The sequence below is a fragment of the Nicotiana tabacum genome, chromosome 14 (assembly GCF_000715075.1).
Source record: "Nicotiana tabacum cultivar K326 chromosome 14, ASM71507v2, whole genome shotgun sequence".
Lineage (NCBI taxonomy): Eukaryota > Viridiplantae > Streptophyta > Magnoliopsida > Solanales > Solanaceae > Nicotiana > Nicotiana tabacum.
Window position 1 is genome coordinate 32,931,713 of NC_134093.1, and position 72,089 is coordinate 33,003,801.

The 72,089-nt window shown below is 39.1% G+C and overlaps 2 protein-coding genes and 1 non-coding gene across 3 annotated transcripts; 1 reads left to right on the top strand and 2 right to left on the bottom strand.

Annotated features, from left to right (window-relative positions):
- Positions 1-14,616: 14,616 nt before the first annotated feature.
- LOC142169228 (U6 spliceosomal RNA) lies at positions 14,617-14,721 on the bottom strand. Its single transcript, XR_012698940.1, has one exon. It is a non-coding gene; the product is annotated as a U6 spliceosomal RNA (small nuclear RNA).
- Positions 14,722-15,760: 1,039 nt separating this feature from the next.
- On the top strand, positions 15,761-16,995 carry LOC107761276 (ethylene-responsive transcription factor ERF086-like). The gene has a single exon (XM_016579487.2). The coding sequence runs from the start codon at positions 15,894-15,896 to the stop codon at positions 16,944-16,946; it is 1,053 nt and encodes a 350-aa protein (XP_016434973.1). The 5' UTR covers positions 15,761-15,893; the 3' UTR covers positions 16,947-16,995.
- Positions 16,996-18,853: 1,858 nt separating this feature from the next.
- Positions 18,854-26,234, bottom strand: LOC107761274 (zinc finger CCCH domain-containing protein 32-like). The gene is made up of 7 exons (XM_016579483.2): positions 25,681-26,234; positions 25,457-25,602; positions 24,972-25,037; positions 22,672-22,791; positions 22,181-22,513; positions 21,770-22,087; positions 18,854-19,919 (listed from the first exon to the last, which is right to left on the bottom strand). Exons 1-7 carry the CDS (start codon positions 25,775-25,777, stop codon positions 19,515-19,517), a joined length of 1,485 nt encoding a protein of 494 aa, XP_016434969.1. The 5' UTR covers positions 25,778-26,234; the 3' UTR covers positions 18,854-19,514.
- Between the last annotated feature and the right edge of the window lie 45,855 nt (positions 26,235-72,089).

Here is a 72,089-nt window from a genome sequence, read left to right on the forward strand (position 1 = left end):
TCTGCGACATAACCTCCGCTTCTGCGGAATCAGCTGAGGACTCGACCCTCGCACCTGTGGACAACATATCCTCTTCTGCGACATCGCAAGTGCGAGCCACCATCCGCACCTGCGAAATACCTCGCTCCTACGCTCTATCACCTTGTACTTGCGCATCCGCATATGCGCCCAAATCTTCGCTTCTGCGGTCTTCCTCACCCAGCACTATTTCCGCTCCTGCGACCCCTTCGTCTCTTTTGTGACCATCGCACCTGCGCAAACCAGCCGCAGGTGCGGTCACACCAGAATCATCAATAGCAACATGAAGTAAAATGATCTGAACCTCGTCCAAAACTCATCCGAGCCACTCGGGACCTTGTCCGAATATACCAACAAGTCCAATAACATAACACGGACCTACTCGAGGCCTCAAATCATGCATAACAATATCAACACGACGAATCGCTCCTCAAATCAAAATCTATGAACTTTGAACTTTCAAATTCAATAACTCGTGCCGAAACATAGCAAATCAATCCGGAATGACTTCAAATTTTGCGCACAAGTCCCAAATAACATATCGAAGCTATTCCAATTCCCGGAATAACAATCCAAATCCGATATTGAAAAGTCCACTCCCGGTCAAACTTTCCAAAATTTTAACTTTCGCCATTTCGAGCCGAATTCAACCACGAACGTCCAAATCACAATCCGGACGCGCTCCTAAGTCCAAAATAACCCAACAGAGCTAATAGAACCATCAAAATTTCAATCCGAGGTCAAATGTTAAAAGTCAAACTTGGTTAACTCTTTCAAATTTAAAGCTCCCTAGTTGAGAATTATTCTTCCAAATCAGTCCCGAATAACCTGAAAATCAAAACTGACGATTTATACTAGTCAAAATACATCATACGGAGCTAGTCACGCCCGTAAACTACCGAGCAAAGTATAAATTCTCAATACGATCGGTCGGGTCGTTACACTATCACTTCTTAGCATTTTGATCTTTTTGTATAGTTGTGTTTCAACTTCATTTTTTGTATTGCTTGAGTCCCTCAATTGCTTCATATTTAATATTAAGTAAGTAAACATAGCAATATCTAGTAGTGTCATTAATAAAAGTTATGAAATACTTTTTTCCACCGCGAGATGATATTGACTGCTTGTCCCAAATATCTGTGTGAATTAAGTCTAAAAGATTTGAATTCCTTTCAACTGACTTATAAGGATATTTAACATACTTAGATTCCACACATATTTGATATTTCAAATTATTGCATTCAAATTTCGGCAATACTTCCAAGTTAACCATTTTTCGTATAGTTTTGAAGTTAGCGTGACCTAAATGTGCATGCCATAAATTATTTGACTCAAGTAAGTAAGAAGAAGCTTGAACTTTATTGATATCAATACATACACATCATTATTACTTATTACAACTTTTTCAGAAACAAACATACACTTAAATCCATTCTTGATAAGAAGTCCAGCAGAGACCAAATTCTTGCGAATTTCAGGAACATGGAGAACATTGTTTAGAGTCACAACTTTGCATGAAGTCATATTCAAAGATATCTTCCCAACTCCTTTAATTTTTTTGTTGCGAGGTTTCCCATAGAGATAGTCTCGTCAGGCCCTGTGGGAACATAAGAGGAAAATAACTCTTTGTTAGCACAGACATGGCGAGTGGATCCAAAATCAATCCACTAGTCTTTGGGATTTCCTACCAAGATGCATTCAGATAGCATGGTGCATAAGTCCTCCATTTTGTTATTCTTTTCTACCATGTTTTCTTGACTCTTTTTCTTGTCCTTCTTCATTGCACGGCAGTCCACAACCTTATGTCCAACCTTTTCGCAGTTGTGGCAATTACCTTTGAACTTCTTCTTGCTTGGGTAATTCTTTGGTCAAGACGACTTCTTTCTCTTTTTGTTGCTTGTAGACGCCTTCTCAACAATATTTGCTCCCATTATTGTTAAGTTTCCACGGGACTTCTTTTTAGTAGCCTTTTTGTCCTCTTCAATCCTTAGACAAAGAATAAGGTCTTCAAGCGTCATCTCCTTGCGCTTATGTGTCAAGTAATTTTTAAAATCCTTCCACAGCGGAGGCGGATTTTCAATGAATGTCGCAACTTGAAACGCTTCATTTATGACCATACCTTCAATCATAAATTTATAATTAGTAAAATAATTAATATCTTGAAAAAAGTAATGACTCAGTTTATACCTTCAGTAAGGAGGTCATGAACAATAACTTACAGTTCTAGGACTTGCGTTATGACAGATTTGCCGTCAACCATTTTGAAGTCCAGAAATTTGGCGGCCACAAACTTCTTAAGTCCAGCATCTTTAGTCTTGTACTTTTTTCAATATAATTACATAACTCTATTGATGTTTTCATAACACTATAAACATTATACAAGCCATCTTCCAAGCAACTTAAAATATAGTTTTTGCGTAAGATGTTAGAATGCTTCCATGCCTCCGTGACCAAAAATCGCTCATTTTTGGGAGTTTCTTCTCCCAAGACTGGAATGTCCTCGCTGATAAAGCGCTGCAAACTGAGTGTGGTCAAGTAGAAGAATATTTTCTGCTGCCAGCGCTTCAAGTCCACGCCGAAAAACTTTTTGAATTTTTCTGCCTGTGTAGGCGTTGTGTGACTTGAAGACACAGTAGCCATTGCAGTAGCAGTAGTCCCAACAGAATCATTCTGTTATTTCGTACTTGTTGTCATTTTTCTGTAAAAGAAATTAACACAATCAGAATTAGTAAGTTGGTGAAGTTTTTATATCTTCAAACCGAATACAAAAAATCGAATGGAAAATCACAAGGATTTTAATCGCGAATTGAGTAAAAAATCAGATGAACACGGAATATAAATAAATTCCTTAAGCTTGTTACTAAACATGTGATCGAAAATAATTTTTGCAAAAATAAAACAAAACAAAAGCAGAAACAAAATATAAATAGAATAAATAAAAGTTCTGAGCCCAACAGAAAACTATGTTTCTTTAAGGAATTTAATCCCCTCACTATTGCCCAAGGTTATTGGATTAATCCCTCCTAGAATAGAACGAGACAAATATTCTGTAATACCGGCAATGGAAATTACAGAATTTCGTCAAACTCAATAAACGGTAGTAAACCACACTTATGCTTACGTTTTGTGTCACGACCCAATTTCCTATAGGCCGCGTCCAACATTGCAGCTGGGCAAGCCAACAGTGAACTAAATTTTTTGAAATAGTTGATTTTTAATTATTACATAAATAAGTGGTGAGAAAATTAAATAAAATAGGACGTAACAAATTGTAAGATCATGTATAGTAAAATAAATACTCAAAAATCATTAAGTGTCTACTAGCGAAATTTCAAGACCTGGTGTCACAAGTTATGAGCTACTAGTAGAATACACAAAATACTAAACTAATGTCTGAAGTAAAGTGGACAGAAAGTAAATACAAAAGAAAGACTTCAGGTGCTGCAGAACGGGCTCGGAAGGCAGCTCACCGCTAAGTATCAATGTATCAGTTGTGCGCGCTAGGATGATGTCCAGATGTACCCGCCTCAGATCCTTCACGGTTAGTGCAGAAGTGTAGCGTGAGTACATAAACAACATGTACATAGTAAGTATCTAGTCTAACCTCGAAGGAGTAGTGACGAGGGGTCGACTTCGACACTTAATATGGGCTAACAATAAATATTAAAATTCTAAAAAATAAATATTTCTTTCACTAATACTAAATCTTACGTCAATTTCCATTATTTAATAATTGTAACCCCTCAAGCCAATAAAATCATATCAAGAAGATTAGGCTCCAAGTATTATTACGCACGATTTATGTTGAGGTCGTACGGCCCGATCCAAGAGATCCAAAAATATAATATGTGCACTGCCGAGGGTCGAACGACATGAACCATAGATGCATCTATTAACCTGCCGAGGCGAACGACCCGCTCCCATGAGAGTAGAGAAAATTTACCTCGCTAGCGGAAATACTAGCGACACGAGTGAATAGATTTCTCAAAGTTATTATAAAATTCTTCCATTCTTCCCCATACATAAGAAATTTAAACGGGAGACTTTAAATCTTAAAAATAAATCCTTAATCTCAGCTCTAGTTAAGACAATTAATATGTATGACCAACATAATAAAGCAAACAAAGTATGGTGTAAGCCTAATGCTACCCGGACGCCACATAGAATATAGCTACGCACGGACTCTCGTCACCTAGTGTGTACGTAGCTCCCCATACATATAATTCACAAAAAAAATACACCTAAGGGAATGAGTTCCGTCTTACAAGGATAGACAAGAGACTTACCTCGTTCCCAAGCCCACTTCCGATCCTCAAATTCGTTCTAAAGCCTCAACTTGGTGCCAAATGACTCGAAACTAGTCAAAGGTTATATAAATAAATCAATATATGTTTCAAAGTTCATAATTTAACTATTAGAGTAATTACCTAACCCAAATTGGAAGATTCTTAAAATTCACCTCCGGGCCCACGTGCCCGAATTCCGAAAATTTTCAAAGAAAATTATTAACCATAACCTCACGAACTCAAATATTTAATTTTCACTCAATCACATAACCATTTTCGTAGGTAAATCTTATTTTTATTAAAACCCTAGGTTCTTCACATTTTCTACAAGTTTCACAATCTTTCCATGTTAAATCTAACTAAAACCCGTATAATTAATTCAAAAATGGATGGGAGTTACTTACCTTAGGATATTGGTGAAAATTCCCCTCCAATAAGCTCTCAAATTTCTCCGAGACTAAATGAAAAAGTGAGGAAAAAGGCCTAAGTCCCACAATAAAAGACCTCACCGCCTCCAGCGATTCCGCTTCTGCGAACAGAGGTCTGCTTCTGCGAAAGATACCAAGCCCCGCACTGGGCACACCTGCGGTGTGGAACCGCACCTGCGAGCCCACTTCTGCGGCTCGTCCATCGCACCTGCGACCTCGCCCACGCTGGGCCGCCTTCGCACATGTGATCCCCCACGCCGCAGAAGCAAGTCTGCTTCTGCGGGAGAATCTCCGCTACTGCGAGCCATGTGACATACCTGCGGGCCCGCTCCTGTGGCATTCTCACCGCAGGTGCGAACACACCAGATGCCAGGCACCAGCAACCCTTCCCAAACAGGAAACCAAACTCCGTCGACCCTTCCGAACCCAGTACAGGGGCCCCGAGGCCCCGATCGAACATACTAACAAGTTCGAAATCATAAAATAGACTCGCTCGCACCCTCAGAACGCGGAAAAGAACATTAAAACTAAGAATCGCAACCCAAAACCAATAGAATCAACTTATGAACTTTAAGTTCATCCAACTTACTCTGAACGCGCCGATTCATACTTAAACTATTCGGAATGACTCCAAGCTTTACGTGCAAGTCTTAAATCACCATATGGAACTATTCCCAAGATTTGAATCCCAATTGGACCACGATAAATACCAAATCGTACTTCAAACCAAATTTTAAAAACTTTAAAACTTCAATATGCCAACTTCCAATATTAAGCGCCGAAACGCTCCTGGGTCATCCAAAACCCGATCCGAACATACTCCCAAGTCCAAAATCATTATACGAACCTATTGGAACAGTCAAATCTTGATTCCGTGGTCATTTGCTCAAGAGATTGATTCAAGTCAGACTTAGCCCCTTTTTTTGCCAACCTTAAGGAACCAAGTGTTTCGATTTCAACCCGAATCCTTCCATATCGCGAACTAACCATTCCCGCAAGTCATGAAATAGTAAAAGCACATACGAGGAGTCTTATTTAGGTGAACGGGGATCTAGAAAGCGAACCGACTGGTCGGGTCGTTACATTCTCCACCTCTTAAACAAACGTTCGTCCTCGAACGGGTCTAGAATCATACCTGGAGTGCTGAATAAGTGTGGATATCTGCTCCGTATGTACTTCTCGACCTCCCAAATCGCCTCCTCGACTGGTTGGCCCCTCCACTGAACTTTTATTGCAGAAATCTTCTTGAACCTCAACTGGCGAACTTGCCTGTCAACAATGGTAACTGGCTCCTCCTCGTAACCCAGGCTCTCATATAACTGAACCGTGCTAAAATCTAACACATGCTACCTGTTGGCATGATATCTCCGGAGCATAAACACGTGAAAAACCAAATGAACTCCCGATAGACTGGGAGGCAAGGCAAGCTCATAAGCCACCTCCCCAACTCGTCTCAACACCTCAAATGGACTTATAAACCTTGGGCTCAACTTGCCTTTCTTCTCGAACCTCATGATTTCTTTCATCGATGAGGATTTCAAAAGAACCTTCTCTCCCACCATAAATGATAAATCACGCGCCTTCTGATCCACATAACTCTTCTATCTGGACTATGCTGTGCGAAGTCGCTCCTGAATTAACTTTACCCTTTTCAAGGCGTCCTTTACCAAATCAGTGCCATATAACTTAGCCTCACCGGGCTCAAACCATCCGATGGGCGAACGACATCGCCAACTTCACCACGTATTGTTGCCTGAGCTCATCTTTGGTTTCAAAGATCCCGTACACCTGATTTACCACCAGCTGGGAGTCACATTTGACTTCTATGACCTCAGAATCTAGTCCCCGGGTCAATTCGAGTCCTACAATCAAAGCTTCATACTCTGCTTCGTTGTTAGTTAAATGGTTCGTTCTTATGGCCTTCCTTAGGGTTTCTCCTGAAGGCGTGGTTAATATTATGCCAAGCCTGGATCCCTTTACGTTAGAAGCTCCATCCGTAAATAAGGTCCAAACTCCCGATGTCGATTCTGACACCATTACTGCTTCTTTGGTTGCTAAAGGCAACAATTCTGGACTGAAATCGGCCACAAAGTCGGCCAAAACTTGTGACTTAATCGTGGTCCTAGGTTTATACTCTATGTCAAATTCACTCATTTTGACGGCCCATTTGGCCAATCTACCCGAGAGTTCGGGTTTGTGAAGAATATTTTGCAAGGGAAAGGTGGTCACCACAACTATCGGGTGACATTGGAAGTAAGGCCTCAACTTTCGAGCGGCGACTACGAGAGCTAAGGCCAGCTTCTCCAAATGCGGGTAGAGAGTTTCTCCTCCCGTTAAAATTTTACTAACGTAATAAATGGGAGATTACGTACCTTCATCCTCACAGACTAAAATAATGCTTACCGCTACCTCCGAGACTGCTAGGTAGATTAACAGTGTTTCACCTTCCTTCGATTTGATAGTAACATAGGGCTTGATAAGTACCTTTTCAAATCTCTCAAAGCCTGCTGGCATTCCGGGGTCCGTTGAAGTTGTTTTTCATTTTGAGCAGAGCGAAGAAGGCATTTCTCTGATGACCAGGAAATGAACTCGCTCAAAGCGGCCAATCTCCCTTTGAGCCTTTGAACTTCTTTCACGATTAATAGCTGGTATTTGATGTCTTTGATGGCTTTGATATTATCTAGGTTTACCTCAATATCCTTTTGTGATACCAGAAATCATAGGAACTTACCGGAGCTGACCCCGAACGTGTACTTCTCGGGGTTAAGCTTCATGTTATACTTCCTTAGGATGCTAAAAGTTTCTTGCAAATGCTTAAGGTGATCACCTGCATTCAAAGACTTAACAAGCATATTGTCAATATAAACTTCCATGGTTTTTCCTATCTGTTTTTCTAACATCTTGTTTACGAACCGTTGATAAGTGGCTCCGGCGTTCTTTAGCCCGAAGGGCATCACATTATAGAAATATGTGCCGAAATTAGTTATGAATGAAGTTTTTTTCTGATCCTCTGGGTTCATTTTAATTTGGTTGTACCCAGAATAAGCATAGAGGAAACTCATTACCTCATGTCCGGCCGTCGCATCAAGCATATGATCGATGTTTGGCAGTGGGAACGAGTTTTTTGGGCACGCCTTATTTAAGTCCTTATGATCTATGAACATGCAAAATTTAGTGTTCTTCTTAGGTACTACTACTACTACGTTAGCTAGCCAGTATGGATACTTTACCTCTCGGATCGAACCGAAATCAAGTAGGCGAGTTACCTCATCTTTGACGAATTGATTTCTGGCCTCCGTAATAGGGCATTTCTTTTATATTACCAGAGGGATGCTAGGATCCAAGCTTAACTTGTATACGGCCTCTTCCGCCAGGATACCTGTCATATCCGCATGCGACCATGCAAAACAATCGGCATTATACTTAAGAAATTCAATAAATCCATACCTGAGATAGGGGTGCAGTCCTATCCCCAAGTGGAATTTCCTCTCCAAGAACTTTTCAAATAATGCAACTTGTTCGAGCTCTTACGTTGTTTACTTCATTGCATCCGTCTCTTCTGGTACTTGGAAATATCTTGGCACCTAATAAGATTCTGATGCCTCTTCCCACTGGTTGACTTTGCTTGACTCGGGAGCAAGCACCAGTTCCTGTAATTGCTATGCCGCATGCTCCTTCCCTTTACTACTGGAGATTGAAATTGCATTCATTTCCCTTGTCTTCAGTTGGTCGTCTTTTATATGTTTGATCCCTTCGGGAGTTGGGAATTTCAGCAATTGATGATATGTTGATAGTACGACCCTCATCTCGTGCAACCACTGTCTTCCTAGAATAATGTTATAACCCATATCACCGTCCACAACCTCGAAAAAGTTTGTCTTCATCACCCCTTCGGCATTTGTGGGCAGCAAGATCTCTCCTCGGGTCGTTACGCTTGCGAGATTGAATCCGGCGAGGAGTTTTGTGGCCGAAATGATGCTTCCAATAAGTTTGGCTTGCTCCAATACCCTCCATTGTATGATATTGTCCGAACTTCGTGGATCTACCAGAACACATTTGATTCTAAAATCTAATACATTTAGAGAAATTACCAATGTGTCATTGCGCGGTAGCAACAGTCCGTATGCGTCCTCCTCTGTGAAAGTGATGTCGTTTTTAGCGACTTCCCGGAGTCTCTTGCTGTGGGTTACTGATACCATCATCTTTTTTACTACCGATAAGGTAACCCCGTTAATCTCGTTCCCCCTAAAAATCATGTTGATCGTCTAGCGCGGGGGGTCTTCTCCTGTTTTTGAGGGCTCTGTGTTATCACGGTTGCGACCGTAATTGTTCTTGGCCCGGTCACTTAAGAATTCCCTGATATGACCATTTTCCAGTAACACCGCTACCTCTTCACGTAGATATCGGCAGTCCCCAGTCCGATGGCCATTCGTCCCGTGGTATTCGAACCACAAATTTGGGTCCCTCTCGCTTGGATCAGAACTCATCGGCTTCAGGAACCGTGCTTCTTTAATGTTTCTCATAGCGATACCAACTCTACTACATTGACGTTTCTTTGTCCTGCAATGATCTGATAGCTTGGGATAGGAAGGATCCCGAGAACCTGATGTTTCTTTGTCCTGCAATGATCTGTTGCTCCGGCCGCGATCATTTCTTCTAACGGTAACGAACCTTTTCGTAGACTGGAAATCTCTGTCGCGTCCTTTAGCCCGTTCGTAGGGCAAAAACCGACCCCTCGAAGACCATCTATCTGTGTCGAAATCGTCTTTTGATTTTTCTTTATTCTTCTTCCGACCTTTAGCCGACGCTGGGAAGCCAATGTGATCATCTTCAATCCTTATCTTGGACTCGTACCGGTTGTGAACATCCGCCCAAGTTGTTGCTTGGAACTCAAGCAAGCTTTCCTTCAATTTTCGGGAAGCATCAGAACTTCTCGGATTCAAACCCTTGGTGAATACTTCAGCCGCCCATTCATCCGCAACAGCCGGGAGAAACATTCTTTCCTTTTGAAACCGGGTGACGAATTCCCGCAGCAACTTGGACTCTCCTTGTGCAATCCTGAATATGTCTACCTTCTGGACCTGCAACTTTCTGGCCCCGACATGAGCCTTAATAAAAGAGTCTGCAAGCATCTCAAAAGAATCTATAGAATGCTCGGGTAACAACAAATACCGCGTCAATGCTCCCCTCGTGAGAGTCTCTCCGAAGTTTTTCAACAAAACAGATTCGATCTCATGGGAGCTAAATTATTCCCCTTAACCGCCATTGTATATGTGACAATATGCTCCTGAGGGTCCGAAGTCCCATCATATTTTGGCACGTCGGGCATTTTAAACCGCTTTGGGATCAATTATGGTACCGCGCTTGATTTGTATGGCTAATGAGTGTACTTCTTCGAGTTCGGCCCCTTTAGCACTGGTGGTGCGTCCGGAATTTGGTCCATGCGGGCGTTCACTTTCCTCATAAACCGTAAGAGTTCGCTTTTGAAGGGATCACTCTCGTTGTTGTGACCGGCCCATCGAAGCCGACCTCGTCCCTCGGGGTGTTGTTGTCAACTCTTTGCGTTGTTTGATTTGAGGGAGCACCGGGAGGAACTGGACCTCGTCCATTCGCGTTATTAGAAGCACCCGGCAACGCATGCTTTAGTTCTGTCATAACCTTATCCTGCCGTATGAGGTGGCCTAGAATCATGCCTCTCTTTAATGTCAATTATGAGGGCCATTGAAGAATGTGTAATGATGAGCATGAATGACAAGTTCTTTGTAACGGGCAGTGTATTAAATATTGTAGAATATTTTTTATTAAATAATAACGGATGGAAGGCATTTATTGTATTTTTATGAGCATCATTATTTCCGATAACAGATAAAACATTTGTCTTCGGTCTTAGCTATCATCTATCTTTGATTTCTCGTGTCATTCTCTTATGCAATTACTTAACATAATATATTTTACCATATACAACTGGTTTTATGAGAACATTTAAAATTTAATATACACATATAAAAAATAGTAATGCATAATTTTTCGACAAAGAATATTTTATGGATCATCCTTTGATACATGTATTTCCACCCGTTACTGATTCAATTAATTAAAATTTGCAATGCTAGATATATCCATTAAAAAGGGTAAAGTACTTCCTATAAAAAGATTTTCTCTGATTGTACCATTTAAGTTGTATATAATACTCATAATTGGAGCCATGTTCATGTAAAGCTCTCAATGGACAGGAAGGGTTGGTCAAAGAAACCAAAAATCGTCATTCTTACAATAAGAGTCTCGTCAAAGTCCAAGGTCTCATGTTCTCAAGTCCTTGGCTTAGAATGTCATAATCTTTATCCCTAAATTCCGGATGACCCTAATTTTATTTATTTTATTATATATATTGCTAGACAAAAAGTGTGTCCATTTTTTGAAGAATGTGCAAAATTCTAATCTGACTCTCTCTACCCATGTAAGTTTCCCTTGTCAGTATAGAAGCTTGAATTAAAATTTAAATGGGAGGCCCCCACTTCACCTCCTTATTATTTTCCCTTTAATATCATTTTTTTTTAATCAAAAAATAAAGAAGAAAAAATCGAAGACACAAGCCCCTCAATTTAAGAAATTCCAGCTTATGACTGTTCTATTAACTTATTTATTAAGTAATTAAATCCCCCAAGTGGTTCACATCTTTTCATATGACACTTGACCAACTGTTCATCCTTTACAAATGCTAAACATAAATTCATTGCTCTTTCAAAACATCTAAATCCTCCATAAACAAGAGCTTAATTCCATTATAATAAAAAATATTCTATCAAGAGTAGAAGGGTAAAGAATATGGTGTTTCAATAAGCATGAGTTATTTTGTGATGCTAAAATTAGTGCGATTTCAATTTAGAGTAAAGTAAGTTAGCAATGCATGTAACCATACACCTACTCTTCGCACTTTGAACTTTATATATGTATAATAAATATTCACCTATTGCTATAAAATAATTAATTGATATACAATAGTTTTCTATTTTCATCGATTTAAAACCTTGAAATCCACATTTAAATTTCTCAATAATCACAATTTCCTTGTTTCTAGTGTTCTAATGTGGGATTCATGAAGAGAATCAAGGGAATCTATCATATGTGACATGAATTAACTTAAGGGGGAAAAGAAACATTTAGTGGATGAGTCAAGGGTCATAGATTTTGTCCATGTCATACAAGAAAGATGACAGATGATTAGTATTTTAATCAAACCTCAATTATATAATGTCATTGTTTTTTTAATCATATCTCAATTCTCACATTTGTCCCACTCCTTTAACTTATAGTAGTTCAATAATTTTATGAAATAAAGCCACTATAGAGACCAGAAGGGTGGTGGCAAAGCATTATGGAGTTTAGAAATCATAATACTCTCTCCCTCTCATATTATCTCTCATACATTCTATAGCGTCTCAAATTATTTGTTATTTTAAAAATTTAGGACAAAATAAAATATATTTTTTCATTTTACCTTTAGTAATAATTACTAATTATTTTTGAAGATGGAGATAACACATAAATAAGATAAATATTCAATAAAGAAAGATTATATCTTACGACAAAGGTAAAATAATCTGATCTTTCTCCTAATTAATATTTCTTAAGAGGCGTGTAAAAGAGAAACACTGACTGATAATTTGAGACGGATGGGTTAACAAAAAGACATAAAAAGGGGTTGACCAAATTTTTTGATTTTATGACTATGATTAGGGGTTTTTCTATCTTTTTGTGTGGGGGTGTGGGTGGTTTATGTTGTTCCCAATGCCATTTAGGCATGTGAGTCAAGAAAAGTTAAAAGTGTCATGTTAGAACTGCTTAAGTAATGGACTAATAGTGATTAATGGCCCACTAATTATATTAATTTCTTTATGCTTACGGGGGAGTTTTGATACTTATTGCTTTCCATGTGTTTCAAACTCTTTTTCTTTGCACTTTTGACTATAGCCTTTTATAACTCACTTTCGGACAAGACAGAGATCCATAAATTGCTTAGAGAATTTTTCTCTTTTTGAACACACAAAAATTAATTTCATACTTTCCCCTCTTCATTTATTTGTTATTTTTTTATTGATTAGATTTTTCTCCTGCGATTCTTTGAAAAATCTCTAACTTAGCTTTGACCATGTTACTTTTTCGTCTTAATTGATCTTTACCACAAAGTCATAACGGAAAGAAAAAATGAAGTTGAACCCTGAAATAACATCTATACATATTTAACCAATTATAATATTTTATTACTTTATTTTTTGAGATTATCATATTAGACTTATTACGGAGAGTTCTCCGTTATTGGATGTGGTTGAGATAACAACTCAACAATTGAATACTGTTTATTAAATAGCCACTTATTGATCGATTCGTAATTGAAAGAAGAAGAAAAAGGCAAACTTAGAGGAAATTAAACTTGCCTACAAGATAAGTTATTGATTGTAGTTTCTGCACAAAAACTGACACTGTTTCTCTTCGTAAGTTGCATGTTAATGTCGGATAAAATGCAATTGCAGAAAACAATTCCTTTGATCATCGTTAATGTCACAATCATTGCCTAGAAATATAAACCCCGATAAAAAAAACCTCGAATAAAATAAGACAACTCTTTTATCTAAGCAAATACATCAGTAATTATTAGTTATATTATATTTATTTCGTTGCAGCAGGTTGAGGTTTTATAAGCAATTACTCTTCAAAAGGAAAGGATAAAAGAAATTATTTAACATTAGTATACTAATAATGTAAATATTCTGCTTACACTATCAAGCCATTTAGAAGGTAACCTCAAATAATACTATACTATCAATTATGAATTGTTGACCTAGAAAATAGGAGCACTATCATACTATTAAATTATATTGATATAACAACAATAACAACAACAAACTCGGGCCGTTTGGTCATACAATTTTTTACCTTTTTTCAACAAAAGAAATTCACTTTTATTCAAAATTGGTGTTTGGCCAAGAAATTTTTTATTTTACTTGAAGATAAATTTCGGAATTTTTCGAAATTTTAAAAAACTCCAAAAAATTATTTTTTAATTTTTTCACTTCAAATCACTCACAAAAATTCAAAAATAATCCAAAATTGTATTCTTGTTCAAACATAACTCTAATTTTCAAATATTATTTTTATTTGATTTTTTTTTTTCCAGAATTTTATAATTCTTATCTCCCAATGCCCACTCAGTGTAATCTCATATGTGAGATCTGGGGAAGATAGAGTGTACACAAACTTTATCCTACCTTATACGGATAAATGTTATTTACGATAGCTTAAGAAGGACAACTAAATGATATTGATAATGTAAACTAATTAAATTCAATTAAAAGAGGGAATTAATCCCTCTCAAGGTAATGATGGTTAACTTAGTGCGTGAAGTCTATAGAAATGACAAAATATAGGATAGAGCTTTGACTTGTGTGCGTTTTCTCGAAATCCTCTTTGCCTGTGTAACATGCATAGCATACTAATCTTTCTATTGTTGGTATCTTATATCTTATAATCTTAAATCATTTTTTGATTAATTAATCACTTTTGGATTGAAGTTACAATCTTTTAACTGCTCCTTTGAAAAAAAAAACATGAGAAGACAAGTGTGTGTAGAAGAATTGATTTTGATATTTTAATTTCTTGCATATAACGCGGATATACATGTGCTTTAGAGTATAATCCAAAGTGAATAAGTACAACAATATTTCCAAAATTCAAATGTTTTGAGACTATCTAGGACTGTGGACAAAATATTTTCGTACGCGTTTTTATCCCTTCTTTTGTTATTTTCTTTTTGAAGGTAAGAATGATTAACGATAATGGAATCTTTCACTTCTTAGATACACGATAATATAATTAAACCATTATATTAAAATTCAGGTCATTTCTTGATTTGTACAGGTCATTTTTATGCAGGAGTCATGCTAACTTTTTATATATTTTTCTAATTTTACCGAATATCTCCGAAGGGAGACAATTCACCATTATTTATTTATTTATCTTTGACAGGATAAAGAGACACTTAACATTCTTGTTTTTATTTTATATTTATTACTCTTGAGCGTGATGTATATGAACACGTATACATCTGTATTGTCAAATTTCATTGGGTTTTAGATTTTAATTTTTGAGCAGTAAAAGTTGTGTCACTTCATTCACTTTAAGCTCAGGAAATTATATAATTGGAAGAATTTGAATTAGAGGATCCAGAAACCCGTTTTACTACAGAAAATTAATTAAACAAGGTTTAGGTAGATATATTCGGATGAGGCAATTTTTTTATTTTTTTTATTAAAAAAAAAGTAAATTATATGCTAGTAATAGGTTCCAACATTCCTCCGTGGCTTCTATACACCTAAATTGAAGACTATACTTCAAATGTCACTTACCAAAGTAATTTAGTAATCGAGATATTGAAAGGATATTTGCACGAAAAGCTTTCAAAAAAATCCCTTTGTTTTCAGCTTTTTGTTATTCCCATTCATATATCAGAATAAAGACTTAAAGAAAATCATATATACATGAGTGTGGCAGGGTACAAGAATTTAAGTAATTTTGTTATACTAACACTAATTTTAATCTATGACCGCAACTTATACTATATATTATTTCTATCAGATTACCGGTCAATGCTTAAAATAAAAATTTACCTGTAATAACCTTATAGATGCATGCCGACTTAGCGCCTAAGTCATGGACTCATACGAACCAATAGCTTTAGTTCGAACTCTATATATATGTACAAAAAAACTCATTAAATATGCACAAATAATATATTTCGAGCTCTTTAAATCAAATGGGCGGCGATATAGTTTTGAACTCGAACCTTAAAGTTCAAATTTCGAATCAACCTTATATAAATAACCTAATTGTATAGAAATTAAACTCTCGGTACAAGGGGTTGATAAACTAAAAGTTACACAGTATATGTGATATTACAAGAAAGAAATCAAAAAGTTGTTAGAAAGGGAAAATCAACATTTTTAAAAAGTAAATTACGTGCACACTGTCCTTTTCCTTCTTTTCATGACCATTCCAAGACTCTTTAAAAAGAGCTAGCTCCTCCCATGGCTACCACACTATCCATTCAAACTTCCCCTTCTCTCATCAATTTCCCAAAATAAAAAGAAAAATCCTCATCATCAAAATGTCGTCTTCTTCCACTCCTTCATCAGAAAATATTAACCAATTACCATTTAGTATGTTTGAACCAATCCGTACACCAACAGGCTATTCTTGGTTACAACGTAACACGGCCATATGTCAGCCTAGCGAAAAGCGCGGCCGCCGTAAGCAAGCTGAGCCGGGGAGGTTCCTCGGCGTCAGACGGCGGCCGTGGGGTCGCTACGCGGCCGAAATCCGCGACCCCACAACCAAAGAAAGACACTGGCTTGGCACTTTTGATACTGCTCAAGAAGCTGCTCTTGCTTATGATAGAGCTGCACTTTCTATGAAAGGCACTCAAGCAAGAACCAACTTTATCTACACTTGTGATAATACTAATAGTTTCCCTTCTCTCATTTCACCTTTTGATAATGTCCAAAATTTCTTGCAACCAAATTCACACTTCAACTTCAAGAATGCCACTACTCAAAATAACAACAAGAATGTCATAACCACTACTACTTCTGATAATGAGACTAGTAATAATTCTCATGAGTCATATTCTTCATATGGTTCATCACCTAATGAAAACAACAGTTTCTTTTCAACTCCTAGTCATGAAAATTCAGGTTACTTAGATTGCATAGTTCCTGATAGCTGCTTGAAACCACCTTCTTCTTCTACTCCTCAGAGCAAAATGATCATAAAAAATTCCCAAGAAAATAGCAGTAACATTGATCATCATCAAAATTACATGACTACTTTTTCAGAAAACCCTTCAAATTTTTCATTCAATAGTGGTTTTTGGGATGGTGATGATCAAGAAAAGTACACGTCGTCATGGGAGAATTCTTGTGAGCTTTCAGCTATGATGATGAACAACAATATTATGAGCAGCAATACTGAAATTAATGGTAATAATATTAACGAAATGGTGGATGTGGGGAATTGCTATTATCCAAATATGGAGATTAATGCAGCTTTTGATCATGATAATATGATGGTGCAGCCTTCTGAAATTACTACTACTAGTACTACTACCTCTTCTATTTTTCAACCTTTTGGTGATGTTGAATTTGGATACTCTCTCTTTTGATATTTTCAGCTTAATTCTCTATAGTTATTATTGCTTGAAACAATGTAATACTACCATCTATGTACTTTTTTTGCCACCCTAATTAATTTCCCTTTGCCACCCTTATTAATTCGTCTCCTCCTTTTTGTTTCCTATTGCTACGCGTTTTTCAGTGTCTCCTCATAAGTATTAGGGTTTCTCAGTACAAGACGTAATAACAAGTCATATCTAAGTGTTACGTACATGGATTTTGTTTGGACATTCTTATATATGTGTGTGTTAGACTCTTACTCAATACATCTTTCAAGTTTTGAAAAGTGATTAAAAGCGCAGGAGATTATTTGAAGTCCAAAAACCATTTCGATAATGTGTAGCTTTTAACTTTGTAGCTTCAGAAACAAACATCATGTTCGTTAACAAGCTTGTTATTTTCACGATAATGATTACACTAGCTAAGCCGCTTCAAATAAATTTCATTCAAAATTTTTTACTAGAAGCATTATATTATATAAATGTAAATACTAAATCTATCATACCGACAGTGTATTAGGCCATACTGACTAATGAGTAAGTATTATTTAGCAAAAAGATTTGAGTTTTATATAGTGAAAGTGTAAAAATAAAATTTTCACTATCATCAATTTTAACTTGTGATAGCAAGTAAGTTACTATTTTTATCGGATTTTTAAAATATTTATCAAAAACTTTACCTATAATTACCTAACAAGTGAAGTGATTGTATATAAATTCTTAGCAAGATGACATCATCACGTAAGCCCTAGCCTTAGAAATGTTGAAGTTTCTCCACTTCATGCACTCTCCCTTTCGAAACATTAGGTCACCGTTAGGTCACTTCAGTAGTACTACTTGTCTAGGCAACAATGACTTTTTCAGCATAATAGGGAAAGCAAGAAAGGAAAATTTAGAGGAGAGTCGTTATGTGCTAATCCGAATATAGTCGGCTTCAACGCGGGTACCGAACACCCGGAGAAAACCAAAAAAAAAACATCTCCATTTCATATGGTTTCCTATGTTAGGTATCTATTTTTTTTTTTTTTAGGTGGTGGTTGATTCTTTTCTTCCCCAATAACGACAAGAACAATAACAAACAAACCCAATATAATCCCACAAGTGTAATCCAAAAAGGGTAATGTGTACACAGACTTTACCCCTACCTTTAAGAAAGCGCGGAGGTTGTTTCCGGTATACCTCGGCTCAGAAAAAATAAAGATTCTTATCTTCCCCAATATGTGATATTCCCACTGCCTAACTTTTAAATTAGCAAAAATATTGACTCAATATAACCCGTCTTCGCATACCTGAATATTGGGTGGTATAACTTTTAAGTATTTCGGGTAATAATTCCAGATTTTACCAAAATAAGACACTTGAATTGACCAAAAAAAAAAAAAAACAGACTACTAAAATAAGACACTTGAAGTGGTAAAAGAATCTCCTACGCATCAAATAGAAAAGAAATATGCTTTTAAATAGTTCCAGTACTTTCTTCCAAAGTAAACATGTTTAATTAGGAGCAACTCCAATTATGGATAAAGTACGAACATCACCCACCAAGCTATAAACTAATCTTCAACTATTGCACTTAGGGTAGAAAAAGACCTACAGCATTGTTTAGATCATAAACCAGAAGGTCATTAATGACCTTAGGTTGGAGAATTAGTAGATTTAGGAGAAAAGTTAAATATACAGATAAAATTTTGACCACTTGAGCCATGAGACATTTAACTCATTGTGATGAACAAGTGACTCATTTTGCTCCCTGCTTTAATTTTGTTCTAGAAATTGTAAGACAAGTAAAGAAGTTAATAATAGAAGATGAAAAGGGAAACCATAACCTATAACAGCAATAAAGATTCAGTGATGAGACTAAATGTGATAGGAAAAAGAAAGAAGAAAAAAAACAATTCTTAGTAAGTCAAAGTTGTCACATGGTACTTTACTGTATTTGCTGATAAATATTACCAATTCGAACAATTTCCCATATCACAACATAAGTATCGATCAAATCCCATAATGACAATGTTCCATTCTAACTGTTTCTTCACAAGAAAGCCCTAAACAAAGAGAGGAAAAAAGAAGACATTGGTATTAATTCCAAAGCCAAGTTTGGAGCTTGTCCCCTATTTTGAATAGGGCTAAAGAGGATAGGTGAAGACAGTCAAATTTGGGAAGGACAATGGTGTAGGAGGGATATTTTTGTTCCCTAAAAGACTACAACATAAATAGCCACAACAAGGTCCAAAAATGGGGCATAGTTGCAGATTCATCTAAAATGGAAAGTGGTTTCTGTTTCTTGTTATTCAGAAACTAGCTACAAGCCCCTAGTGAGGGTAGTTGGGACCTTTGAAGGATGGTCTTCGCTTATTCAAAATGAAAAAAAAAAAAGGTGGCCTTATAGTGATTTTATGAACAACAGATGGACAGAAGTAGTGTGTGTGCTAGATCTGAATTGAAAGAACCAAGATGACTAATAAGATGAGATCCTCCTAAAAGTGACTAGCACCAAAAATAGAATGCTCGGCATGATCGTTGAGCAACAGAAAAAATGTGATCACTCAATCTTTTCTCTCAACTTGATGTGCGAGCCTCACCTCCGTGGCCTGCGCTGCTGCTGCTGCTGCTGCCACTGGAAGGATTAGCACTCTGTACAGACTGCTGAACGCCGGAATGAGAAGCATGACCGCCCTTTGAAAACATTGAACCAACTGAACCACTTGAGGTGCTCATGGAAGATATTTGGGTAGAGAAAGCATCCCTGGCGGATCCAGAGACTAGTTCAGGCCGCAAGTCTGAGGATGAGGATGATGGAGCCAAAGTACCAATAGAAGATCGCACAGGGTAAGGAGCGACAGCCATATCAGTAAGAGAAGATGCTGATGGACTATAACTCATTCCCATTGGATGGTCAAACTTGCAAGAAGGCCCAAACTTGCAGACTCCATTTTGTGCATAGTGAGAGCAAATTGGCGCACCCTGAAACAGAACCATTGAGAGGAACAAAAAAAAAAATGAATATTCCAAATCACTGAAGCAGTGAATCACTCAAACTACAGAACTCACTTGTTTCAAACACTAACAAATTTCAGCAACGTGTTTAATAGGAGAGGTAAAGCAAAAGAAACTTTTGTTCCTAGCACGTTCAATTAGCAAAGAAACTCAATCAGAAAAATATGCCACTAGCACTTCACGGAAGGGACGACTAATAGCTGATGGCTTGTATATGAAGGCTGGGATACATCTCATTTCAAGAATACACCTATGTAAGAATCAATAGGATTGCTTCCCGCAACTAAAACCAGACTGCTATATCAGTGTATCATGTAGATCTAATGGATGCATAAAAAGCAAAGATATTATGAAGGAGTGGCATTATATTTTTTTGACTGATTGTTCCACAACCGAGTCCAAATCGGTACTCAAATTCCCAAAATACACTCTCTTAAAGTGTAATAAAAAAGCCCCAAATTTCACTTTGAAATTCCATGTTTTAGGTGTAGAAAGAATGGCATTATAAGATCACAAAATATGGGCTTTTTGTGATAATAAATAAATCTACGAAGGCCAGTTGGCGCACAATTTGAAACTCGGTGGATAATACGCCCTCCCCGCTACCTTCTCCACTTAAATACCAGGTTTTTGGTTTGCAACAGGGTTCAAACTCGTGATGTCCACTAATCCACACATCCTGCATTGCACCACTTACCACAAAATATGCCTTTTTTTTAACTCTTCAATAAGATGCACTATAGTTCAGCAATTCTTTTTGGGACAAGTTAAGAAAAGTTCCGCAATTCCAGGAAGAGTAGGCAAGGAAGTTATTTCACCATCTAGCAAGCACCAGGCGCAAAAGTGTAATCTTTTATACTACCTGTACCTCAACAATTTGAAAATTCACAATGTTTACTGAGCCCCTGAAACTGCATATGATGTTACCCATTTATATGCCCCAGTTGATATTTAGAGAATAGCAGAAAGATACCAAGGGGGAATTAGGGGTATTCGAAAATTTTCGGTTTGGTATTTGTGGTTTGTCCTACAAGAATAGGTCAACGAATCTGATATCCAAAATATATTTGTCCATCTGCGAACATTCTATCAAATTCTTTTGCGAGGTAGAGACGCAAGAATATTATAAGCACTTCTCTTGTTGCTTGAAAAGTAAATTCCTCATGTACCAAGGAAAAGAAAAGTAATCATTATATCAATGAGACAATACAACGTCTCTACCGGCCATCCTTGTTCATAGTGGTTGGGGAGTTTTCTCCAAACTACTAGGTCAAGGGTTCAAGGCTGGTAAACAGTATCCAAAAAAAAAAAGTCCAACGCCTCTTAATGTTGATACATATTTTCGGAATTAATCATGACAGCCATCTCTTTAGAAACAAAAAGCAATTCAAACATACTCAGAAAGTCAAATAGCTATTGCCAAAATTCTGTATTGTCCTACCAAAAAGCATCCCTGCCCACACTTAGAGCAATAATGTAAACACATACATGCAGATACCTCCTTGCGAAAATTGTCTGACACAATAATTCAAATAGCGGATCTTATTGATACTTTTCACTTCAAGGAATTGATCATCCCAATCAGTAAACTGCTTCAATCTAAATATCCTAGGCAATATAATGCCTTCTTTTCAATTTCATGCATTTATAGGAGTCTGTCTCTAAAATAGTACAGTAATGTAATTCCAGATTTGAGGGTTAGGGAAAGAAAGGTCAGATTTAACATGGAGAATGCTTTAGCAACAAAGTTTAGAAACATTGAAGTGCTGACCAATATGTAGAATTTCAATTTAAAATTTGCATGCAAAGATTCTCACCGGACGAAGAGGGAGGCCCATAGCACTGAGGATAAAACTTGTTTTAGGTCCACTCCACTCAGGCGGATGATGGTATCTACAAGAAGATCCATATTTACAGTCCCCATACTTCATGTAATATTGACATTCTGGTTGTCCGGGCCTTTCTGGAAATGCGTGCTCCTTCTGGCTGCTGCTTGAAGGACCGGAAGCAGAAGCAACAGATAAATATGGTCCCATGTAGGCAGGTGCTGAAGGAGATAGTTGAGAAAGCCCATAAATAGGGCCAGCAGCAGCAGGAGGCTGAGTACTTGGGGAGGGAGCTGGACTAGCAGGTGCCTGTAGCGCATAATTTAAACTCAGTAGAAAGTCAGTGCATCCAAAAAAATGGTATATATCAACAGCTGAAAGAAGCATCTATGGTGTACCTACCGGATAAGGAGTCCAACCTGGTAGAGGAACCATCCCTGGGGGAAGAAGCATAGAACCATAAGTCCCAGGGATATATGAACCAGGAAGTAGAGTAGGTCTTGCAACTGGCCAGTTGCCAGAAACTACCCCGTACTGTTGAGCTGATTGAACAGAAGGAGACTGCACCGTTGGATAAATGTGCGGTGCAGGAACAGCAGCTGGCACAGCCAGAGGTCCAGGTCCAGCTGGTGGTGCTGGCACTTGCGCTCCAGCAGGATGTGGATGATGAAATTTACAAGTGACGCCAAATTTACACTGCCCTGTTTTCACATAATACGAGCATTCCTTTTCACCCTGTGACAGGAACTTTATGAGCCAACTCAGAAGGATTCAACCATACTTAAAACTTTTCAAGCAGTAAGACAAAAGAGAAAGAAAAGAAAATAAAAGGACTGGAACCAAAAGAAAATAAGCTCAGATGAAGACTGATTGAAAATAAAAAGAAGGCAGACCGGACGCAGCGGGTATCCATAAATGTTAACTGTCACTGGTGCTGGAGATCCACCTCCCTGTCTTGGGTGATGGTATTTGCATGAAGCACCAAATTTACACATACCTGTCCTCATATAGTACTGCAAATCAGAATCAGAAACAACTAATTATTGCAGTGAAAAGTGCAGTTTTATATATCAACTTATCCAAAAAAGAAGTCGCCAGAAAAACAGGACAAGTTAACCAGTCACTTTTTGCTGAGCAACTGTTTTCATAGTTAACAATCAACAGGTATATCATATTTCTAAGCAATCATTTGACAGTGGCTGTCATTTGACCACATATTAAGCACTTCTTTCGATGATTTACTAAAAAGTAGGAAGATGAGCTCTCCTTTAACATGGGAGACACATCATATGAAGCTGAATCCACCAAATGCAGTCGACTACACAAAATGTGAAGAAAATAATTTGGTGCTCAATTCCAAAGCTATCTAATCAACAACAAATAGCAATCTTTTCTAAGATATAATTCATAAATTAGCAGATAAAATATGCAAAGGAGAACATCTTCAGCAACAAGCATGAACCAAAGTGGTAAAAATGATTAGTGCATAAAAGAGAAAACAAACTCATGATAGAACACACAAGAGATCCAAAGCGGACGAGAAACAAATGAGCTTTTTTAAAAACCAAATAACTGAAAGGCCAGAACTTCATACATTTTCTTTTGATAAGAAAAATAATTTTATTAATGCTGGGGAAATCCGCCTCTACAGGAAATATACCAAAAGTAGAGAAACCTACACCAAAATATGGTTCTACAAAAGTCACCCACTCATCTATACAAACAACCAGAACTTCATACATAATCAAGAGTTGTAATCAATAGGTAACACAAACAGAAAGTGTCCATGACATAGAATCAAGTACGGAGATTACCATATAAAAGTATCAAGCAAAAAGGATTTTCATGTCAAGGATAGAAAAGCCTCGCTCCTCAGACTAAACAAAGATATGAATCATATGGAGCTGGTATATAGTGGAAGAACATTTTCCAACAGAAGCATTATCGATACTCCAATGATGAGAAGACTAAACCCAGTTACTCAAACTAAATTTTCTGAACAGTCACTGAATTGAACATTGAATTCCAAAATGGAAAAAGAAATGAAAATCAAATCATGATTTACTAGCACAAATAAGCAATGCAGATTATTAAAAAAAAAAAAAAAAAAAAAAAGGCAGCCCGGTGCAGGAAGCAACCCGCGTTCACGCAGGGTCCGAAGAAGGGTCGCACCCCAAGTGATGTGATGTAGGCATCCTATCCTAACGCAAGTACCAGTGCCTGATTCTACAGCTCAAACCCGTAACCTAATGCAAGCAATGCAGAACGCAATCCCTAAAATTAAACCTTATAGCTTTATCAGAAGTTCTAAAAGAAAAGGTGATCACCAAGAAAAAATTGTTCCAGCTACAGAGACAACAAAGCAATTTGTAATACAGATAATTCGATCAAGCATGTTTTTGCAACATCAGGAAATGTTTCTTAAAAATGTACCATTATCGTGAACAATAAAAGCACTTGCACAACTAGGACAAAAGACATCATCAATAAAATGATCAACAACGTCAAAATGTGGGAAAAAATTTGGAATCTACATGGAAAATTGAGAGTAGTTCAAAATTGCCGACCCTAGCATGTATGATTTGTAATGTAAAACATTTATCAGATATGGAAATTTTTTAATTCAGTTGAATTCACAAACATGGTAATGGAAAATTTCCAGAATAAGGAACAGAAGGACGAATTCATGTCTAAAAGGAAAAGAAGTCCATGCACTTATCAGACAGCAAAATGACGAATATCATCACAGAGCAGAATCTAGCAAATTGGATCTTTCCAGTATGCATCTGAAAGATAACATGGCAAGTCTAGGAGGATCATAAATGCTACACCAGATTGAAGAGCAACATAAGCTTCCATTTAGCACATCAGAGATCCGAAAGAAGGAAAAGGACGAATCATGATCAACAAAATGGGAGCTCAACCGTAAAGAATCAACAGCAAGCAGATGAAGTGATTGTACTAACCAGATGGAAGCTCACGTAGTACATAATCAACAGCAAGCAGACGAATTGATTGTACTAACAAGATGGGATATCAATGTAGTACAGATTCAACAGCAAGCAGACGAATTGATTAACTAACGAGAGAGCCAAATCCAGAACCCACACATTCCTCCAAAAATTGATCATCATTCAATAGAACACCCAACATTCTAAAACTGATAGCATTGCATGTAACGAAAAAAACTTACCTGGCAAACAGGTTGACCCACTCTTTCTGGGTATTCTCCTCCGGTAGCTCTCATCGCTCCCAAGACCTGTCCTCAGTTCACACAATCAATGCATGTCAAAATTCCCAATCTTGATAACAGATTAAAACCAAAAATTAAAAAAATCCCAAAAGTCGAGCAAAAGAAAGATCTTTTTAACTACCATTGCTAGAGACGGATCCAGGATCTTAAGTTAGTTTACCCCCATAACACCATTGCACCCACTACTTAGTGTCAATATATACTTTTAGGCAATGCTAATCAAGATTTTTAACAACATGCTTCAGAAATGTCCAAAAACAAAAAAAAAAAGATCAAAACTTTAAACATCTAGAATCAAAAATTTGAGACCATCAAATCAGAAGATCAACCCCAAATTGGACACATAAAAATCAATGATCAAGCATATTAACCCTAAAGATTCATTCTTTTACCAAAAAATATAATTAAAAAAACTGTAAATTTACCGAATTACGGTCACGGGGATGATTGAACCGACACCTAGCACCATAACCACAAAAGCCCGTACGCAAGTAATAGATACAATCAGGCTCATTAGGCCTTTCTGGGTACGATTCTGGACCAGTATTCAGTGACAACTGCCACATAGGCTCTGTAAAAAAATATCCCACATTACACAAAATTTAAGTGAAATTCACATGAAATTCAAATGCAGTAAAAAAGTACTTGCCTTCGAGCCCAGTCTCACCGCCGGGAACTGTCCATTCGGAAACCGGATCCACCGGTGCACCAACCTCCATTGATTGGGTCCCACTGTACCTCTCCATTTTATCCACAAAAGCTTTACAAAATATAAATAGTAGATGTATATATATCTATGTACTAACTATACGTATATAGAAATTTGTATATTTATATATAAAATCTATGAACAGAGTGAGAAAAAAGACAGTGTGTGTGTGAGGAAGCAATGGAATGGTGATGATCGAGTGTGAGGTAGCGTGGGGGTTGGTAAGAGTGAAGGGGGTGTGGGGTTATGGTAGGGGGCGGGTGGGAGGGAGGGGTTTGGTGGTTTTTAAGAGAGAGAAAAGTAAAGGAAGTTCTTTTTAAGTGTTCTTTTTCTTTCTTTCTTTCTTTTTTCTATTAGCACTTTCTCTCTATATCTCACACTCGTCAGTCACTCTGTGTGTGTGATTTCAGTCTGGTTTTTGGCTTTGGCCAATAGGCTTTTTGTGTATGTATTTCCAGTCTTTCTGTGTGATTTTCTCACACTTAACTCTCGCCACAAAAGGTTGCGGTGGAAAAGTTTCTTAATTAGAGTTTTGGTATTCAAAACTTTTGGTATTAGTTCTTTATCATAAATTAAAAGTTTAAATTTGCGTCCGAAGCATGAAATCACCTTTGATAAAAAGTTACTTTTAGTATGAAGTGATTTTTAAAATTGTTTGATGCGAATTCAAATTAGACAAATCCCTAAAACATTAGAAATACCAATTACGAAACCAAAAAAAAATCTTTTTCTGTCTAAGAGGGATTGGGGGTAGATGGGTAGTAGGATAAGGGGGGTGGGGATAGAGAAAGGGGTTGTCAAAGCTTGTGTGATCTTTCTCTTTGATAGTGAGGGAGAGGGGTTGGAATTTGGAATCAATGGCATTTTATTTATTTTTTTGAAAAGAAAAAAAGAAAGAAGAAAGTTTACAAAAAGAGAGAAAAATCTAACAAACAGTAACAGTACATGACACCATAAGATCACTAAGATTCGAATAATATTGTCGTCTTTTTAACTACATATTGAACTGTTATATATAGGTAGGGATAGTGATGAATGTACAACAAAGTTGGACTTTTATAAAAAAGTGTTGTTATATAAGAATGATGTTATAGAGAGGTGTGACTGTATAACATATTTATATTAATATCAAGCTTATTCTAGTAAATGTAAGGAATACATGTCTATGACTCTCTATTCATCTATATATGCGTATACATATATAAAGATTCTTAATATTATACATTCATATTAACTATATATGTGCGTGTACATATAAAAAACTTTATTATCGAAAATAAATAAAAGTGCAGTAAATATAGATAGTAGTTGTAATTGCATCTACCTAATTAAAATTTTAGATTCATCTTTGGACGGGATGGTTGAATTAGGAAGATCGATCTGTTTTCAATTTAATGCTATTTTTTAAACTTTTGAGGTTAAGTTTTAACATTTTAATTTTTGGTTTTTGTTTTTTTCTATTTTTTTTCATGCGTTTGTTTGTTTGTTTAACTACGCGCCAAACATATACCTAACATGTAAATCTCTCCCTTCATATATGGTTGTTTCACAGTTAATGATCAGTTCACTTCTTATTTACCTTAAATAACATTTTTGCCCTTCAACTTCTTACACGTCATCTTACACAGTGCGAAGATACAACAAAACGCGCCAAATCCTCCTGCATGACAAAAGAATGACGTCTTTTTTTTTTTCCTTTTATTTCATTGTCGTTTCTGCTCTTACTTTTTTTTAATAATAAGTTTTCTGGACACTTGTGTTGCACGTGTATTTGAAGTTAAGTAATTTATTATTTTATAAAATAGTTTCAATTATATTAAATCAATGCTTTGAGTAAATAATTATAAAAAAAAAAAAAGTAAATTATTTTGGTGAATGATCAATATGAATCATTGTATGATGACTTACTTGTTGGATATCTTCTCAATTTATGAAGAATAATAATAATAATCAAAGTTTAATTAGATATATATTATTCTTTTATTTATTTTGATTTTATGAGATAAAACATGTAATGAAGTATATCTCGTTTTTTTATAAATGATATTCTTGGTGTATATTTTTTTTATCCATTTAGATTGCTTTTTTATAATCATGACTAGGACTTTCGTGTCAAATTTTTTTAGTTAAAGAAGAAATAAGAAATTTAGTAGTATAATTTCAATCCATAAAATAAGATATATAAGTACATAAGATTCTTGGCGTAATATCTTTGTAAATTGAAATTCTAACATTAGAAAAGCCTATGATCGTTTATCATCTTTCAATTTTTTCAAAACTTTCACCGTTATTTTCAGCATTATCTCCCTATAAAGTATATCTATATGAGCATACCTATACATTTAAAATTTTATTAACTTATCTATATCGTACATAGATGAACTTTCTTTTATAAAAACTTGTGTAATTTTAACGTAAGACTTTCTAGGATAAGTAATTTCACTTTACTAACAAGCAAACTACATTTGAAAAACATGAAAATCTTTATCTTTAGTTATAAAATTATCTATTATATTAATTTAGTATATGTCAGTTTATTTTTTAAAATAATGACATGTTTAAATAATATTGATTGTATTTTTAGAATCGTGTGTACTAAATGATTTAGAATTCACATACAATGCGTGTGTCAGAAAAGTTATAATGTGTCTAAATGCAAATATAATTTATTGTCATGGTCTTAAACTTTTAGGTTTGGACATGATCTTTCAAAAAAGACATTCCACTTTGTATCATCCTTTAACTTGAAAATAAACTTCCACGTAATTTTGCATAATACCATAGTATAAGTAAATTGATAGATTTCAACTTAGTAATAATAAGTTAATTATAACATTAACTAATATGTCGATCCTTAATACAACAAATATGTATTTAATATTTTCGAAATCACAAAGTTAGCAAATTAAGATTTTTAGAGGAGTGAGTTTAAGAAAATAGAACCAGAATTTTTTGTCAGTTTCTTTTTGATTTGTTGTTTTGATGCTATGGTCATTCCTGTATTCAAAGTCATGTCTTGCAACGGCAAAACCTTCTAATTTTTTGAAGAGGCACATATATCCCTTCAATTTGCACCCTTTCACATACTTATGAGAAAGTCTAATGTTTTTCCTTCGTGTCTTGGCCATGTGGCAATGATGATGAAGACAATGGATAAGCAGAAGAGAATACAATTTGTTGCATCAACGAAAGCCATGTTTTTTTTTTAATTATTCTAAAGGTTTCTATGGTGAAAGGAGATATAACTCATCATGATTATGTATTAACCTCTCTTCACTTAGTGAAAATAGTATGGGCTAACCAATTTTCGGACTGATAATTAAAAAATAGCTAGCGATTGCGAAGTTATTAAAAAATAGTTATTATTTTGCTCCAACACAGAAAGTTCCAGCATAATATACTGGAGATTGATGCACCTATGTGTGAACTTCCAACATATTATGTTGGAACTCCAGCACACAGAAAGTTCCAGCATAATATACCGGAGATTGGAGCACATGTGTATATGAACTTCCAGCATATTATGCTGGACCAGTATATTATACTGAAAGTCCAGCATATCATGCTATAACTCCAGTATATTATGGTGGAAGTTCACATGTAAAAAATTCGAACTTCAATATATTATGTTGAAATATTTTCTGGGTGTTGTACAGTGTTTTCGTTCAGATTTATTTTTACATGAAAAGTTACTAAATTTCGATTACTTTTGAAACTATGACTATTTTTCAATTACCACTTGTAAATCTGGTTATTTTTGAATTTCGCCCCTTCACTTATTCTTCTCAGTCCAAGGTACATCATAAAAATATTACTCGAACTTGAAGATAAGTTTCGAGTGAAGGGTTGTGACTTTTAGTGTGAAGTACCAAACGTTGTGTTATGGTGCCGGGGGTGTTTTTAGGCATAGTTTTTTTTAGTTAATTAGGGTATTTAGGTTTTAATTAAGAAAGGTAAAATAATAATTTAACTTTTAGACTAAGGGGTTCCTACTTTTAATTTAAGAATGGTAAAATAGTAATTTAACTTTTAGATTAAGGGATTCCTGCTTGTAATGACCTGTCCAAGGAATTGTATTCAAGTATTAATTTGAATTTTACTTGCAGGATTGGAATTGATATGTTTTTGTGAGTTTAACATCTGAAATAGAATGATCATATATTTTTTTCATCATATATCGGTTTAGTTTAAATTACAAAAGTGTTTCTATTTAATAGAAACTGTGATCTAAAATCTTTAAGTTGAGTCAAATCAATATAATTAACGATTCAGTAGTTGAAAATTAGCCTTCACGATACAATTGAAGGAGGCTGGTAAGCTTTTTAATTAAAACGTGAAAATCAGTTGCTACTTTTGAAAGAATAAACTTTTCCCCTGCAAAAGTTTGTCATTATACCAAACAACAATTTTGTACTTTGTCCCTTTTATGCATCTTATATACAAAAGATATTCTGGACTTTAGGAACATAATGCCACCCTATTTTTTTCGTTGTTTAGCTAAATTCCTTTCCCATTGCAATTTCTTGTTGATGTCATCTCTCATTGTTGTTTCCAGCTAATTCAAACTATAGTGTTTTAGGATCGAATTTACTGGACTATTAAATGTAGTTATTTAATTTTAATTTACATCTGCTAGACATTTTAATACTGTATCATTTATAGATTGTTGTTTCCAGCTAATTCAAACTATAGTGTTTTAGGATCAAATTTATTGGACTATTAAATGTAGTTATTTAATTTCAATTTACATTGGCTGGCCATTTTAAAATCGTTTATAAATTTAGAGAAAACAATAAAGAGACAATTCTTAAGCAAACTTCGGTTGCGATTTATGCTAGAGAAATAAAAATTTCATATAGTCGTTGTACCATTTGCTTTAATGAATGTACTTTCCTCTAGCATTTTAAAAACTGGCTTCTTTTCTCCTTTGCCATATAAGATAAGATTAATTAGTAGGTATAGTATTGTTTAAAGACAGAGTTACTGATAGAGGGAATATGCCTTTTCTTTAACGAGGTATCTTTGCTCAAAATAGAAAAGACTACGCGTAAAAAGAGTTCAAATATACTCATTTTGTTTGTTTCTTAAATCCGTTAACTATTATTGCTTTTGTTCATGCGTGTCCGTTATTGCCATAAAGTGATAAATTATATTGCAATCTTTTTGTGATCAATGTTTTTTTTTTTTTTTTTTGCAATTTATTTATTTTTCAAATTTTGCATTATATAGGATAAAATATACTATGCTAAGTGGTTGCATAAGAAAGTGACACGTGGAGCCAAAAGTAAGGGATAGTTAGAACCGAAGACAACTGCTTTATTTGTCACCGGAAAGAATAAAGCTCATAAAGATGCAATAAATACCTGCCACCCAGTAGCATTTAATAAAAAATATTTCACATCATTTAGTACACTGCTCGTTACAAATAAATTGTCATTTATGCTCACCGTTGCACATTCTTCAATGACCCTCATAATTGACATTAAAGAAGGGCATGATCCTAGGACCTTGTTTCCTAGGTGCAACTATAAATAATGAGCTCTATTATCATTGTAAAGGACACGAATTTGCTGGCAAACTTATGCTATAATCAATTCAAAGCTTAATATAATTTTATCTTCTTACTCCTTGATTTCATTATTGTTGTGTCCGGAATCCCTGCGCCCGGAATTACTACTTATGCTATTTCATCTTCACATCAAGGCTAAGTATTACATATTTCTTCAATTATTTCATTATTTCAGGATCGAATTAATTCACTTGTCTAGAAATCACGTATAAATTCAATTGTACCGTTTTATGGGTAAATAGTTTGGTGCCCACTGTGGGGCCTAGACATCGGTGTAATTAAGTTGATCCTTGCATTTTTTACTAACGTGTTTTGATCATTTATCTTAGCAAAAAATCACAAAAAGGCAGATAATGGTGTTAACAACACACACAATCTTGAGGCCCAAGGGGACCAGCCTCATCACGAGGATTCAGTTAGTGACACCCACAATGAGGGGAAGGATGCTACGTCGGTCCACGACAGGCGGTACCCACAAGATGTTCGTGAGGCGACTCCCGATGATGCGGAAGAGGAGCATGTCGTTGAAGCGGTAAGGGTCTCGCAAGAGCAACAAACGGTCATTCTAGGCCATCTTATATGGCAGGATAAGATTATGACGGAGTTGAAACATGCATTGTCGGGGGCTTCCAATAACACGAATGGACGAGGTCCAGTTCCTCCCGGTACTCCCGCGAATCAAACAACGCAGAGGGTCGAAAACAACACTCCGATGGGCGAGGTTGGCTCCGATGGGGCTGGGGGGAGCGGATCCAGCCCCAATAACGAGAACGATCCCTTCAAGAGCGAACTCTTACGGTTTATGAGGGAAGTGAACGCCCGCATGGACCAAATCCCGGGTGCACCACCGGTGCTGAAAGGACCAGACTCAAAGAAGTATACTCAGTTGTCGTACAAACCAAGCACGACACCAGAATTAATTCTGAAGCGGTTTAAAATGCCCGACGTGCCAAAGTATGATAGAACTTCAGACCCTCAAGAGCATACTACCACCTATACAACGACAGTGAAGGGGAACGATTTAGCTCCCCACGAGATTGAATCTATTTTGCTGAAGAAATTTGGAGAGACTCTCACGAGGGGAGCCTTGACTTAGTATTCGCTGTTACCCAAGCATTCCATAGATTCCTTTGAGTTGCTCGCAGACTCTTTTATTAAGGCCTATGCCGGGGCCAGAAAGGTGCAGGCCCCAAAGACCGACATATTCAGAATTGCACAAGGGGAGTCCGAGTTGATGCGGAAATTCGTCACCCGGTTCCAAAAGGAGAGGATGCTTCTCTCGGTTGTTCTATATGAATGGGCGCCTGAAGCATTCACCAAGGGTCTGAATCCGAGAAGTTTAGACACATCTCAGAAATTGAAGGAAAGTTTGCTTGAGTTCCACGCGACGACTTGAGCGGATGTCCACAACCGGTACGAGTCTAAAATAAGGACTGGAGATGACCAGATTGGCTTCCTGTGGTCGGCAAAGGGACGGGAGAAGAATAAAGAAAAGTTAAAAGACGATTTCGACGCAGACAGGCTATCTTCGAGGGGTCGGTTTTTGACCTACGAACGGGCCGAAGGATGCGGTAGAGGTTTTCGATCGACAGACATGTTCGTTACCAATAGAAGAATTGATCGCGGCCGGAATAACAGATCATTGCAGGACAAAGAAACATCAGGTACACGGGATCCTTCCTACCCCAGGCTATCAGAATAAAACTTCAACGTCTATATAGTAGAGTTGGTATCGGCTATGAGGAATATTAAAGAAGCGCGGTTCCTGAAGCCGATGAGGTACGATCCCAGCCAGAGGGATCCCAATTTATAGTGCGAATACCACGGGACAAATGGCCACCGGACTGGGGACTACCGACATCTGCGTGAAGAGGTGGTAACACTGCTGAAAAATAGGCATCTCAGAGAATTCTTAAGTGACCGGGACAAGAACAAATACGGGCGCAACCGTGATAACGCGGAGCTCTCAAAAGCAGGAGAAGATCCCCCACGCCAGATGATCAACATGATCTTCTGGGGGAACGAGATCAATGAGGTCACCTTCTCGGCAGCAAAAAAGATGAATATACCAATAAGACATCAAAAGACTTCGAGAAGTCGCTGAAGATGATATCACTTTCACGGAGGAGGACGTAGACGGACTGTTGCTACTGCACAACGACGCATTAGTAATTTCTTTAAATGTAATAGATTTTAAAATCAAACGTGTTTTAGTGGATCCATGAAGTTCAGCCAATATCATACAATTGTGGGTATTGGAGCAAGCCAAACTCACCAGAAGCATCATTCCAGCCACAAAACTCCTCGTAGGATTCAACCTCACAAGCATGACAACCCGAGGAGATATCCTGCTACCCACGAACACCAAATGAGTGATGAAGACGACTCTTTTTGAAGTGGTGGACGGTGATATGTGATACAATATTATTCTGGAAAGACCGCGGTTGCACGATATGAGAGTCGTACCATCAATGTATCATTAGTTTCTGAAATTCCTAATACACAAAGGAATCAAACAGATTAGAGGCGATTAACGGGCGGCAAGTAGTAAAGGGAAGGAGAATACGGCATAGCAATTACAGGAACCACCGCCTGCTCCCGAATCGAGTGAAGTTAGCCAGGCGGAAGAAGCATCGAAATCTTATCAGGTGCCGAGATATTTTCAGGTACCAGAAGAGACGGATGCAACAAAATCCACAACGGAGGAGCTCGAGCAGGTTGCATTGTTTGAAAAGTTCTTAGAAAGGAGGTTCCACTTGGGGACAAGACTGCACCCCGAGCTCAGGTTTGGATTTATTGAATTTCTTAACATAATGCCGATTGTTTTGCGTGGTCACATGCGGACATGACAGGTATCCCAACGGAAGTGGCCATACACAAGCTAAGCTTGGATCCCAACATCCCTCCAGTAAGACAAAAGAAACGCCCTATTGCGGAGGCCAGGAATAAATTCGTCAAAGAAGAGGTAACTCGCCTACTTAATATCGGTTCGATTCGAGAGGTAAAGTATCCAGACTGGCTTGCTAATGTAGTAGTAGTTCCTAAGAAGAACAATAAATTTCGCATGTGTGTAGATTATAAGGACTTGAGTAAGGCATGCCTAAAAGACTCGTTCCTACTGCCAAACATCGATCAAATGATTGATGCGACGACCGACCGAGCATGAGTTAATGAGTTTCCTCGATGCTTATTCTGGGTACAACCAAATTAAGATGAACTCGGAGGATCAGGAAAAGACTTCGTTTATAACGAATTTTGGCACATATTGCTATAATATTTTGCCCTTCGGGCTAAAGAACGTCGGAGCCACTTATCAACGACTCGTAAACAAGATGTTTGAAAATCAAATAGGGAAAACTATGGAAGTTTAAATAAACAATATGCTTGTTAAGACTTTGAATGCAGGAGATCATCTTAAGCATTTGCAAGAAACGTTTGACATCCTAAGGAAGCATAACATGAAGCTTAATCTCGAGAAGTACGCGTTTGGGGTCAGCTCCGGCAAGTTCTTAGGATTTATGGTATCACAAAGGGGGATTGAGGTAAACCTCGATAAGATCAAAGCAATCGAAGACATCTCGAACAAGCTATCAAGTGTAAAAGAAGTTCAAAGGCTCACAAAGAGATTGACCACTTTGAGCAGGTTTATTTCCCGGCCATCAAAGAAATGCCATCGTTTCTTCATGTTGCTCAAAAAGAAAAACAACTTAGAATGGACCCCGGAATGCCAGCATGTTGTGAGAGATTTGAAAAGGTAATTGTCAAGCCCTCTATTACTATTTAAACCGAAGGAAGGTGAAACTGTTAGTTTACCTCATAGTCTCAGAGGTAGCGGTAAGCGCCATTTTAGTTCATGAGGATGAAGGTACGCAATCTCCCATTTATTACGTTAGTAAAATTTTAACGGGAGCAGAAACTCGCTACCCGCATTTGGAAAAGCTGGCTTTAGCTCTCATAGTCACCACGCAGAAGCTGAGGCCTTACTTCCAATGTCACCCGATAGCTATGGTGACCACCATTCCCCTACGGAACATCCTCCACAAACTTGATCTCTCGGGTAGATTGGCCAAATGGGCCGTCGAAATGAGTAGTGAATTCGACATAGAATATAAACCGAGGACTGCGATTAAGTCACAAGTTTTGGCCGACTTTGTGACCGATTTCAGTCCGAAACTGCTGCTACTAGCAACCAAAGAAGCAGTAATGGTGTCAGAATCAACATCGGGAGTTTGGACCTTATTTACGGATGGAGCTTCAAACGTAAAGGGGTCTGGTCTTGGCATAATATTAACCACGCCTTCGGGAGAAACACTAAGGCAGGCCATCAGAATGGTCCATTTAACTAACAACACAGCAGAGTATAAAGCTTTGATTGCAGGACTCGAACTAGCTCAGGGACTAGATTCTGAGGCCATAGAAATCAAATGCGACTCCTAGTTGGTGGTAAATCAGGTCTATGGGATCTTCGTAACCAAAGAGGAACACATGTAACAATACGTAGTGAAGGTCCAGGATCTGCTGGCTCGATTTCGGGAGTGGACAATTACTCACATCCTGAGGGAAAAAAAATGCAGAAACAGATGCATTAGGTAACCTCGGTTCATCAACAGAAATGAAGGGATCGATTCCGGGACTGGTACAACTCATGCACTCGGTCCTGGACGTAGATAGCTACTATGACGTAAATACGACTAATGTGGTTTGGGACTGGAGGAATAAGATTATTGATTATCTCGAGCAGGGGAAGATTCCCGAAGACTCCAAGGCGTCCTGGGTGCTGCGCGCTAAAGCAACACGATATAGCTTCAAAGGAGGCCAATTGTACACGAAATCTTTCCAAGGCCCGCTGGCCCGATGCTTGGGAGCGTCCGAATCTAATTATGTTATTTGAGAAGTCCACGAAGGGATATGTGGAAATCATTCAGGCGCAGATTCCTTAGTGCTAAAACTGGTAAGGGTAGGATATTATTGGCCCCGAATGGAACAAGATGCCAAAGCTTTTGTGCAAAAATACGATAAGTGCCAACGCTACGCACCACTGGTATATTGATAAGTGAGGATTTTGACTGCTTATTAACACCTTTTAACTTATATTTTAGTCTGAAAGTATTGAATTGTGTTCCCGAAACTAATGAAATTGTGCAAATTACAGGAATGCTGGAAGTTTGGTCTATCGAGATAAAATCCGACTAAAAAAGGAGGCACAAGTCAATAAAGGGCGCAGAAGCACAAATGTGCGGCCCGTAGTATAAATTGCGGACTGCAGAATTCCATCTGCGGCCGCAAACCAAGAAGCAAAATTCAACAGAACTTTCAGCAATGTGCGGACCGCACATGAATTATGCGATCACAGAACCAGGCTTTTACTGACAAAGATGCAAAGTTCAGAGAATATGAAAGAAAATCAAGTCCTGAAGCCTTTGTGAAGTGCGGACTGCACAAGAATTGTGCGGCCGCAGTCTAGAAATGTGCGGCCGTAGAAACCTCCTTCCTACCAATTGAAGAAATATGTGGACCGCACATGGAATTGTGCGGCCGCAGAACCTCCCGAGGGGCATTTTTGTCCATAACTTTTGGCCATGTATAAATAGATAAGTTTCACAAAATTAGGTCAAGTTTTGAACATACAAAGCTGTTGTAGTCGTTTATTTTAGCTATTTTAGGAAGTTTTAGCTTATTTGAGTATTTTAACATTAGATTTTATCATTTTAATCTTCCATTATGAGTTTAATTATCTTTTCTTCTTTATTTTCTGCAAATTCCATTATGAGTAGTTAGATTGTTACTAGGGTTGTGACCCAACCCTAGTGTGTAAACCTTATGGGTAATTAATTTAGTGCTTGTTTATGATTGGGTGTTGATTATTTAGCTTAGTTCATGCATCAATTTTAGAATTAATGGTTGCAAATATTGATTCATGCCTATTTGACTTAGTCTCTACTTGAGAAATATGGACCTAGTCTAGAAAAACTTAGCTAACAAGGAATTGGGTTAATTGAGAGAGTGATTAACCTAATTAAAGGGTTCAAACTAGAGATAGTAAGAACCCGACTTAATCTCTTATCAACTGTTTTGGTTGATATCCATTTGGACTTGAGAAAGGCAAATTGGGTAAAATCATTCTCTAACCGAGAGGTATTGAGTGGGTAATATAGAGTTGAGAGCTATAATACATCCCAATCAACAAAACAAACACTAACGTTTTTATCCCATTAGGCAAACACCTAGGTTATGGTCATAGCCCTAGGCCTTAAACCCATTTGGAAAAAACTCAAAACATTTATCTCTAATCTATTCTCTTTAGCTTGCATTCATTAGAGTAACAGTAGAAGTAGAAAACAAAACTTTTTTGTGGAAGTGTAATTTAGGTAGTCCATTCACTTGCTTCAAATATATACTCATGACACCCCTTATAAATCCCAGTGGATTCGACCCCGACTCATAGTTGGGTAATTATTATTGTATACGACCGTATCATATCTCTTATTGAGGTGTGTTGTGGACGTCATCAATTTTTGACACCGTTGCTGAGGAGTTAAACGGTGTTAGCTATATATTTGGGTGTATTTTTGGAATATCTTCTTTTTCTTCCCTGTTACTAACTTATGTGAGAAGTCATAGGTACAACCATGGCAAACAACGAGCTCAGAAATTTGCCTTTAGGGGATGTGGACGTCGATGATGAGCAAGTTGATGAGGTTCCTTTTGAATCTCAAGCCAATAAAAGAGGCCGAGTGCCTCATGATAATGTCTCCGCTCCACCCCCACCTCCACCACGAGCAGCTCCACACCGGATATCACCCAATGAAGGATATGCAAGTGCAATATTCCCTCCCCGTACAAGGGCGGGCAACTTTCAAATCACCAATGTGATGCTCACTTTGCTTGAGCAATGAGGTTTCTTCAGCGGTGCTCCAACTCAAAATGCGTACAAACATTTGAAGGGGTTTGTGGATACTTGTTATGGGAGCAAGCAAACAAATGTCTCGGAGGATGCATTGAGGCTAAGGCTTTTTCCCTTCTCTCTACGGGGGAAAGCTTTAGATTGGTTGGAACGTTTGCCGAACCATTCCATTCATACTTGGGATGAGTTGGCAGAAAAGTTTATTTCTAAGTTCTTCTCTCCGGGACACATGTCTACACTTTAAGATGAGATTTTGGCATTCAAATAAGAGCCGAATGAACCACTACACGAGATACGGGAACGTTATAGAACAATGGTTAAAGAATATCCCAACAACGATATGACAGAGAACATGATTCAACAAACTTTCTATCGTAGGATTAACATAACCAACCAATGTGCAGTGAATCAACTTGCCGGTGGGAACTTCATGACTACGCCTTATGCGGAGGCGTGTGAGATTTTGGATAAGATGATGGAAACCTCATCGGCTTGGCAATCCCGGGCCAATGTTCCACAAGGTGACCCAAACATGATCCGCCTTCACAAAGAGTTGCAAGACCAAGGGCAAGCCATTGCCAAGTTGACAACCACCATGACGCAACTAGCAAAGACCCAACTAAATCAAGTGCAAAATCCCAAGCATGTCAATGCCATTGAGGGAGTGAACATGATGATGAATAATAGGAGGACCAAGGGTCCACAAGTTCAAAATCGAGTGGAGAATTATGTGCAAGAAGATAGTGGTTTTGAGCAAGATGCTTTCTATAATGAACAAGAGGAGGAAGTGCAATATATGAACAACTTTTAAGGGCAAAGAAACAACTTTCAAGGCCCAAACCAACAACAATGTCGACCTCAAAACAATCAAGGTAATTGGAATTCTGACAATCAAGGCAATTGGAGTGGAAACAACAATCAAGGAAATTGGAGTGGAAATAATCAAGGAAATTGGGGAGGGGGTAACTATAAAGGCGGATGGAACAACAATCAAGGCAACCGTGGGTTAGGTTTTCAAAGGCCCCCGATATATCAACAACCGAGCAACCCACCTCCTTATCCTTCCCATGGTTCAGGTTCTTCAAATAACGAGATGGGGCATATTGAAAATATGTTCAAACAAATGATGGAAAAGAATGCTGATTCGGATGCTCAACTTGCCTCACACAACACATCAATCCGCAACCTAGAATATCAAATGGGGCAAATCTCTCAAGCTCTAAATTCTCGTCCTAAGGAGGCACTACCAAGTGACACGGTAGTAAACCTAAAGGGTGAAAACAATACGGGGCATGCCATATCCGTTACTACAAGAAGTGGTAGAGGCGGGAATGCACCCACCTCAAGTCAAAGGCAACTTGTGGATGATGAGCAAGTGGTATAAGAAGAAGAGATCCCGACCAATATGGTGCAACCTAATGATAAAGTTTGGATTGATATTGATGATAATGTGGAAGAGACTCAAGATGAGGTAAACCCATCTAGGGATCACATTATTGACATATCAGAGCCGATAGTGCAAAAGGCTAAGGCACTATTGCCTAAGCCTCCATATCCATACCCTAAAAGACTTGCCAAGAAAAATGGTGAGAATCAATTCAAGAAGTTCATTCAAATGATGAAGAGTCTCTCAATCAATGTGCCATTAGTTGAAGATTTGGAACAAATGCCAGTTATGCCAAGTTTATGAAGGATCTCGTGACAAAGAAGCGGTCAATTAATTTTGAAACTATTAAAGTCACTCATTAAGTGAGTGCAATTGTGCATTCAATGGCTCCTAAGTTAGAGGATCCCGGTGATTTCACGATTCCTTGTACAATTGGAAGTGCCGAGTTTGCTAAAGCTCTTTGTGATCTTGGGGTGAGTATCAATTTGATGCCCTATTTGGTTTTCAAAACTTTGGGGGTTGGGCAACCAAGACCCACCTCTATGAAATTGCAAATGGCCGATCGTATTATGAAGAGGCCTTTGGGAGTGATTGGAGATGTCTTTATTCATGTTGATAAATTCATTCTTCCGGTAGATTTTGTTATTCTAGATTGTGAGGTTGATTATGAAGTGCCGATTATTCTTGGGAGACCTTTCCTTGCTACGGGGAAGACTCTTTGTGATGTTGAAGCTGGAGAGCTTACATTCCAGGTTGGTGATCCAAAAATTTATATTCCATATGTGCAAGTCCATGCGGCAACCAAATAGCAATGAGATGTGCTAGTTTGTATACTTGGTGACCGATGTTATTATTGATGACACAAGTGTTACAATCAATGTTGGTGATATGTTAGAGGCCGTCTCGCTCAACTTTGATTATGATGAGATGGATGGCTTCATGGAATGTGTGAACTCTTTGCAAGGAATGGGGTCGTACAACTATGCACCCCGAAAATTATTTTTGGATCTTGAAAATAGGACAATACTTCACGGCCCGAACTCGGGGAGCGCGACCGACACTCAACCGAGTGAACCCGGTCAAGCAAGCATGTTAGATACTTTCTACCCAAACTCACTTATGAATAAAGAGAATATAAACTTCATTAATTAACACCGAGAGTGTTAATGAACAACACTAATTCCTACACCATTAGTTACTTCATTTTAAAGTCTCAAATTACACACATTTTCATGGTCTAAAGTGGAACAAGTAATTCAAACACAACATAACTTATTTGACTTCTCCAACACTAATATACAACCCATACTATGTCTACGGAGACTCTAATAGATACAGAAGAGTTCTATGATAGTGTCGACAATAAGGCCCCGGCTATACCTCAAACACAATACACAAGAAACAAAAGATACATGACCCCGAAATGAAGTAGGGCTCACCAAGTCAGCAGGGAAGAGGGTGTACCACTATCACTGATCAATGTCTTCTGTTGTGGAACCACCTGCATCTATTGAAGATGCAGTGCCTCCGACAAAATGGACGTTAGTACATATGGAATAGTACTAGTATGAATGACAAAACACCCTATCAATAGAACAATTAATAATACAAGCAAGAACAATTATAATATCAGTGGAAGCCTCAAACAACATCAAACCTCAAATTAGGATCAAGACAGTGTTCAAATTAATTTCCATATCTTAGGTTGGGAGATTTTTAGTACCAATATGCCACCTTTCACAATACCAATACCACCGTACTTTTAGCACGGGGTCCGATCACGACCCGATCGGCTAGGACGTCTCATCGGAGACATCAATCACAATCACAATTTTAATTATAATTTCCAGCACAATCACCATCATGTGTGCGCCATAGCGTTCGATCATGACCCAATCGGCTAGGCCGTCTCATTCAAGACATAATTCTTTTTATACCAACAGTCTCATTTCATATTTCTTTCAAATCTTTTCATTGGCACTAGTAGCCATAATTATAAAATCATTCTAGGCGCGTCGACCGTATTTAGTATTTCATGCTCACTTTTTTTCACTTTCAAAAATCATCATCATCATCAACAACAAAGCATTACCAATCAAGGTTTCTAGTACACATGTGAGAAATTAAGAATCTTAGACACATAGAGATTTTTTACAAAATTTGGCATAATAGCCTTCGTTTGAACTTGACTTGAAGTCGAAAGATCTTTAATGCACATCCCATACTTTGAACTCATTCTCAAATGATAACATAACATGATAAAAGTATTTGGTATACTTATTGAACATATATCTTTCAACATAAACTTATTTGGAATAGCCAACTTTATAATGAACAACTCGGGACTTAAATAAATTACATGAATACCGTGGGATTTAATTCTAGGTGAGGAGTTTAGCCAACATACCTCGATTTGAGCTTTCCGTAAATTACTACAACATTCCGAAAATCCTAGCAATCCCAATCTATTTTGAGACATAACAAAATTGAACACGAATTAGGAAGATATTCATGGTTTCAGCTCATTTGAGCATTTTATCAAACACTAGGTGTGCAAATTTTACTATAAGGTTCTTCTACAAGATTTCATTCATTCCATAATCCTATCTTTACTTATTTGAGCTCAACAATCTTTCCACCAACCTTATTGGTACATGCACGTATACATAATACTTTCGCACCCAAGAATCATACTTCCAATCACCCATCTTTTACCCCAAACTCGAAATTGAAGAGTTGAGGAAAGGAATTCTTACCTCTTTGAAGCCCTAGCAAGATCCCTGTGAAATCTTCAAGCCTTGAGCAAGAATTGATGAACAAATGGCTAGGCCTTCTCTTTCTCTCTCAAAGAGACTCTCACCTCTCTCTAAAAATATTAGATGAAGCCCTTAAAAATGACCCCCAATGCCTTTTTATAAAAATGGGATCGGGTAAAATTGCCAAAACTTAAACTTGCCGAAACCGGGTATGCGATCGCAGACCGTACCGTACAATCAATATGCAGTCCGCATAATGGGTTGCGAAAAGGCTCTCCGGAACTGGGCAACACTGCTTCAGTCTGCGACCGTTATGGGGTCCGCAGGCCTGTTCTGCGGTCGCATAATATACCACAAAGAAGTTTTCAAGAAGGAGATTATCAAGTGGTTGGATGTCGGGGTGGTGTACCCCATCTCCGATAGTTAGTGGACTTCTCCGGTTCAATGTGTCCCAAAGAAAGAGGGATATGACGGTGGTCACCAATAAAAAGAAAGAATTGATTCCTACAAGAATGATGACCGGATGGAGGGTGTGTATGGACTATCGCAAGCTCAACAAAGTCACAAGGAAGTATCACTTTCCACTTCCTTTCTTAGATCAAATGCTCGATAGATTGGCCAGCCGTGCTTTCTATTTCTTTCTTGATGGGTATTTTGGGCTACAACCAAATTCTTATTGTCCCGGAAGATCAAGAGAAAACAACCTTTACATGTCCCTATGGTACTTTCGCCTTCAAGTGGATGCCATTTGGTTGTGCAATGCACCAATGACTTTTCAAATATGTATGGTGGCTATCTTCACGAACATGGTGGAGGACTACCTTGAAGTTTTCATGGATGCCTTCTCGGTGGTTAGAGATACTTTTGATGATTGTCTTGCAAATTTGGATAAAGTGTTGGCTAGATGTGAAGAAACAAATCTGGTGCTTCTGGTGCTTAATTGGGAGAATTGCCATTTCATGATCGAGGGAGGCATTGTCCTTGGCCACAAAATCTCAAAGAAGGGAATTGAAGTTGACAAAGCAAAAATTGAGGTGATTTGTAAACTTCCACCTCCAACTTCGGTAAAGGGTGTGCGGAGTTTCTTAGGCCACACGGGGTTTTACTGGCGTTTCATCAAAGATTTCTCTAAGGTGGTGAACCTGCTGTACACGCTTCTTGAGAATGATGCTAAGTTCAACTTCAATGATTATTGCATGAGGGCTTTTGAATTATTGAAGTTCAAGTTGACAACTACTCCCATCATCACCGCTCCAAACTGCAGTGTCGCTTTTGAACTCATGTGTGATGCAAGTGATGCAAAGGTTGGGGCTGTTTTGGGGCAACACATCAACAAAAATTTACATCCGGTCTACTATGCTAGTAAGACCATGAATAGTGCCTAAGTCAACTATACTGTTACGGAGAAAGAGCTCATTGCCATTGTGTTTGCAATTGATAAGTTTCGCCCGTACTTAAAGGGTGCAAAAGTCATCGTCCACATGGATCATGCGTGAGTGATCACGTCCAAATGCACACCTCTAAACAAGGTATGAAATAGTAACCCAACGAAGAGTCGGGGTCGAATCCACAGGGAGCTAGATGGGAGTTAGGGGTATATATTCTAATGCCTGAAATTGAATTATCTTAATTTGCACTTCCACAAAAAAGGTTTTGTTTATAATTCTAATCTTTACACTAAAGTTTGGAGAATAAAGAAATAAGACTAGGATGATTGTTTTTGATGTTTTTCAAATTGGTAAAAAGGCTAGGGATGTGACCATTACCTAGGTGTTTGCCTAATGGGATAAAAACCTTAATGCTTATTTTGATGATCGGGGTGTAATATAGCTATAAACTCTCAATTACCCACTCAATACCTCTCGGTAAGAGAATGATTTTGCCCAATTTGGCTTTCTCAAGACCAAATGGGTATCACACAATACAATTGATAAAAGCTCAAGTCGGATTATTACTATCTCTAGGTTGAATCTTTTAATTGGGTTAATCAATCTCTCGATTGACCCAATTCCTTGTTAGCCAAGTTTTCCTAGACTAAGTCTATCTTTCTCAAGTAGAGACTAAGTCAAATAGGCATGGACTAATGTTTGCAACCATTAATTCTACAAATTAAAGCATGAACTAGGCTAAATAATAAATACCCAACCACTAATTTAATTAACCATAAGGTGAACACACTAGGTTTGGGTCACAACCCTAGTAAAGATCTAGCTACTCATGCTTGAAATTGAAGAAAGAGAAGAAGGAATACTAATTAAACTCATAATGTAAAGTTAAAACGATAAAATCTATAGTAAAATACACCAAAGTATAGAAAACTTCCAAAAGAGGCAAAGAAAAACGGCTACAGTACTTGCTGATGTCAAAACTCGACCTAATTTTGTGAAACTCGTCTATTTATAAAAAGCTAAAAATTTCGGACAAAAATACCCTTCGACAGGTTCTGCGGCCGCATAATTCCATGTGTGGTCCGCAAAATTTTTTATCTAGCAGGAGCTGTTATTCTGCGGCAGCACAATTCTGAGTTGCGGCTACAAGACAATATTTATGCAGTCCGTAGATTTAGCACTATGGCCACAAGGCCCTCTTCTGCGGTCCACAATAGTATGATTGCGGTCACAAGATAATCTTCTGCGGCCGCAGAAATCTTATGCGGACCGCAACTCAATGAAGCTCTGGACTTGGCTGTTTGGTCCGCAATTTGCATGAAAGTCTGCTGGGTTTTCCTTCTTTGGTTGTGGCCGCTGATGGAATTCTGCGGAACGCAACTTCTTCTACGGCAGTAGAAATGCTTCTACTGACCTCACTTTGTATGCTTCTGTGCCCTTTTGTTGCCTTGTGCTTGGAGTACTTCTCTTTGAGCTGGATTTCTATTCGGGAGTCCAATTTCCAATATTTTTGTAATTTTGCACATTTCATTAGTTTCGGGAACGCAATTCGATGCTTTTAGACTAAAATAAAATCTAAAAGGCACTAATAAGTAGTCAAAATTCCCTCTTATTAACTCCCCCAAACTTAAGTCTTTGCTTGTCCACAAACAAATAAAATAGTTCCCACCTCCACAAGTTAAGGGTCATTTAAGCCAGTCAAAGGTGAGCCTTTCACACATCAGTTGGGACCAACAATTATCCACACCACTTATGTATTATCAACAAGGGACAAGTTAAACATTTATGTACATATAGTTCTAGTGTGACACTTGAGCAACAAGAGTTGACTTTACTCATCAAGGAAGCTCGCTCTCTCATGTAGGTCATTGTGGATCCCAAACTCCTCCTCCTCCTCTACTCTCCGTTTTCCTAGCTCACTTAAGGATTTTAGCACTCAGTCTAAAGATTTATGAAAGGTTCACTCATCTCTCTCAAGAGAATGTCGCAAGTACGGCTTCAAGTACCATAGGCTTGCCCCTCATGTAGATCGCCACTAATGTAAGCTTACTCGGCTTCAAATCATGTAGGACTTCTTTTGGGATATAATGAAGGCTTTTGGGTTAGGGTTGGATACAATATGGTTGAGTGGTTACACCTTTCCTTAAGCACTCCATCTTTTTATTCTCGGCTCACACCTTGCCAATTCTTTGAGGCATTTTCTTTTCCTTGGGAGACTAGAGAGACTTTACATCACTCTTTCTTGATCATTACACTCATATTTCTCCATGTTTGGCATCATTTCCTTTCTTTGAATCCCTTCAACTCTTCTACCTATTCATTTTTGTTGCAATTATCTTTTTGTTCTTTTATTTTCTTTACCTTTTCTTCTCATCATCATTTTTTTGTGTCTTGATACCCTTTTTCAATTTCCTCGTCTCTCCCCGAACTTACGTTTTTAGCCATTTGTTTCACAAGAGTGTCAAGGAAAGCTCAGGTGCCAAGAGAGGGTCACCATAGAATGGGTAAAGGCTTGTAACATAGTTTTCAAATAGGAAAGGCTTGAAGTGGTTGACTAGGGATGAAATCATTGGTAGGCAATAGAGAACTCAAACGGGCCAAGGAAAGCCTACAATCACTTCTCAAGCCAAGAAAAACTTAGGATTTCATCTTGAAACACATCCGGGACAAGTTTTAGATCTTTCACATGGGTACTTGAACTAACAACAAAGCATTTCACCCCTCACACAACTGGATTGTTAAAGAGGAAAGAGTCGAGGTCCCACAACGACCGCATTCAAGATTGAAAATCACTATGGTTCGATTAAACCACTCGATGGTTGCCTAAGTCAACACAAGAGTCACAAAGTCACTAACTAGAGCTATTTCTTTCAAAAACCATGTTTCTAACCATAAACACGTAGTTAAGTATGTTGGTACCAAGTGAAGCATGCTTGACTCTTCGAGCATGACTTAATTAGGTCTTTTTTTATTCATTACTACTACTATTATTACCTAAACATAAAAACAGACCCAGTCCCTTAAGAAGGTTGTCATGCCATCCATCGTCGGGAAGAGTCACCCGGTTCACACAAAAAACTACCTTTGGAAAGAACCATGGCATTAAGAAAACCAAAGGCTTATTATCTACTAAAACATAAAAAGAAGCTACTAAATCAAGAAGAAGTTATTAATTCAAAAAGAAGCTACTCACTTAAACACTAACTAATAATAAAACAAACATAAAGAAGCTACAAAGAAAAAACTATTGAAAGCCTAACGAATATACATAATGGGGGAGAAGGAGAAGATATATACATAATGAGAGAAGAAGAGAGAATATATACAGAATAAAGAAAGAGAAGAAAAATAATGTCAAGTTATTATAAACCAATTGTCTCAGAATCATCAAATTATGATCAAATAAACTCCACCCCCTTAATAAAAATAAGCATTGTCCCCAATGCTTAACAAAATAAGAGTAAAGGAAGGGAAAGAGTGAAGAAGACTCCCTATGGCTCCTTGGAAATCTCTGTGTCCCCAGCAATGTCACCACCCTAAGTCTCTTCCAACTGGATCTCATCATCCTTAACTCTGGGAGTGACTGGGTTAGTGAACATCTGATGTACTGCCTCGTCAGTATCGGTAGCAGAGTCTGGCTCCTCAGACTGGCCAGCTGGTGCCACCGGTGATGTTGGTACTGTAGGATTTGGGCCTGGGTGGTGTGGGTTAATCAGCATGTCGAATGAAATATCTCCGGCTGTAGCAAGCTTGGTAACCTGTCTTCCGGAGCTTGTCCACTGACTTCTTGGAGGTCTGGGACTTTCTCATTTTCTTTACTTCATTGCCCAGCTCTTCGATCACTGACCCATGCTACACCAATGTAGCCATGATTGTGTTCTGGTTCTCCAGGAGCTTCTTTAGAGTTTCTTCCACTGATGGGGTCATCTGAGGTGCCGGAATAGAAGAATGTGCTGCAATAGTATTGGATAAGTCAGACAGCTTTGCAATGGCTGTCTACATCCAGCTAGTGAGGCTCACCAATGTCTGGGAGACTCGCAGCGCAGAAAGTGAAGCGGTAGGCATGGTTACCGGCTTCAAAGCCGAGGTGGAACCTGTGGCAGGAACTGCTGTGGGAACTGAGGATGGTGGTGGAGGCATGGCTGCAACACTAGATGAAGGCTCAACCAAAGTGAATAGAATATCAACTGCCTCTGCAACTACCATCGACGGCTCATTAGACTGGCCTATGGTGGTAGATGGTTGACCCTTTTTTCTTAGGGTTGTGTGCATCCATCAGTGAGTACCATGAGAAGGGCTTCTTCGGCCACACCTTTGTGCCAAAATCCCTTGGCTCTACCCTCGCATCCGTGAGATACTATGTAATGGTGTTGGGATACGGGTAGGATGTGTCAGCTTGCCGAGCGACCACAGATATGTTAGCCGATATCACGACACCCACATTGATAGGGTAACCGGCCATGATGGAAGCAACTAGAACAACTCGAGTTATCGGAAGATATGTCTCGTTCTGGCACGGGTGTAGTATGCTGCATACAAAGGTTTGTCACCCCTTTGCCTTAAAGTTTAGCATACTTTTGTGAATAGAAACCCCTACTGTGATCTGTGGTGGTGGCCCAGGAGCTGCTAGAATCTCTGCTAGCCAAGGATGAGCTACCTTAACAAGTGCACGTTTCTCTAAGTACTCTGTGGGCTCGACATCATCAAACCCCAAGTAAGTGTTCAATGTGTGCTGGTCAAATCGCACCTTGAGGTTTCTTAGTTTGGTAACCTTTAGCTCCTTATTGATGATATGTGCCACAATGGCGTAGAATTTACGGACAAGGTACTCCTTCGCATCCACCATGCTCTAGGTAAACCGCATCCACCTTTTGCGTTCCCGAAACTGCCTCAAAACTGCAGGGTTATACTTTTCCAAATCTTTCAACTGAAATTATCACTCAAGAGTGAGCGACCTCACTGGCCACCAATCACGAAAATTGGAGTAAGCAGTCAAACTTACAAACCAGTCCTCCCACACCTCTTTCTTCTTCGACCGCTCAAGGCCAGCAACTGTAGCATCTCCCCATTTCCATCATCGGGGATGTCCTGAATTGATGTCTCTGGTGCCTGGGGGACGGCGTAATAGAAGGCTCAGAAGCCTGACTGGCATTCTCCGAACCCTCGGAAGTGCTGTGCAATGTGGATGACTCCTCCCTGAGCTGATACCTCTCTAGCGGCCTTGACTAGATAGCCGTCTGCTCATGTACAGAGACTGAGTTGCCCTCTGATACTTCCCTAGATGGGGTATTAGAACTGGTCTCGGAAAGGTGTACACCTCTCCCTCTGCCGGCTTCTATTTTCTTTCTGATTTCAAGTTGTTGGGCACTAGGTAAAGGTCTCTTCCCTCGTCCTCGAGAAGGGTCACCCCTTCCTTTTGAAGTGTCGCCTCTGCCTCTAGATCAAACTATTTTCTGTACCAAGTAAAGGCGATTGTTAGATGCAATTCAAGTTCAGACATGCAATGAATGTAAGGATACACCAGAAGATATAGTGAGGAACACAGTTGAAATATGTTTGCAGGGTAGGGATTTGCGGTTCGCATATTTTTCATTGCAGCCGCAGAATGGGACTTGTGGACCGCACAATTCTCATTTGTGGCCGCAGAATTGGATTGCGGTCTGCACATTTCTCATTGAGGCCGCAACTCAGATACCACTAATACGCCAACTCTCTGATAACAGAGAATTGGCTCTATTGCGGCCGCAACCTATTTTATGTTATCCGCACAAATTGTTTTGCGGCCGCACATGTGAGTCAACAATTTTATAATTCTCTAATCATAATAAATAGGTTGTTCTGCGGACGCAATGGGATTTCTGCGGTCCGCAGACACATTCCTTACTAAAGTACCCCTAGACTCAACTTCTGCAGACCGCACAATTTCTTGTCCGGTTGTAGATTTCAAATAATGATGAACACGCAATGCATTTGACTAGGGCTTGCAATTTTTGCATAATTTTGACATGGAAACAACATATAAGCATGAAAATCTATTGACCCATTCCCCCTAGAGTATTTTCCAGGTTACCCACTACATATTTACCCCACATGGTTGTTCAATTAGACTCAACAGACTCTAAGTTTCTACTAAAAATCTAAAAATTAAAAGAAATTAACAAGATTATGAAGCATACCAGATATGACTGAGTGATAAACAACTGCTAGGCGTGTAGGCAGACAATTTAAGATGAAATTTCAAATTTGTGCAAGGTGTGACCTCAGAGAGAGAAAAGGGGAACAATGCCCTAACCTCTCTATTTATATTGTTCGATGTTTGCCAAGGGAAGGGGAAGTGAGTGCGGCCGCAAAATTCCAATTGTGGTACGCACTCTGTTACCTGGGGGCTCAGTTGCCCTTTTGTTTTGCAGTCCGCATAATTGTGCATGCGGCCGAAGATTATGTATCAGCCCGCAGAATGTTTGGTGCGGCCGCAGAATGGCCATTTTTCTGACGGACCAACTTCAGAGAGTTGTCATTTTCCACCTTTAATTTAATGCGGTCTGTAATGTAATTGTGCGGCCGCAGAGCACCTTTTGCTGCATCAACCATAATTGTGCGGTCCGCACAATACAATTGCGGTCCGCAATCCTTTCCACAGTTAACCAAATTTCTGGGCACAATTCCTGTAAAGCAAACTCATCCCTGCAACACACTTAAAATCCAGTTAGCACAAAAATAACACCTAACTACAAAAGAAGAAAAGAAAAGAAAAAGAAACATGGGTTGCCTCCCAAGAAGCGCCTGATTTAACGACGCGACATGACGCAGATTACCATCATTTTAAATGTATCACCGCCACGACGTGGCCATCACCAACTTTTCCCAAGTAGTGCTTCACCCGGTGACCATTGACTCGGAATACCTCATTATTTTTGTTCTTCAAGTCCATTGTACCAAAAGGTGTCACACCCACAATTTCAAATGGACCACTCCATTTAGACTTTAGCTTTCCGGGAAACATCCTCAATCATAAGTTGGAAAACAATACAAGATCACACATCTTGAACTCTTTGTTCCCAATGTATTTTTCATGAAGATAATTCATCTTTTCTTTGTACAAGGATGAACTTGCATAAGCATGGTACCAGAACTCATCTAATTCATTCAAATGTGCAACCCTCAAGTTAGCGGCTACATCCCAATCAAGATTCAACTTTTTTAGAGCCCACATGGCTTTGTGCTCAAGTTCCACCGGAAGATTACAAGCTTTTCCAAACACCAACTGGTATGGAGACATTCCGATAGGAGTTTTGAAAGTAGTCCGATAAGCCCATAATGCATCATCAAGATTCTTGGACCAATCCGTCCGATTAGCATTCACTGTTTTGGACAAGATATTTTTTATCTCCCGATTAGAGACTTTCACTTGACCGCTAGCTTGTGGATGATAGGGAGTCGTATCTTTATGAGTAACACCGTACTTGCTAAGTAAAGTGTCAAAAGCCTTGTTGAAAAAATGCGACCCCCTATCGTTTATGATAGCCCACGGAGCACCAAACCTTGTGAAAATATTCTTCTTCAAGAACGCCACCACACTCCTCGCTTCGTTGTTGGGTAGAGCAATGGCCTCAACCCATTTAGACATATAATCAACCACGACCAATATGTAGGTGTTTCCACAAAGACTCATAAAAGGACCCATAAAGTCAATACCTCACACATAAAAGATATCAATCTCCAAAATGGTAGTGAGAGGCATTTCATTCTTCTTCGAGATTCCACCGGCCCTTTGACATTCATCACATCTTTTCACTAAATCACTTGCATCCTTGTAAAGAGTGAGCCAATAGAAACCACAACTTAGCACTTTGGCCGTCGTTATTGCTCCACCATAGTGACCACCATATGGCGAAGAATGACAAGCCCCAAGAATATCACTTTGCTCTTCTTCCGGTACATATCTTCTAATTACCCCATCTGTAAAAATCTGAAAAAGGTATGGCTCATCCCAATAATAATCTTGACAATCCCATTTGAGCTTCTTCCTTTGGTTTGAAGAGAACTCATCCAGGATAATACACACAAGGAATTTTGCTAGATTCGGGAACCATGGAACCTCCTTCATTAAAATAGCCAAGAGTCCTCATTGGGGAAGGAGTCATTGATTTCAAGGCCATCATGCGGCCTCCCCTCCTCCTCCAAACGAAACAAGTGGTCTGCCACTTGATTTTCACTTCTTTTTCTATCTTGGATATCAAGATCAAACTCTTGCAACAAAAGCACCCATATCATCAACCGAGCTTTGGAATTTTTCTTTCTCATAAGATAACAAAGTGCCGCATGATCCGTGTGGACAATAACTTTCGTACCCATCAAATACGGGTGGAACTTCTCAATTGCTAACACAATGGCAAGGAGCTCTTTCTCCGTAACGGTGTAGTTGACTTGGGCACCATTCATGGTCTTACTAGCATAGTAGACCGGATGAAAAATCTTATTGGTGTGTTATCTCAAAACAGCTCCAACCGCTACATCACTAGCATCGCACATGAGCTCAAAAGGAATACTCCAATTAGGAGAGGTAATAATGGGAGTGGTTGTCAACTTGAACTTTAACAATTCAAAGTCTCTCATGCAATCATCATTGAAGTGAAACTTAGCATATTTCTCTAAAAGCTTGCACAACGAGTTCACCACTTTAGAGAAATCCTTGATGAAGTGCCGGTAAAATCCCGCATGGCCTAAGAAGCTTCGCACGCCTTTCACCGAAGTTGGAGGTGGAAGTTTAGCAATCACCTCAATCTTTTCCTTGTCGAATTCAATGCCATTATTTGATATATTGTGGCCAAGGACGATGCCTTCCTTGACCATGAAATGACACTTCTCCCAATTTAGCACCAAATTCGTTTCTTCACATCTTTCCAATACTTTATCCAAATTTTCCAAGCAATCATCAAAGGAATCCCCAACCACAGAGAAGTCATCCATGAAAACTTCAAGGTAGTCCTCCGCCATATCCGTGAATATAGCCATCATACACCTTTAAAAAGTCGTCAGTGCATTACATAAACCAAATGGCATCCGCTTGAATGCGAAAGTACCATAGGGATATGTAAAAGTTGTTTTCTCTTGATCTTTCGGAGCAATAAGGATTTGGTTATAGCCCGAATATCCATCTAAAAAGTAATAGAAAGCACGACCGGCCAACCTATCAAGCATTTGGTCAAGCAAGGGAAGTGGAAAATGATCCTTCCTTGTGACTTTGTTGAGCTTGCGATAGTCCATACACACTCTCCACCCGGTCACCATTCTTGTAGGAATCAACTCATTCTTGTCATTGGTGACCATCATTATGCCCCACTTTCTTTGGGACACATTGCACCGGAGAAGTCCACAAACTATTGAAAATGGGGTAGACAACCCCAGTATCCAACCACTTGATAGTCTCCTTTTTTACCACTTCTTGCATAGCCTCATTGAGTCTCCTTTGATGTTCAATATATAGTTTGGCATCTTCCTCCAAGTTGATCTTGTGCATGCAAAATGCGGGGCTTATTCCCTAAATATCCGTCAATGTTCATCCAATAGCCTTCTTCCTCTTATGTAGCACCGCCAATGTAGAGTCAACTTGCACGCTGGTAAAATAAGAGGAAAGAATAACCGGTAAATTAGAACAAGGGCCAAGAAATTCATACCGAAGATGTGGAGGCAATGGCTTCAACTCCAAGGTCGGAGGCTCTTCAATTGAAGGCTTTATAGGAGGAGCTTTCCTATTTTCAAGATCCAAGGAGAGTTCCCGGGGTGAATAGTTGTACGACCCCATTCCTTGGAAAGAGTTCACACATTCCATGAAGCCATCCATCTTGTCATCATCAAAGTTGAGCAAGACGGCCTCCAACATATCACCCACATTGATCGTGGCACTTGTATCATTAACAATCATATCGGTTACCAAGTCCATAAAAGAACACACTTCATTGCTATTTGGTTGCCGCATAGATTTGCACACGTGGAATACCACCTTTTCATCACCCACCCGGAAGGTGAGTTCTCTGGCTTCCACATCAACAAGAGCCTTTCCCGTAGTAGGGAAAGGTCTTCCAAGAATAATCGGCACCTCATAGTCCACTTCACAATCAAGAATGACAAAATTCGCCGAAAGAATAAATTTATCAACACGAACCAATACATCTTCAATCACTCCCAACGGTCTCTTTATGGTACGATCGACCATTTGTAATATCATAGATGTGGGTCTTGGTTGCCCAATTCCCAAGGTCGTGTAAACCAAATAGGGTATCAAATTGATAGTTGCCCCAAGATCACAAAGAGCTTTAGCAAACTCGGCACTTTCAATGGTATAAGGGATTGTGAAAGCACCGGGATCTTCCAATTTAGGAGCCATTGAATGCACAATTGCACTCACTTGATGAGTGACTTTGATAGTTTCAAAATTCATCGACTACTTCTTTGTCACAAAATCCTTCATAAACTTTGCATAACCAGGCATTTGTTCAAAAGTTTCAACTAATGGCACATTGATCGAGAGACTCTTCATCATGTCAATGAACTTTTTGAATTGATTCTCGCCATTTTTCTTGGCAAGCCTTTGAGGATATGGAGGAGGAGGCTTAGGCAATGGTTCCCTAGCCTTTCGCACTACCGGTTCTGGTATGTCAATAAAGTGATCCCTAGATGGGCTCACTTCCTCTTTAGTCTCTTTCACATTGACATCAATATCAATCTGAACTTCATCATTTGATTGCATCACATTGCTCGGGACCTCTTCTTCTTCTACCACTTGCTCATCATCCACAAGTTTCCTTTGACTTGAGGTGGATGCATTCCCACCTCTTCCACTTCTTGTAGTAACGGCCATGGCATGCCCCATGTTGTTTCCACCCTTTGGGTTCACCACCGTGTCACTTGGTAATGCCCCCTTAGGACGAGAATTTAGAGCTTGAGAGATTTGTTTCATTTGAATTTCTAAGTTACGGATCGCTGTGTTGTGTGAGGCAAGTTGGGCATCAGAATCGGCATTCTTTTCCATCATTTTCTTGAATATGTTCTCAATATGCCCCATCTCATTGGTTGAAGAACTAGGACCATGGGAAGAATAAAGATGCGGATTGCTCGGTTGTTGAGACATCGGGGGCCTTTGAAAACCCGACACCCGGTTGCCTTGATTATTGTTTCATCCACCTTGATTGTTACCTCCCCAATTACCTTAATTATTTCCATTCCAATTTCTTTGATTGTTATTGTTATGCCATTTATAGTAACCCAACGAAGATTCGGGGTCGAATCCACATGGAGCTAGATGGGAGTTAGGGGTATATATATTTTAATGCATGAAATTGAATTATCTTAATTTGCACTTCCACAAAAAAGGTTTTGTTTTTAATTCTAATCTTTACACTAAAGTTTTGAGAATAAAGAAATAAGAGTAGGATGATTGTTTTTTATGTTTTTCAAATTGGTAAAAAGCCTAGGGATGTGACCATTACCTAGGTGTTTACCTAATGGGATAAAAACCTTAATACTTGTTTTGTTGATTGGGGTGTATTATAGCTATCAACTCTCAATTACCCACTCAATACCTCTCGGTCAGAGAATGGTTTTTCCCAATCTGGCTTTCTCAAGACCAAATGAGTATCACACAATACAGTTGATAAAAGCTCAAGTCGGGTTATTACTATCTCTAGGTTGAACCCTTTAATTGGGTTAATCAATCTCTCGATTGACCCAATTCCTTGTTAGCCATGTTTTCTAGACTAAGTCTCTCTTTCTCAAGTAGAGACTAAGTCAAATAAGCATGAACTAATGTTTGCAACCATTAATTCCACAAATTAAAGCATGAACTAGGCTTAATAATAAACACTCAATCATAAACAAGCACTAATTTAATTACCCATAAGGTGAACACACTAGGGTTGGGTCACAACCCTAGTAAAAATCTAGCTACGCATGCTTGAAATTGAAGAAATAGATGACAGAATACTAATTAAACTCATAATGTAAAGTTAAAATGATAAAATCTATAGTAAAATACACCCAAGTATAGAAAACTTCCAAAAGAGGCAAAGAAAAATGGCTATAGTACTTCCTGATGTCAAAACCTGACCTAATTTTGTAAAACTCGTCTATTTATACAAGGTTGGAAATTTTGAACAAAAATTCCCTTCGGGAGGTTCTGCGGCTCGCAAAATTCCATGTGCGGTCCGCAAAATTCTTCATCTAGAAGGAGCTGGTATTCTGCGGCTGCACAATTCTGAACTGCGATTGCGAGACAATATTTCTGTGGTCTGCAGATTTAGCATTGTGACCGCAAGGCCCTCTTATGATGTTTGCAATAGTATGATTGCGGCCACAAGATAATTTTCTGCGGCCATAGAAATCTTATGCGGACCGCAATTCAATGAAGCTCTAGACTTGGTTGTTTTGTCATCTCTCTGATCTTGGTCTTGAGCCCTTCTTTTGCGGCCGCACAATTTATATGTGGTTCACAATTTGCACGAAAGTCTACTGGGATTTTCTTCTTTGGTTGCGGCCGCAGATGGAATTCTGCGGACCGAAATTTCTTCTGCGGCCGCAGAATATCTTCTGCTGACCACACTTTGTATGCTTCTGTGCCCTTTTATTTCCTTGTGCTCGGACTACTCCTCTTTGAGCTGGATTTCATTTTGAGAGTTCAACTTCCAACATTCCTATATTTTTGCACATTTCATTAGTTTCAGGAACACAATTCGATGCTTTTAGACTAAAATAAAAGCTAAAAGGCGGAAATAAGTAGTCAAAATCCCCACTTATCAATAAGATGGGTGATTTTAATGCAAGAGTTCGATATTGACATCCAAGATATAAAAGGGAGTGAAAACCAAGTAGCAGGCCACTTATCTCGTTTGGAGGAGGAGGGGAGGTTGCATGATGGCCTTGAAATCAATGACTCATTCTCCGATGAGCAACTCTTGGCTATTTCAATGAAAGAAGTGTCATGGTTCGCGAATCTAGCAAATTTTCTTGTGTGTGGAATCATTCCGGATGAGTTCTCTTCAAACCAAAAGAAGAAGCTCATACGGTATTGTTAAGATTATTATTGGGATGAACCATACCTTTTTCGAATTTATACGGATGGGGTGATTAGAAGATATGTACCGGAAGAAGAGCAGGGTCAAATATTTAGGGCATGTCATTCTTCACCATGTGGTGGTCATCATGGTGGAGCAAGAACGGCTTCCAAAGTGCTTAGTTGATGCTTCTATTGGCCTACTCTTTACAAGGATGCAGGTGAGCTAGTGAAAAGATGTGTTGAATATCAACGGACCGGTGGAATCTCAAAGAATAATGAAATGCCTCTCACAACCATTTTGGAGATTGTTATTTTTGATGTATGGGGTATTGACTTCATGGGCCCTTTTATGAGTTCTTGTGAAAATACCTACATCTTGGTCGCGGTTGATTATGTGCCCAAATGGGTTGAAGTCGTTGCTTTACCCAACAACGAGGCGAGAAGTGTGGTGGCTTTCTTGAAGAAGAATATTTTCACAAGTTTTGGTACCCCACATGCTATTATAAGTGATGAAGGGTCACAATTTTGCAACAAGGATTTTTCAACATGCTAGTGGGCAAGTTGAAGTCTCCAATCGGGAGATAAAGAATATCTTGTCTAAAAAAGTGAATGCTAATTGGACGGATTGGTCCAAGAAGCTTGATGATACATTATGGGCTTATCAGACGACTTACAAAACACCCATCGGAATGTCGCCATACCGGTTGGTGTTCGGAAAAGCTTGTCATCTTTCGGTGGAACTAGAGCACACGGCCATGTGGGCTCTAAAGAGGTTGAATCTTGATTGGGATGGAGCTCCTAACTTGAGGGTTGCACATTTGAATGAATTGGATGAGTTCCGGTACAATGCTTATGCAAGTTCGTCCCTGTACAAAGAAAATATGAAATATCTTCATGACAAATACATTTGGAACAAAGAGTTCAATGTGGGCGACCTTGTATTATTGTTTAATTCAAGGTTGGGGATGTTTCCCGGGAAGCTAAAGTCTAAATAGAGTGGTCCTTTTGAAATTATGGGTGTGACACCTTTTGGTGCATTGGACTTGAAGAACAAAAACAATGAAGTAGTCCGAGTCAATGGTAACCGGGTGAAGCACTACTTGGGAAAAGTTGGAGATAGCCACATCGTGGCGATCATTCATTTCAATTGATGGTATTCCGCGTCATGCCGCGACGTTAAATCAGGCGCTTCGGGAAGCAACCCATATTTCTTTTCATTTTCCTTTTGTATTTAGGTGTTATTTTATTCTAACTTGATTTGAAGTGTGCTACAGTGGTGAGTGTGACATACAGGAATTGTGGACAGAAATCTGGCTAAGTGTTGCAAGAATTGCGGACTGCATTTGATTTGTGCAAATCACATATTTTTGGCTGCTGCAGCAAAAGAACATTGCGGTCGCGCGATTAGCTTGCGGACCGCACAAATGAGAGGGTGAAAATACCAACTCTCTGAAATTTAGGCATTTGGTATGTTTTTCACTCTCTGAGCATAAAAATATTCCTCTGTTCAAACTTTCTTGGTGATTTCATCTGTCCATACACACAACATCTGAGACCAATCACTCATTACACTCATTCATCTGGTATGCTTCAATTTCTTGTTAATCTTTTTCTTTTAATTTGTAGATTTTTAGTCCTTTTTAGGCCATTTTTCGTTAGAATTCAATTGTGTATCCATGTGGGGGTAAATCTATAATGGATTAACTAATACATGCTCTATGGGGACTGGGTTACCATATATTCATGCTTCTATGATGTTGCCATGTCAAATTGTGCACCAAATTACAAAAATCTAGATAAAAAATAAAATTGACATGTACGTAACTTTTGAATTCTGCTGCCGCACTTGAATTTGTGCGGTCTGCAGATGTGGAATTTAGGGCAACTTAGTGAAGAACTTATTCTGTGGCCGCGAATTAAAATGTGCGGTCCGTTGAAATCATGTTGCGGCCGCACATCAGCCAATTCTATGTCATCAGAGAGTTGGCATCTTTTGGGTTTCAGAGGTGCAGCTGCAAGTGAAATTGTGCAGACCACCTCACTTTTGCAGCCGTACAACAAAACTGTGAGGTCCATAAGTCCTCATCTGCGGCCGCAAGTGAAATTGTGCAGATCATAGATCATTTCCCTGCAAGCTTGTTTTAACTGTGTGCCTCCACTGTGTCTTCTAGTTTATAGCTTACTTGCATATCTCTTGTGCATGTCTGAATATTGAATTGCAACTAACAATCATCTTTGCTTGATACATATAATGGTTCAATCTAGAGGATGCGACGACACATCTAAAGGGAGAGGTGAACCCTCTCGGGGTCGAGGCAAGGGTGCCTTACCCCTTGCACAACAAAAGACAATCGCAAAGAAACCTACAGCCGGTAGAGGAAGAGGTGCATATCTCTTCTAGGCGAGCTCATATGTCCCGTCCAGGAAAGCATCAGAGGGCAACTCAGCCTCTGTTCAGGAGCAGTCGGCCGTACATTCAAGGTCGCAAGGGAGATAACAACTCAGGGACGAGCCATCCTCATCTCATAGCACTTACGAGAAATCGGTGAGTTCTAGTCAGGCTTCAAAGCCATCGGCTACACCAGTCCCTGAGGCATAGGATGCAAAGGGGGAGATGCTATAGTTGCCGGTCTTGAAAGATCGAAGAAGAAGGAGGTTTGGGAGGACCGCTTTGTTAGCTTGTCTACCTTCACCAGCTTTCGTACATGGTGGTCAACGAGGTCGTTAACCCTTGAGCGACAATTTCTGTTGAAAGATTTGGAGAGGTTCAATCCAGTAGTTTTGAGGCAGTTCAGGGAACGTAAGGGGTGGATGTGGTTCACTTAGAGTGTTGTAGATGCCAAAGAGTACCTTGTCCGAAAATTCTACGCCAATGTGGCACATGTCAAAAAGGGGACCAAGGTGACCAAAGTACGTAACCTCAAAGTGAGGTTTGATCAACATACACTCAACACATACTTGGGCTTCGAAAATGTTTAGCCGAAGGAGTATTTGGAGAAGTGTGCACTGGGAGACGCAGTCTGCCCTTGGTTAGAGGAGATTCTAGTAGCACCAGGGCCGCCGCCACATGGATTGCCGTTGGGGTTCCTATCCACCGAAGCACTCTGAATTTTGAGGCAGAGGGGTGGCAAACCTTTGTTTTCAGCAGACTGGACCTGAGCCAAAATGAGACTCACTTTTTGATTCCTCGGGTAGTTTTGGTTGCTTCTATTATGGCTGGGTACCCTATCAATGTGGGTGTCGTGATGTCAGTCAACATCTCAGTGATTGCTCGGAAAGATGACTCTTCCTACCTGTATCCCAACACTATTACAAAATATCTCACGGATGCAAGGGTAGAGCCGAGGGATTATGACATAAGGTGAAGCAGAAGAAGCCTTTTACCTGGTATTCACTGATGGATGTGAACAATCCAAAGAAAAAAGTTCAGCTTCCTACCACCGCGGGCCAGTCTGATGAGCCAGCTATGGTAGCTACTGAGGCAGTTGATGTTCCATCCACTTCAGTCGAGCCTTGCTCCAGTGCCACATCTATACATCCGCCATCCTCCACAACCCCTACTGTAGCTCCTACCTCAGCTTTGTAACCAGTGCTCATGCCTTCTCATCCATTATCTGCACTGTCAGTCTCCCAAACATTGGCGAGTCTCAACAACTGGATGCAGACAGCCACTGTAAAGCTATCTGACTTGTCTAGTACTGTTGCAGCGCAATCCATCTCACATGCATCACAAGTTCCCTATGACATTAAGGAGACATTAAAGAAAATCTTGGAGAACCAGAAGACTATTATAGACACCTTGGTATAACATGGGTCGGTGATTGAAGAGCTGGGAAAGGAAGTAAAGAAGATGAGAAAGTTGTAGGCCAGCAACAAGTCAGTGGACAAGCTCCGGAGACAGGTGACCAGGCTTGCTACAGCTGGAGATTCCCCTTTGACATGCTGCTTGACCCACACCATTCCTCCCCAGATCCTGCAGCACCATCTGCACAGGGTGGCACCAGCTGGGCAGTCTGAAGAGCCAGACCTTGCTTCCGACACTACTGAGGCAGTGTGTCAGAGTTTCGCCAACCCAGCCACACCTAGAGTTGAGGATGATAAGATTCAGTTGGCTGATCCTGAGGGCGATGACATTTCTGGGGACACAGAGATGTTCAAGGAGCCATAGGGAGTTTTCTTCACTCTTCCCTCTTTTACTCTTATTTTGCTAAGCAATGGGGACAATGCTTACTTTTATTTTGGGGGGGGAGGGAGGTTATTTGATACATTTGGTACTTTGATACATTTGGCCTCTAATAATTTAATGATATTCTCTCTTTTGTTATTTGTATGTATATATCTTCTCTCTCTTACTACGTAGATTCATTTTATCCTTAGTAGTTTTGTTCATTAGCTTCTTTATCTTTGTTTTTGCTTATTAGCTTCTTTTTATATTTTAGTAGTTAATAAGCTTTAGTTTTCTTAATTCCACGGTTCTTTCCAAAGGTAGTTTTTGTGTGAACCGGGTGACTTGTCCCAACGATAGATGGCGTGACAACCTTCTTAAGGAAGTGAGTCCGTTTTTGTGTTTAGGTAATAATAGTAGTAGTAATGAATAAAAAATACCTAATTAAGTCATGCTCGAAGAGTCAAACATGCTTCAATTGGCACCAACACACTTAACTACGTGCTTATGGTTAGAAATAAGGTTTTTTCAAAGTAATATCTCTAGTTAGTGACTTTGTGACTCTTGTGTTGACTTTGGCAATCATCGAGTGATTTAATTGGACCATAGTGATCTTTAAACTTGAATGTAGTAATTGTGGTCCCTCGACTCTGTCCACTTTTACAATTCGGTTGCGTGAGGGGTGAGATGAATTGTTGCTAGTCCAAGTATCCGTGCGAAGGGTCTAGAACTTGCCCCGAATGTGTTTCAAGGCAAAATCCTAAGTTTTGCTTGGTTTGAGAAGTGATTGTTGGATCTCCTTGGCCCGTATGAGTTTTCTATTACCAACCAATGTCATTATCCCTAGTAAACCCCTTTGAGCCTCTACCCTTTCTCCTTTGATAACCATATTACAAGCCTTTACCCGTTTTGTCGTGACCCTCTCTTGGCACCCGAGCTTTCCTTAACACTCTTGTGAAATAAATGGCTTAAAACGTAAGTTTGGGGGAGATATGAGGAACTTGAAAAAGGTATCAAGGCACAAAAACAGAAAAGAAATGATCTCTATGAGAAGAGAAGGCAAGAAAAGAAAAGAACAAAAAGAAAAATGCAAAAAGTGAATAAGTGGAAGGGTTGAATGGATTCAAAAAGAGGTAATGATCCCAAACATGGAGAAATCAAAAAGGGAGAAAAAGAATGAAATGATCAAGAAAGAGTGATGCTAAGTCTCTCTAGTCCCCAATGAAAAGAAAGTGCCTCCAAGAATTGGCAAAGTGTGAGCCGAGAAATGAAAGATAGAGTGATTAAGGAAAGGTGTAACCACTTACCCATACTGTATCCTACCCTAACCAAAAACCTTCATTACATTCTGAAAGAAGTCATACTTGATTTCAAACAGAGTGAGCTTACATTAGTGGCGATCTACATAAGGGGCAAGCCTATGGTACTTGAAGTCGTACTTGTGACATTCTCTTGAGAGAGATGAGTGAACCTTTCATAAATCTTTGGATTAAGTACTAAATTTCTTAAGTGAGCTAGGCAAATGGAAAGTAGAGGAGGAAGAGCTTGGAGTCCACCATAACCTACATGATAGTGCAATAGACCTTGATGAGTAAAGTCAATGCTTGAAGCTCAAATGTCACATTAGAACTATATGTGCATGAATGTTTAACTTGTTGCCTTGTTGATAATACATGAGTTGTGTGGGTAATTGTTGGTCCCAACTGATGTGTGGATGTCTCACCTTTGACTTATTGAAATGACCCTTAACTTTTGGAGGTGGGAACAAATTTATTTGCTTGAGGACAAGCAAAGACTTAAGTTTGGGGGAGTTGATAAGTGGGGATTTTGACTGCTTATTAGCACCTTTTTGTTTTTGTTTTAGTCCGAAAGTATTGAATTGTGTTCCCAAAACTAATGAAATTGTGCAAATAGCAGGAATGCTGGAAGTTTAGTCTATCAAGATGAAATCTGACTCAAAAAGGAGTGTTTCGAAGCACAAGGCAATAAAGGGTGCAGAAGCACAAATGTACAGTCTGTGGAAGGAATTCTACGACCGCAGAAGAAATTACGGACCGCAGAATCCCATTTGCGGCCGCAAACCAAGAAGCAAAATTCAACAGAACTTTCAGCAATGTACGGACCGCACATGAATTGTGCGGTCGCAGAACCAGGCTTTTACCGACAAAGATGCAAAGTTCAGAGAATATGCAAGAAGACCAAGTCCTGAAGCCTTTGTGAAGTGCGGACCGCACAAGAATTATACGGCCGCAGTCTAGAAATGTGCGTCCGTAAAAACCTCCTTCCCACCAACTGAAGAAATCTGCGGACTACACATGGAATTGTGCAGCCACAGAACCTCCTGAAGGGCATTTTTGTCCGCGATTTTTGGCCCTGTATAAATAGATGAGTTTCACAAAATTAGGTCAAGTTTTGAACATACAAAGTTGTTGTAGCTATTTCTTTTAGCTATTTTAGGAAGTTTTAGCTTATTTGAGTATTTTAACATTATATTTCATCATTTTAATCTTCCATTATGAGTTTAATTAGCTTTTCTTCTTTATTTTCTACAAATTCCATTATGAGTGGCTAGATTATTACTAGGGTTGTGACCCAACCCTAGTGTGTAAACCTTGTGGGTAATTAATTTAGTGCTTGTTTATGATTGGGTATGGATTATTAAGCTTAGTTCATGCGTCAATTTTAGAATTAATGGTTGCAAATATTGATTCGTGCCTATTGACTTAGTTTCTACTTGAGAAAGAGAGATCTAGTATAGGACAACTTAGCTAACAAGGAATTGGGTTAATTGAAAGATTGATTAACCTAATTAAAAGGGTTTAAACTAGATATAGTAAGAACCCGACTTGAGCTCTTATCAACTGTTTTGGTTGATACCTATTTGGACTTGAGAAAGCCAAATTGGGTAAAATCACTCTCTGGCCGAGAGGTATTGAGTGGGTAATGTAGAGTTGAGATATATAATACACCCTAATCAACAAAACAAGCATTAACGTCTTTATCCCATTAGGCAAACACCTAGGTTATGATCACAATCCTAGGCTTTAAACCCATTTGGAAAAACCTCAAATTATTTATCTCTAATCTATTATCTTTAGCTTGCATTTATTAGAGTAGCAGTAGAAGTAGAAAACAAAACTTTGTTGTGGAAGTACAATTTAGGTTGTCCATTCACTTGCTTCAAATATATACTACTGACACCCCTTATAACTCCTAGTGGATTCGACTCCGACTCATAGTTGGATAATTATTATTGCATACGACCATGTCATATCTCTTATTGAGTGTGTTGTGGACGTCATCATACATCGACCAGCAGAACCATTACATTCAGTTCTATCTTCGTGGCCGTTCATGAAGTGGGGAATGAATATCGTCGGACCACTATCGTCGTCCCCTGGTAAGGTAAGGTTTCTTTTAATTTTAACTGACTATTTTTCTAAATGGGTTGAGCAGGTACTTATCAGAAGATCAGCGAACGTGAAATGGTGGATTTCTTATAGGAGAACATTATTTGCAGATTTGGAATATCAAAAGAGATAGCATGCGATAACGGGCCACAATTTATAGGCGCAAAGATCACAAAGTTCCTTGAAGATTTGAAAATCAAGAGAATCCCATATTCACCCTATCATCCAAGCAAAAATGGTCAAGCGGAATCAATGAACAACGTGATTATACAAAATCTAAAGAAGAGGTTGGAAGCGGCTAAAGGTAAATGGCCTAAAGAACTACCTGGAGAGCTATGGGCGTACCGAACAACGACCAAATCGAGCACAAGAGAAACTCCCTTTTTCCCTCGTGTATGGAGTAGAAGCCTTAATCCTGGTGGAAGTAGGAAAGCCTACCTTGAGACATTTCCAGGCAAGTAAAGAAACAAACAATGAAGTGATGTTAGTCAACTTTGAGCTACTCGATGAGCGCAGGGAATTGGCAAGTATAAGAATGGCAGCCCAGAAGCAGAGAATGAAAAGATATCATAATTGAAGAGCCAACCTCCGTTATTTTAAAGTGGGAGACTTGGTTCTAAGGAAAGTAACTCAAAACACCCGGGAACTCAATGCGGGAAAGCTAGGACAAACCTAGGAAGGCCCCTACCGGGTTTCAGCTGTCACCAGGAAAGGTTCGTACGAGTTGGAGAATCGGGATGGAGAAAAATTGCCAAGCAACTGAAATGTGGTACACCTCAAGAGATATTATTGTTGACAAACATCACATGTACTAAAAGTATGTGCTGCACTTTTTTTCCATTCGTCTAGTTTTTGTCCCAATTGGGTTTTTCTGGCAAGGTTTTTAATGAGGCAGCAACGGAGAGTATACTACGAATAAAATTTCAACAGCAACAATAAGACCTTTAATAGCAAGTCACACAAGCTAAGAACCACTCCAGAGCGGTTAGATAATCTTTGGCTCGATAGCAAAATTCCCACCGGGAAAGTGAGTTTTCTATCTAGCAAAGGTTACCCAATCGTTCACAAGTGCAAACCACTAGAGGATTGTTAGATAGTATGTTGCTCGATAGCATAAATTCCTAAGGGAAAGCGTAGTTTGTTACCGAGCTGAAGATTGTCTAGCAATTCATTAGTGGGGTCCTCGAAGGTGCAAAACTTCCAGTATTCCAATTTGCATTCTTCGCATTTGAACATTGGGGGGGGGGGATGATATGAGGATACGACAACAATGACTGCCACGTCGACCGAAACACGAAAATCGGGAACATAGTTGTATCATCGGGACCGGGGATTGCGCGACCAGCCCCGTAGAAACAAGCTGTACAAGTTAGCCACAAGAAATGGCAATTTCATTTAGCATAACAAATGCTTATGTACTTTTTGAAAAAGGAAGGAATAAAGTAAAGTCCTTTTATTTTCCATCTTGTTTCTTGTCTGACCGATGAATTGATTTTATCATTTGAAAGATAAACAAGTACTTCAAATGCTGGTGCCGTAATGAACAAAAGACTTCCTCTTCAAGAGCACCGTAAACATAAGAGGGCCCTCTCTTATAAAAACCCCCACAATAAATGGTTGATTTGGAAGCACTTGTGCCCAAAATCCAAATGCTTTTGGGGAAAAAATACATCCAAGGCCTTACATGATAAGACACAAACAGTAAAACTTGTGCAGAACACTTAAGCAAAAATGAATGCAAAGATTAAAACTTGAATAAATGTTCAAACTAAAGAAGGACTCATGAAATACTTGAGAAAAAAATGGATTTATTCACGATAAACGTGCCAAAGCGGCACAGATACAAAAGTTCAAAAAAGAAAGGAAAAGTTAAACTGCTGCATCTCCGGAACCCTGAGGAAGAGAAGTGTTCACACCCCCGGGGAAAGTGGGTAGATCCACCGATGGCTCAACATTTTGGCCCTCATCAGTTTGGCCTTCAACATCTTCGCCTTCCATTTCCTCTTCACTTCCCAAAGTTTCGGAACCGGAATCAAAAGAACCGGAAGCATCAGGCCCTGTCGGGAGACCCCTTTTAGCAGCTTACTCAAGCTCACGAGCCTTAGTGATTTCGACATCAAAGTCAATGATACTCATTTTAGACTCTCCCAAGGTTCTTCTCCTCATGCTGTACATAACATAGGTTTTCTCAACAACGAGGGAAATCGCTCGGTGCTTAAGTTCTTCTTTGAGTTTGGTAACCTCGGCAGAAAGGTTTTCCCGGGTGGATCTAATGGATTTGAGGCTAATATCGAGGTCACAGACAATTGAGCTAAAAATCTTATTATGCTCAATAGTCTTCCTATAATTCTCCTCCAATTGGGCATGTTTCACCCCCAGCAGAAAGCTCTTCCGTTTTGGAGTTCAAGGCTGCCTCTAAGTTGGTCAATCTTTCAGAGGTGGCAACCTCGCGATCGGTTTCAGCAAGAATGACACTATGAACTTCGGCCCATTTGGCCTTGGCCTCATCAAATTGAACCCTAAGTGGACCAATATCTTGGCTAAATGTTTCCACTTCTTGCTCACTTTGCTGCAAACGAGTCTCCAAAACAGCGGCCTCAGTAGATTTGGCTTCCAATTTTGAGAGGCAAGCAGCAGTTTGCTCCATCTCGGCCAAAAGTTGATCTCGTGCAGAGGTAAATTCTTCTTTTTCTCGAATCAACCTCTGGAGGCCCTCGGAAGCAAGGAAATTGGCCTACAAAATAAGAAAGACAAACTCAGGTTATTTTCTGTCAAAGACAGAAGAAATGACAAAAGAAGTGAAGAATGTACCACTACGGCGTTGTGCATGGCATTGTTCAACAAGCACTCTCCCGAGAGAGTCTGTATCTTTTCCCAGTCTTTTTCAGAAGCCAAAGGCTTCAGATAGTTATCAAGTTCAACCGGCCGGGATAGAAAATTGCATCTGGTGGAGACTGAAAGAGTAACGCTCCTCCTTCTTTGCGGATCTTCTGGGGGGCATAGTTTTGCCCCAAATTCCCATGAATTGGGGACTGGGGGAGAATAACACCCTCCTCTCGGGTAGATGTGACCGGTGGAGATGATGTAGCAGTTGCTGATGGAATAGTTGGTGAATGTGGAGATGATGTAGTAGTTGCTGGTGTTGGTGAAGATGGAAATGAAGCTGATGGTGTTGAAGGGTGAGAAATAGCTGCAAAAAACGCAGTCCTGGTTGTTAGTTGCTCGTCAACCGAAGACGGAAGGGACCCGATACTCAACCCCAAAATACCGGGTGCAACGACTAGGATCCGAAAGTGGGAATTGACATTTTCCACTATTTCATACTCTCCCCCCCCAGAGCGCTAAGACATCGTCCTCAGTTGGTGTAACTAACTCAACAGATTGAGCGATCTGTTAAGTTGAGGAAGGTCGCCGTCTTCAATGCAGAGAAGCTCCCTCCTCGCTAGCTTCTCCATCATTGTCAATTATCACGGTATCTATGGCCAGCCCGGGCGAAGGGCTCATCACCACAACTTTCGGAGATGACTCGGGGGCAGCATTCTTCGCCATGTTATTCTTTCCCCCGGCCGCAGAGGAACGCCTTCTTTTTGGTTGCTTGCTCTTTGGCCGGGGACTCCGAGAAGAAGCACTTGCACCAGAAGGAGCCCGGAGACACATGTCTGTGAAAAAGCTTTCTGTACTATTCTAGCTGCATCAGTAGGATCAGCCAAACTGTCCTCATCAGGGACGATAACTGAGCCCTGGGGTTGACCTATATTCAACATGAGAGAAGAATCAGACAACTTTCTCATAAGAAAAGGTAAGGACATGATGAGTTAAATTTACCATGATTTTTGGACTTCCACCCATATTTTAGGGATAGCTCTTTCCACGAGCAGGTTTCGGGCGTAGTAAGGTCCAAAATGTTCTGAACCCATGGTCTAATCCCTCAACCTAAGAGGAACCCACCGAGTCACTGAGGAAGGTAAAGGAAGAAAAGTTAATAATGACGAGAAAAGGATTTTTAACAAGTGTAGAAACAAATTATATACTTACGAGTGCGATTCCACAATTCCGGGAAGGAGGTTGCCGAGGCCGAGATGAAGTCACTGGTGGCAACGAAAACAAACTGTTCCATCCACCCACGATCGTTATCATCATCCATGCTGGATAGCAGTATGGCCTCGCTTGCTGAAGTTGATCATCCCACCACGGAAGATCTTGGCGGAGTAAAGGTTCATCACGTGAGCTAAAGATAGCTCCTCCTCCATTTCCTGGCACAGTCACCGAAGACAAGCAATCTTCCTCCATACGGAGGGACTCACTTGTTCCAAACACACATGGTGGTGGAAGCAAAACTCCTCAATGACGGAGTCAAGCTCTCCACTTAGAGAAGATATCCCCAAAGTGAAGGAATACATATAGAAGTACGTAAATCCCTTCTTGGGTAAGGTTACCCGCTCCGTCAGGTCAGGATCGATAACGTCTGAATCTTAGCAATGATAATCTTCCTTCACTGCAGGAATGCTGGAAAGACGGATGGAAGAAGGATATCTGCTAACGGCCCATGTACGAGGTCTAACAGAAGGAAATTTCTCTTCGAAGTCTTTTGTAGTGACAAGACTTTTAGAGATGATGGTGCTCACTGTTGGAGGAGCAGCGTCCTCGGCTTTATGTTTGTTCTTTAGGAACTGCTATTTTTTGAAGAAGAAGCCATCGTATATTATGGAAGAAGGAAAAGCTTTTCTCGTTTGAAGAGAGTTAAAGAAAGGCTGAAGAACAGAATACAAGTTGAATGAAGAAATATTTGAGAGAGTTTGGAGAATTATGGAGTATGAATGATGGAGGTTGATGCGTATAAGTAAAGGTTTAGGCGACTAAATTCGTGGCCATGATTATGTCAATAACCGGTAAAAGTTATGCTGAATCGTGGGATGACGCGTATACAGGGCATTAAATGCGGAGCGACGTGCGTTCAATCAACCGTCAAAAGCTTTGCAGAGGGGATCATAGAAATTCCCGCAAAAAAGAATGTTTCTACCAACTTTCCGGTGACACAAAGTTATGTCACCGAAAAGTAGGGAGACTATATGTATTGGGTAAAATATGCTATGCTAAGTGGTTGCATAAAAAATGACACATGGAGCCAAAAGCAAAGGATAGTTAGAACCGAAGACAACTGCTCCATTTGTCATCGGAAAGAATGACACTCATAAAGATGAAATAAATAGCTGTCACTCGATAGCATTTAATAGAGAATATTTCACAACATTTAGTACACTGCCTGTTACAAAGAAATTGTCATTTATGCTCACAGTTACACATTCTTCAATGGCCCTCATAATTGACATTAAAGAAGGGCATGATCTTAGGACTTTGTTCCCTAGGTGCAGCTATAAATAGTAAGCTCTGTTATTATTGTAAGGGACACGAATTTTCTGGCAAACTTATGCTATAATCAATTCAAAGATTAATGCAATTTTATCTTCTTACTCCTTGATTTCATTGTTGTTGTGCCAGGAAGCCTTGCTCCCGGAATTATTATTTCTACTATTTTGTCTTCATTTCAAGGCTAAGTATTGCGTATTTCTTGAATTATTTTATTATTCTAGGATCGAATTAATTCACTTGTCTAAAAATTATGTATAAATTCAATTGTATCATTTTACGGGTAAACGTGCTAGCTTTTCGATTTTACCAAACTTCCTTGAAAGGCCAACTCAACGTCTTAAACTAAAATAAAATGAAACTAATGTATGATTGTGTCAATTCACTAATAAATACAACTTTTTCTCCTCCCCACCTCTCGTTTACATGAGAGCCTATAATTTGAAAGTTTGTTAATTGCTTGGTTTTGCAACTTCCATGCATAGAGCTGTGAAAAATAACACATCTCCCTCAATTTATCTTCCTTGGTCTTTTGGTTAGACTTTTTTACTATGGAATTGTGAGTTTATATACAAGCTTGATAAATAATTAATATAAGGTGCATCTCAAAGAATATATATATGATAGGTTATATATGTATCCCTATTATGTTTTGATAATATAACAAACTTAATGATAAGAACCAGATAAGGAACCTGCTACACATCCTCAAGTATTTAAAGAACAACAAGTCTCAGTTCGGGGACGTGGTTCAACTCTTCAGAGTCAAAGGAACAACAGAGGGAACAGATGGCCACCAGTTTCTATGGTGATTGTACAAGTCAACTCCCCACAGTTGTAAAGTTGTTGTCTGCACACGCAACAGTGCAAAAACAATGCAACAGTCAACTTTATGGGGAATGCCCTTTACCTAACTTGCTTGCATCATTCAAGTGATGTCACAAATGAGTTATTAACATCAAGCAAAGGTAAAATAAAACACTTGCACATTCAGAATTGATCAAGTATTCTCTCAAGTCTGTGTCAATCTTGCAAGTGATTCTCAAGGGCATCAAGAACAAAGAACAACATAACAACGGACCAGTTTCCTGTATTGAGTTATCATATGTCCTTAGTTGTGTTGCACCTTTGTTAAAGTTCTTTACTTGTAATTCCTACTTAGCTTAGTTAGAAGCATTATGTAGGAAATCTTTATAAATCATAAACCCTTGTGTCTGTGTCTTGGCTAGAGTTAGTCGAGCTGTAAGTCTTTGTAATAGAGTTATTACAAAGTGGCTTGTAATAGAGTTGTTAAAAGTTAGTGAGGGATTAAGAGGTTAATTCCTAGGTTGTAATAGGTTGTAATCTAAAGTTTGCTAAGTAGTGAAGTTGAAATCCTACAAGGGTAGGTCGTGGTTTTTAATCCCGTGAGCAGGGAGTTTTTCACGTAAAACTTCCTTGTGTCATTTACTTACTACAATGTGCGTGTGTTCTTTGGGAACTAATAGAGAACTTGGTTCTCTATATAGTTTTGTGGACCCTTAAATTCTATCAATTGGTATCAGAGCAGGTTCTTTCTATCACGCTAACACCTAGAAAGGATCCTCATGGCTGCTCCACCAAACTTTGAAGAAGGTCAATCTGCTTACAGGCCACCAAGATTCAATGGCCAATACTATGGATGGTGGAAGACTTAGAGCTCTGGGACGTCATATGCGATGGACCCTTCGTCCCTACAAAAACCAGTGGCGACAATCCCTAAAATATGAAAGGAGTTCAATGATGCTGACCGCAAGGCTATAGAAAAGAACTTTCATGCAAATAAAGTTCTTGTATGTGGTATCGTCCCTGATGTATACAATAGGATCTCAGCATGCCAATCTGCTAAGGAGATCTGGGAAGCTCTCCAAACAGCCCATGAGGGAACAACACAAGTTAAGCAATCAAAGATTGACATGCTTACCACAGAATATGAGCTTTTCATAATGAAAGATGATGAATCCATCCAGGACATGCATACTCGGTTCACCTCTATCATCAATGAGTTTCACTCTCCGGGAGAAATCATTCCAAGAAACAAACTTGTCAGGAAAAAACTCAGTGTTTTGCCCAGCTCCTGGTAAAGCAAAGTGAATGTTATCATAGAGCAAAGGACTCGCAGAAGCTAACCATCGATGAACTTGTTGGCAATCTGAAAACCTATAAAATGAAGAAGTAGAAGAAGAAGGACCATGAGAGAAGAGATCCAAAAAGGGAGAAGAACCTGGTCCTCAAGACGGACAACAATGATTCAGGTGGTGAGGATGCTGATATGACTTACTTGACAAAGAGATTTCAGAAAATGGTTTGCAGAAATGGAGGTATTCCAAAGCG

What these genes read in the sequence shown, in the direction of transcription:
- LOC107761274 (XM_016579483.2), bottom strand. Translation starts at nt 25,777, where the DNA reads ATGGAGAGGTACAGTGGGACCCAATCAATGGAGGTTGGTGCACCGGTG. An exon ending in CGGTGAGACTGGGCTCGAAG is followed by an intron (nt 25,603 to 25,680) that starts GCAAGTACTTTT and finishes ATTTTTTTACAG; the next exon opens with AGCCTATGTGGCAGTTGTCA. An exon ending in CAGGTTGGACTCCTTATCCG is followed by an intron (nt 22,088 to 22,180) that starts GTAGGTACACCA and finishes TATGCGCTACAG; the next exon opens with GCACCTGCTAGTCCAGCTCC.
- LOC107761276 (XM_016579487.2), top strand. Translation starts at nt 15,894, where the DNA reads ATGTCGTCTTCTTCCACTCCTTCATCAGAAAATATTAACCAATTACCA.